General features: G+C 30.4%; 1 long non-coding RNA gene across 1 annotated transcript; it reads right to left on the bottom strand.

The window, feature by feature from the left end:
* Positions 1-2011: 2011 nt before the first annotated feature.
* On the bottom strand, positions 2012-30616 carry LOC119610868. The gene is made up of 5 exons (XR_005232020.1): positions 30500-30616; positions 29942-30380; positions 28870-29058; positions 3600-3664; positions 2012-2205 (listed from the first exon to the last, which is right to left on the bottom strand). It is a non-coding gene; the product is annotated as an uncharacterized LOC119610868 (long non-coding RNA).
* Between the last annotated feature and the right edge of the window lie 41473 nt (positions 30617-72089).

Genomic DNA, 72089 nt, shown 5'->3' on the forward strand with positions numbered 1-72089 from the left:
AACTGAACTAGAACTGAACTAGAACTGAACTAGAACTGAACTAGAACTGAACTAGAACTGAACTAGAACTGAACTAGAACTGAACTAGAACTGAACTAGAACTGAACTAGAACTGAACTAGAACTGAACTAGAACTGAATGAACTAGAACTGAACTAGAACTGAACTAGAACTGAACTAGAACTGAACTAGAACTGAACTAGAACTGAACTAGAACTGAACTAGAACTGAACTAGAACTGAACTAGAACTGAACTAGAACTGAACTAGAACTGAACTAGAACTGAACTAGAACTGAACTAGAACTGAACTAGAACTGAACTAGAACTGAACTAGAACTGAACTAGAACTGAACTAGAACTGAACTAGAACTGAACTAGAACTGAACTAGAACTGAACTAGAACTGAACTAGAACTGAACTAGAACTGAACTAGAACTGAACTAGAACTGAACTAGAACTGAACTGAACTAGAACTGAACTAGAACTGAACTAGAACTGAACTAGAACTGAACTAGAACTGAACTAGAACTGAACTAGAACTGAACTAGAACTGAACTAGAACTGAACTAGAACTGAACTAGAACTGAACTAGAACTGAACTAGAACTGAACTAGAACTGAACTAGAACTGAACTAGAACTGAACTAGAACTGAACTAGAACTGAACTAGAACTGAACTAGAACTGAACTAGAACTGAACTAGAACTGAACTAACTGAACTAGAAACTGAAACTAGAACTGAAACAGAACTGAACTAGAACTGAACTAGAACTGAACTAGAACGGAACTAGAACTGAACTAGAACTGAACTAGAACTGAACTAGAACTGAACTAGAACTGAACTAGAACTGAACTAGAACTGAACTAGAACTGAACTAGAACTGAACTAGAACTGAACTAGAACTGAACTAGAACTAACTGAACTAGAACTGAACTAGAACTGAAACTAGAACTGAACTAGAACTGAACAAACTGAACTAGAACTGAACTAGACTGAACTAGAACTGAACTAGAACTGAACTAGAACTGACTAGAACTGAACTAGAACTGACTAGAACTGAATAGAACTGAACTAGAACTGAACTAGACTGAACTAGAACTGAACTAGAACTGAACTAGAACTGAACTAGAACTGAACTAGAACTGAACTAGAACTGAACTAGAACTGAACTAGAACTGAACTAGAACTGAACTAGAACTGAACTAGAACTGAACTAGAACGAAACTAGAACTGACTAGAACTGAACTAGAACTGAACTAGAACTGAACTAGAACTGAACTAGAACTGAACTAGAACTAGAACTGAACTAGAACTGAACTAGAACTGAACTAGAACTGAACTAGAACTGAACTAGAACTGAACTAGAACTGAACTAGAACTGAACTAGAACTGAACTAGAACCAGAACTAGAACCAGAACTAGAACCAGAACTAGAACCAGAACTAGAACCAGAACTAGAACCAGAACTAGAACCAGAACTAGAACCAGAACTTGAACTAGAACCAAAACTAGAACCAGAACTGGAACCAGAACTAGAACCAGAACTAGAACCAGAACTAGAACCAGAACTAGAACCAGAACTAGAATCAGAACCAGAACTAGAACCAGAACTAGAACCAGAACTAGAACCAGAACTTGAACTAGAACCAAAACTAGAACCAGAACTGGAACCAGAACTAGAACCAGAACTAGAACCAGAACTAGAACCAGAACCAGAACTAGAACCAGAACTAGAACTAGAACCAGAACTAGAACTAGAACCAGCACCAGAACTAGAACCAGAACTAGAACCAGAACTAGAACCAGATCTAGAACCAAAACTAGAACCAGAACTAGAACTGAACATCGATTACGTCTACGAAGCAGATCTAAAAATTAAGACCTAACAGAAAATTGCATGTTTTGCTTATTTTCAATAATTTGCTATAAAAATTTTCAATAATTTAAAAAAATTGTAATCAACATTTATGTTAAAGAATATTAAAAACATTTTTTATTTTTACTCACCCGACTAATTAACAGAACCGTACATTTGATGTAGACTCCAAATCACTGCCACTAAAAGTTTTGAGTTATTTATGTTCTAAATTGGAATTTGTGTTTTTAGGTTTGTTTTATTTTTACCCTTTTTTTTAATCTTTTTTCTCAATAAAAGATTTATGCAAATTCACGTGTGTGTAATAATTTTTTAGATTTAAATTTTTACTGTGAGTTAGATTTAAACGAGAAATAAAAATATTATTTAGAAGACAAAACAAAAAACCGGCGCGAATAAAACACCACACTTTTTTGTTATTAGTGATAAAAATCGCAAAAAAAAAAAACAATCACTTCAACTACAGAATTTAAACAAAAAGCACGACGACATCAACCACATAAACTCATCAAAAATAATTTAAAACTATTAAAGAAAAAATATAAATAAAAAACACTCTCCCATATACACACACACCCATACACACTACCCTGCTTTTCAGAGTGTATGTACCGAAATGGCGATTTTACCTAATATTTGGAGTAAAAAAGGGACAATTGATTACTTATATGAATGAAAAAACTATTTTCAGACAAAATGTTAAAAAGGACCACTTTCTGCATTACTTGTGGGCACTAAAGTGTCTGTAGATTACTTTTGCATTACATTGGGATACTAAAGTCATGATAGACCCAAAAAATTATAAAAAATATTTTTTAAATAAAAAATCTAAAAAGGATCGTTTGATCCCTCCTAAAACTACATGGTTTTGAAAGCAATACTCGCACACACTGACAGAAAATTTATTTATGATGTTGTTGACATCAATCAATTACTTTTCAATAATTTTGTTTAATTATTTTGAATTTGTTGGAAACACAGAAAAAATATGTTTCATATTCAGACTGAGTGGCTGGTTGTGGCTGAGATGACTAAATCATGTACTCAAAAGGAAAGTAAAAGTTTAAATATATTATTTAAGTCCAGGGCAAATAGATAGATACTATGTCTAATTTATGACCACTTTCCTATCGAATTCTGAATTACTTGATCCAATTGGTGCTGTGTGTTTTTTGAAATTAAAAAACAACAGAATAAGGCCCGCTATCTCAATCTCCGGCTATCGTTATCGGTAGATATTCTGCCGGTAAAAAATGTCTGTATGAAAACTGTAATTTTAACGTTAGAATGAAAAAAATAACCAGACATTGAGATAATGGGGGTAAATCTGTTTTTAATTTAAATTTATTTAAAATGTCAATGTGTTTTACAGATTTGTTTGCCAAACAATTGTTTAAAAAACCTTTAAGGCCAATAGCAGCAGCAGCAGCGCCAGCTAGATGATGATTTAGTCTGTTGAAAATAAATCTTTTTTTTATTTTTTTTTAACTTTGCTCTATTTAAAGAAGCTATTTTGTTGTTTTGTTTGTGGTTGTTTTATTTTTCGAAAAAAATAAAAATATATTTTTATAAATTTATTTTATCGTGCAAAGAAGTGGGTGTTGATTGTTCTTAATTGTTTCTTACTGTTGTTGAAGTTGTTGTTATTTTTGTGCAATATTTATTTGTTATTTTTAGGGACGTTTTTTTTAATGTTTAATATTTATTTGTTCAGATTAAAAACCTTTTTTTTTTTTGTTTAATTAGGCGAGCGCTGTTGTTTTTTGTGAACGAACTTCTCTTACTGGCCTGTAAATAATCGAAAAAGAAAAAATTTTCGATATAATTTTCGGTTGTTTTCAAATGAAATTTTTCTGTTAGAAATTAGAAATTTGTTTTACAACAAGAATTTGTTTTTCTAGTGGGAAACGAGAGTAATGAAAGAGACAGACAGAAGAGAAGATATAAAAAAGTAAGAAAAAAATAATAGACACAGTACAAAAAGAAGTAGTAGAGAAGAATTAGAAGAAATGGTTGAAAAATTGTGTGTATAAGTGTGTGTGTGTTCTTGGAAGGAAATGAAAACTAGCGAGTTTAAAATGAGAAGTTTTTAAAAAAATCCTAAAGTGTTTAAAAGAGTTTATGATATATGTATCTAAAATAATACTAGGTAGATTTTATATTTACGGCAATAAAGCAAATTAATAATAAAAAGTACTTTTCGTACTTCAATAGGTAATTTTTATAATAACACTATTCAAGGAAGCTCTGTGGAACTTAGAGCAAACACCATGAATTTTGATTCAAAGTTCAACACAAAACACTTTTAGTTCACTTAAGCACATATTCATTTGAAGTACTACAAACAGTACAATGTTCATGGTATACAACTCAACAATCTAGCTTATAGTCTAGTCTACATTGTAGTCTATAGTCTAGTTTATAGTCTAGTCTATAGTATAGTCTAGTCTAGTCTAGTCTATAGTCTAGTCTATAGTCTAGTCTATAGTCTAGTCTATAGTCTAGTCTATAGTCTAGTCTAGTCTAGTCTATAGTCTAGTCTATAGTCTAGTCTATAGTCTAGTCTATAGTCTAGTCTATAGTCTAGTCTATAGTCTAGTCTATAGTCTAGTCTATAGTCTAGTCTATAGTCTAGTCTATAGTCTAGTCTATAGTCTAGTCTATAGTCTAGTCTATAGTCTAGTCTATAGTCTAGTCTATAGTCTAGTCTATAGTCTAGTCTATAGTCTAGTCTATAGTCTAGTCTATAGTCTAGTCTATAGTCTAGTCTATAGTCTAGTCTATAGTCTAGTCTATAGTCTAGTCTATAGTCTAGTCTATAGTCTAGTCTATAGTCTAGTCTATAGTCTAGTCTAGTCTATAGTCTAGTCTAGTCTATAGTCTAGTCTATAGTCTAGTCTATAGTCTAGTCTATAGTCTAGTCTATAGTCTAGTCTATAGTCTAGTCTATAGTCTAGTCTATAGTCTAGTCTATAGTCTAGTCTATAGTCTAGTCTATAGTCTAGTCTATAGTCTAGTCTATAGTCTAGTCTATAGTCTAGTCTATAGTCTAGTCTATAGTCTAGTCTATAGTCTAGTCTATAGTCTAGTCTATAGTCTAGTCTATAGTCTAGTCTATAGTCTAGTCTATAGTCTAGTCTATAGTCTAGTCTATAGTCTAGTCTATAGTCTAGTCTATAGTCTAGTCTATAGTCTAGTCTATAGTCTAGTCTATAGTCTAGTCCATAGGCTAGTCTATAGTCTAGTCTATAGTCTAGTCTATAGTCTAGTCTATAGTCTAGTCTATAGTCTAGTCTATAGTCTAGTCTATAGTCTAGTCTATAGTCTAGTCTATAGTGTAGTCTATAGTCTAGTCTATAGTCTAGTCCATAGGCTAGTCTATAGTCTAGTCTATAGTCTAGTCTATAGTCTAGTCTATAGTCTAGTCTATAGTCTAGTCTATAGTCTAGTCTATAGTCTAGTCTATAGTCTAGTCTATAGTCTAGTCTATAGTCTAGTCTATAGTCTAGTCTATAGTCTAGTCTATAGTCTAGTCTATAGTCTAGTCTATAGTCTAGTCTATAGTCTAGTCTATCTGGTCTATTCTATAGCCTATTGTCTCGTTTTGGCAAATAAATATATATATATATATATATATATATATATATATATATATATATATATATATATATATTTTTTTTTTGTAAAATTGCTGTTGAAAGTGATAAATGGAGCATATGATAGAGAGTAAAAGAGAGCAGAGTGGTGGCAAAATCATAGAAAATAGAAAGATTATTGAGAAAAAGTCAAGAGACTTATTAACTATTCATCAAAAGAGGAGCTTTATAATAATATTTAAAACATGTACTAAGTATATATTAGAAGTTCTTAACACATACTAACAGAATATTAAAGGATGGAAATTTCGAAAGCACCAAAAGTCCATAATAATTCTCATTTAGTTATTTATATTTTATATTACTATACAATTTAATAACATTAATATTTACACATAGATATAAAATTCAATTACTGAACAAAAACATTATTTATAAAATATAGACAAAAAATAATAAATTTATTAAAAAACATTTAAATTGTTTTAAAAACAAATGTTAGCGATAGAAATGTAGCGGAAAATATTTATTTTTTTCTTTATATTTTTTTATAAACAACAAATAAAATTGCATCTAGACTATTTATATTTTATTATTGTTATTTGAAAATATTTGAAATTTCTTAAGGTTTTCATTAAAGAAAAAAAAGAAAACAATAAAATACTTAGATAGAATTTTTGTTAAATTTTTAAAATAATAAAAAAAAATTAAAATTATTTATGTTTTTTTGTGTAGGAGTGATGTTTTGTTTGTTTAAATTGTTTAAAATTTAAAAGAAGGTAGTAGCAGTGCCTTTGTGTTTGGTTGGTGGATGGGGACAAAAAGTTGAAATAAATATTAAAATATGTGTGTGTCGTCTGCTAATAATAATTCGTTTTTTTTTTTGCTAAATATTTTATTTCCTTACGTTATATTTTAAATTGGAAAATTTATGTTGCATACTAAATAATTTTGATTGAAAGAATCGAAGATAGATAGAAAAACAACAAACACACATAGACAAATGAAATTAGAACCATTAGAAAAAAACGTATAAATACAGCTGAAGATAGAGAAGAAAGAAAAGAAAATTCACATAACAACAAGCGCATATAAAAAAGATTTTAAACTGTTTTTTATTCTTTAATAAAGGAAACATTTTTAGGATTTTTTCGGTTGAAATTTTTTTTGAAAAGCATTTGATAATAAAAAAGTTAAATTATAACAATAAATTAGATATAATAAAAAGTTTATATAGTGCACATTATATAGTAGATAAAACGATTGTATACGTAAATATTTTAAAAGGTTTAAATCTAAATATTTGTATTATATTATTAATAAATAACTTAAATAGTTTATTGTTGTTTTAAAACACATGTTCTAAAGATCATAGTTTATTATTTAATTTATTATTCAAAGAAACATAAATATTTTATAGAGAAATCAAAACAACAAATAGAAACCACATTTCCCTGAAAAGTCCTAAAAATCTAGATATAAACCAGATACCTAAGAAGCTCATAATAATTTTCTTTTCAAGGAATTAATAAAGGTAATAATTATTAATAAAATGTGAAAAGAATTTACTACAGTCTAGACTATAAACTAAACTATAGACTAGACTATAGACTATACTATAGACTATACTATAGACTAAACTATAGACTAGACTATAGACTAGACTATAGACTGGACTATAGACTAGACTATATACTAGACTATAGACGAGACTATAGACTAGTCTATAGACGAGACTATAGACTAGTCTATAGACGAGACTATAGACTACACAGAGGGAAAAGGAAATATACACGCCTCGTACCAAATTGACACCAAAGAGTTTATAATTTTTCAATAACATCCGTTGTCAAAGTATATACATACGTACGACAACGCAACGATGTCAATATTGCCAACGGATGTGTATAAAATTTAGATTTCGACAACGAACTGTTGCAATGTTGTCAACATTACATAGTGTTGTCGTACGTATGTATATACTTTGACAACGGATGGAATTGAAAAATTATAAACAGTTTGGTGTCAATTTGGTACCAGGCGTGTATATTTCTTTTTCCCTCTGTGTAGATTATAGACCAGGCTATAGACGAGACTAAAGACTACACCATAGACTAGACTATAGACTTGACTATACACTAGACTATAGACTATGAATTTTGCAACTATAACACAAATATTAAAAATCCAAATTTTCCAACAAACAACCCTCGTTATTTAGAACTTAAAACGGCTGGCTACTTTCAATACCAATAATAACAACACTCTCATTAAGGCAAAAAAAAATCATAATCGCCCCATTATACAGAAATATATTTTGGAGAAAATATTAAACATTTTTTGTTCAAAATTTTTTACGTGAATATAAACAAACAAAGAATTAATAATATAAAAATAAATAAATAATTGAATACATTGTTATTAAAGAACATATTGGGGACTATGGGTTTTGAATACTGTTATTTTTACATTGTCAGCAATTTTTTCCAGTACACTTTTAGTATTTATATTGTCAGTAGTTGGAAAAAAAAATATTTGAAATTTTAGTAAAATTTTTTGTATATTGGATTATATGGTTCAAAAGTTACAAAGTATCTGTGTGCTGTTTATATTTTGTTATTATTTGCTAAATGTGAATTTTATGTGTCTGCGTTAAGTGTGAGAATGAGTTAGTGTAAGCAGTTTTGCATTTGTTTAGCTGTGAGTATATCTAAGTGTATGTAAAATGATGGCATGTGTTTTTCGTTTCAGTTTATTTTTCTATAGTAATAAATACATAAAAGTGTTCAGAGATCTTAAATTACAAATATGGTGCTAATTGAAATATCAAAAATAACAACAAAACTGCAGCAATACAGTAACAGAAATAAAATCATAGCAAACAAATATTTATATACAGTCATCTATAGATACAAATCTTTAAAAAACATATGTGTGAACAACAACAATAGTAAGAAAAAAGTTCACGATACAACTTGTAGATATAAACAGTGTTTATTGAATGTGACAAAACTTTAATGAAACAATTTTGACCTAAAAATCAAATATGAATCAAAAAATTTATGAGAAAATTCTCGGAATACAAATGTTTGTTAGCAAATTAATCAATTAAAGAAAACAGCAGTGAAATTAATGATATTAACTCTAGACTTAGTACAGTTTTACTTGAGAAAAATAAAGAAATTATGAAAACATATTTTTATATTCAAGACTATTACACTATTGCCTAGTCTATAGACTAGATTCTAGTCTACAGTCTAGTCTATAGTCTAGTCTATAGTCTAGTCTATAGTCTAGTCTATAGTCTAGTCTATAGTCTAGTCTATAGTCTAGTCTATAGTCTAGTCTATAGTCTAGTCTATAGTCTAGTCTATATTCTAGTCTATAGTCTAGTCTATAGTCTAGTCTATAGTCTAGTCTATAGTCTAGTCTATAGTCTAGTCTATAGTCTAGTCTATAGTCTAGTCTATAGTCTAGTCTATAGTCTAGTCTATAATATAGTCTATAGTCTAGTCTATAGTCTAGTCTAGTCTATAGTCTAGTCTATAGCCTAGTCTATAGTCTGGTCTAAAATCTAGTCTATAGTCTAGTCTATAGTCTAGTCTATAGTCTACCCATATACCCATCTGTAGAGAAATTAAACGTCTAGTCTATAGTCTAGTCTACAGTCTAGTCTATAGTCTAGTCTATAGTCTAGTCTATAGTCTAGTCTATAGTCTAGTCTATAGCCTAGTCTATAGTCTAGTCTATAGCCTAGTATATGGTCTAGTCTATGGTCTAGTATATGGTCTAGTATATGGTCTAGTCTATGGTCTAGTCTATAGTCTAGTCTATAGTTTAGTCTATAGTCTAGTCTATAGTCTAGTCTAGTCTATAGTCTAGTCTATAGCCTAGTCTATAGTCTAGTCTATAGTCTAGGTATAGTCTAGTCTATAGTCTAGTCTATAGTCTAGTCTATAGTCTAGTCTATAGTCTAGTCTATAGTCTAGTCTATAGTCTAGTCTATAGTCTAGTCTATAGTCTAGTCTATAGTCTAGTCTATAGTCTAGTCTATAGTCTAGTCTATAGTCTAGTCTATAGTCTAGTCTATAGTCTAGTCTATAGTCTAGTCTATAGTCTAGTCTATAGTCTAGTCTATAGTCTAGTCTATAGTCTAGTCTATAGTCTAGTCTAGTCTATAGTCTAGTCTATAGCCTAGTCTATAGTCTGGTCTAAAATCTAGTCTATAGTCTAGTCTATAGTCTAGTCTATAGTCTAGTCTATAGTCTACCCATATACCATCTGTAGAGAAATTAAACGTCTAGTCTATAGTCTAGTCTACAGTCTAGTCTATAGTCTAGTCTATAGTCTAGTCTATAGTCCTAGTCTATAGTCTAGTCTATAGCCTAGTCTATAGTCTAGTCTATAGCCTAGTATATGGTCTAGTCTATGGTCTAGTATATGGTCTAGTATATGGTCTAGTCTATGGTCTAGTCTATAGTCTAGTCTATAGTTTAGTCTATAGTCTAGTCTATAGTCTAGTCTAGTCTATAGTCTAGTCTATAGCCTAGTCTATAGTCTAGTCTATAGTCTAGGTATAGTCTAGTCTATAGTCTAGTCTATAGTCTAGTCTATAGTCTAGTCTATAGTCTAGTCTATAGTCTAGTCTATAGTCTAGTCTATAGTCTAGTCTATAGTCTAGTCTATAGTCTAGTCTATAGTCTAGTCTATAGTCTAGTCTATAGTCTAGTCTATAGTCTAGTCTATAGTCTAGTCTATAGTCTAGTCTATAGTCTAGTCTATAGTCTAGTCTATAGTCTAGTCTAGTCTATAGTCTAGTCTATAGTCTAGTCTATAGTCTAGTCTATAGTCTAGTCTATAGTCTAGTCTATAGTCTAGTCTATAGTCTAGTCTATAGTCTAGTCTATAGTCTAGTCTATAGTCTAGTCTATAGTCTAGTCTATAGTCTAGTCTATAGTCTAGTCTATAGTCTAGTCTATAGTCTAGTCTATAGTCTAGTCTATAGTCTAGTCTATAGTCTAGTCTATAGTCTAGTCTATAGTCTAGTCTATAGTCTAGTCTATAGTCTAGTCTATAGTCTAGTCTATAGTCTAGTCTATAGTCTAGTCTATAGTCTAGTCTATAGTCTAGTCTATAGTCTAGTCTATAGTCTAGTCTATAGTCTAGTCTATAGTCTAGTCTATAGTCTAGTCTATAGTCTAGTCTATAGTCTAGTCTATAGTCTAGTCTATAGTCTAGTCTATAGTCTAGTCTACTAGTCTATAGTCTAGTCTAGTCTAGTCTAGTCTAGTCTAGTCTAGTCTATAGTCTAGTCTATAGTCTAGTCTATAGTCTAGTCTATAGTCTAGTCTATAGTCTAGTCTATAGTCTAGTCTATAGTCTAGTCTATAGTCTAGTCTATAGTCTAGTCTATAGTCTAGTCTATAGTCTAGTCTATAGTCTAGTCTATAGTCTAGTCTATAGTCTAGTCTATAGTCTAGTCTATAGTCTAGTCTATAGTCTAGTCTATAGTCTAGTCTATAGTCTAGTCTATAGTCTAGTCTATAGTCTAGTCTATAGTCTAGTCTATAGTCTAGTCTATAGTCTAGTCTATAGTCTAGTCTATAGTCTAGTCTATAGTCTAGTCTATAGTCTAGTCTATAGTCTAGTCTATAGTCTAGTCTATAGTCTAGTCTAGTCTAGTCTATAGTCTAGTCTATAGTCTAGTCTATAGTCTAGTCTATAGTCTAGTCTATAGTCTAGTCTATAGTCTAGTCTATAGTCTAGTCTATAGTCTATAGTCTAGTCTATAGTCTAGTCTATAGTCTAGTCTATAGTCTAGTCTATAGTCTAGTCTATAGTCTAGTCTATAGTCTAGTCTATAGTCTAGTCTATAGTCTAGTCTATAGTCTAGTCTATAGTCTAGTCTATAGTCTAGTCTATAGTCTAGTCTATAGTCTAGTCTATAGTCTAGTCTATAGTCTAGTTTATAGTCTAGTCTATAGTCTAGTCTATAGTATAGTCTATAGTCTAGTCTATAGTCTAGTCTAGTCTATAGTCTAGTCTATAGTCTAGTCTATTGTCTACTCTATAATCTAGTCTGTAAACTAGTGCATAACCTCTCTCTCTGCTTAGTTTAAAAAGTATGTTTCTGAGAAAAAGTAAAAGTTAGGCACGGCTAAGACCCTAACAATAATATACCCATCTGTAGAGAAATTAAACGAAAAATATAAAATAATCAAAAACAACAACGAACTACAAATTACCAAATATTTTTTTTGGGTGAAAACAAATATAATATAATTAAAGCAGACTTAGCACAAGCATAACTTAAGAAGCAACTAAAAAATTAATTGAACAATGAAAAACAAAAAATAAGAATGAGAAAAAAAGGAAATCAAATTATGTTCCAACAAAAACACTTAAAAGATATGTTTTGTACTTAAAAAAACAGCTACAACCTTTGTTCAAAATACAAACATAACAAATTTTGTGGGCCAAAACCTTTAACAACAACTTCGGCCAGAAAAAGAAACAAAAAACATTTAGTAACCTACAAAATATCGGAGTTAATACATATTTTCATTTTTCTTTAGAGCTACAGCTACAATAAAAGTCATTAATCACGCTTTAACTTTAACTACGACTTTGAATTTTATACGCATTTTATAAAACGCGCAGCCCCTCGTATACGTACAACAGCAACAAATATACGCAATTCAAGGTCTTTCATAACGCACTTTTTTATTATTATTCTCTTGTTTTTTTTTTTTCATTTAATGTTGTAAATTGTATTGTATTTATATGCCTGTCAGTTAGACATTACGTTCGACTTCCCGCGTCCGTCCGTCCGTCGGTCTTATATAAGTAATATTCAATACTTGGTTTTTTGGTTTTTTCATAAAGACGTTAATTATTGTTAAAGTTTTTTTTGTTGGTGAGATTTCATTGAAACAAAAAAAAAATATATTAAAATTAATGGATTTCAATGGAAAAATATTAATATAATTGTATACTAAAGCGAGAGAGAGAGTCTAAGAGATGAGGTAGATTAAATCGGTACTTCCCTTTTGAGTTACACATTTGTGGTTAACACAAGTTTTTGAGGTGAAAAAGAAAAAATTATGTTAAAAAATTATAACTAGTGTAAAGTGAAAGTTTATGAAAATGGTGTTTAAAAAATTTTGCAAACTTGCAAGCTTAGAACTGTACCTTAGGCTGAGTTAAAAGGAAAATATTTAAAGAAGAGCTTAAAAGTTGTATTTTTCCTGTATATAAGTTTAAAGGAGAGATAGCGGATCGCACAGGTAGAATCTATGCTGAAAATAATTTATGCCTAATATATACATTGTATGAACACTTCGTTGTTTCGCATTACGAAATTGTTTCGTAATATATATGAAATTGTGTCAAATATTTGAGTATAATGCAAAATAATTTTAAAAAATAAAATTACATAAATTGTAGTTTCATAATGTTAGAAAAGGGTTTGATTTGACTAAATATTTCGTATTATATACAAAATTTTCGTAAATATTACGAAAAAATGTTCAAACCACTAAGCGCATTTAACCCCCTCGTGTTAAAACAATCTTTTCCCGGTTTTTGTATTTAAAATTTTTCATTCATCAGACTAACGAAATGCTTGACAAACCCTTTATACGACAGCCGTATCAGAAAATATATTTTGAAACTATTTAAGCAGATCATTGTTAATTCAATTACTGTATATCTAGATCCAGCTAAACTTAATCGATGTCTTGGATTACGGCGACTTTAAGAGTATTAAGAAAGCCTATGGAATGATCAAGTAGGATCACATTGACCTATCAAGTCGTTGAAGGATTTGCATAAAGGGCTTCCAAACCGCAGAGGAATTTTCGTCCATGTTGTTCATTTTGGCCCAACTGAAATAAAGTTATATTGATCTTTAGTTTTCAACGCTGATGGCGTCTGTCGTAACTTAATATTTGTATGCAACGAAGGATCATTGTTAAATGAATTACTGTATATCTGGATCTAGCTAAACTTAATCGATGTCTTGGATTACGGCGACTTTAAGAGTATAAAGAAAGCCTATGGAATGATCTAGTCGGATCACATTGACCTATCAAGTCGTTGAAGGAATTGCATAAAGGGCTTCCAAACCCTTTGGCCCAACTGACATAGCGTTATATTGATCTTTAGTTTTCAACGCTGATGGCGTCTGTCGTAACTTAATATTTGTATCCAACGAAGGATCATCTAAAAAATTTCTGCCGATCTTTCGAAAATTTCAAATAAAGTGTCATTATTTGGACTTACTTCTCATGGGAGTTATCTGGGTATTTCGAATAATAACATAATTATGAAACTATAATAATTAAATGGCCCATTACTGGCAAACAACCTATGAATGGAATCCAGTATTTCCGATATATGAGAATAGTAAAAAGATAGATAATTTGGCGACTTCTCCTTTAAAGAACATTTTCTTAAAAAAGAGGATATCAATCCCAAATCTATCTAAATTCCAATTAACAATTTCATAACTCTTTCCTTTTTTGCAAATTTCATTAAAAAATCCATTTCAAAACCACAAACTTGAAACACATTTCGAAAAGTTATAAAATTATAGTCTAAATAAAAAAATACGAAATTGCAGACAAGCATAAAAACCATTTCCGTTGTCAATGATGATGGTGATGCCCCAAAAAGTTAAAAAAAATATATATATGAATAACTGAAAAAAAACCTAACCAAACAGATTGACATTAATTTTAATTTTTTAACAATATACAAGAAGGAAAAACCATACGTACTAAACAAAAAAAAATTAAATAAACAATCGAAAAGATTGTAAATGAAAGATATGAAAATGCAAAATAAATTATATAAGTAAAAAAAAAACCAAAACGAATAAATTTAAAATAAACTGTCAAATTAAATATGGCAGCAGAAGAAGAACAACAACAAAGAACATAAAATATCAAAATCCTAATGGTGAAGAAAGACTTTGCAAGTCTTGAAAAAGAAACAAAAAAGATTCTACTGATTCCAAGCAATGGTTTCGATGAATGGGATCCCTCATTTTGTATAAATTGTAAACAGTTGAGACTTCATCAGTCAGACAGCCAAGCCAGCAAAGTTAAATTTATACAAAATAACAAAACAAAACCAAAATGGGTTGTATATGACTGGCTGTCTGTCTATTGGAATGGACTAAATGTATAAAAATGCCTAAATAATAAAAAAAACACACACACAAAATGTTTGTACACACATCGCCATCGCTGGCCGTCCATAAGTTAACAGTCAGTCAGTAAGTTTCAGGCTTCAGAGTCATCATCGACCAACCGATCGTCATGTCTCAGAATCTTATGTGTATTATTTTTTGTTAAAGAGAGTGAAACACAATATTTTAAACATAAACAGCAAATAAAACCAAAGTTGAATTTTTAAACATCTAAAATACAACTCTACACTATACTACAGCAAACCATTCGAAATTCAAGGTCAAACGTGTTAAAATTTTCAAACCGGCCGTTCAACTTGATAACTTTTATTTTTTTTTCTTCGTGTTTTGTGTTTTTTTTTTTGTCATCGTCATGTGTTGAAGAGAAGTCCGTAGAATCGCAAATCTAAACAAAAATGTATATAAAGCGAAATTAAAACGTAACATCCTAATGTACCCTAAAGGCCTGATGGTAACCATCGGACCATACAACCAATTGAACCACGTTTAGTTTTTTTTTTCTTCTTTCCTTTGCCAGTTTGTATTTGTGTGTGTTTTTTTTGTATCTCTCACAAAACTTTTAATATCAACAAGTTTGTATGTGTAGAGTTGGGGGAAAAAAGGGTTTACCCTTCGTGCCATAATTTAAAATAATCCAGAAAGAAGAAACTAATAAAAATTCCGAAAATAATTTAGAAAAAAAATTATACTTGGATCTAGTTTATAGCTCTAATACAGTGGTAGACATTCGTTTGTACGCAATATATTTTTAACTTTTGAAAGAAAGTAAATAGTGTTTTAAGAAAAAAGGTTTGCGGAATAGTTTGATACTATCTTCGTTACAAAATTATAATATAAAATTGTAATATTATTTGCTCTATTAGCAATTCCAGAGAAAAAAATCAAATTTGTCTGAGACATTCGTTTGTACGCACTTTACATAATTTATAATAACCATACAAATGATTTGTACATTTCTCTTTTTCTTATCATAACATTTAGTAGGACCTCCATAATTGTTACTGACATAATAGATTTCATTAGATTTTGGATAGGTCAATTTTTAAAGCGCTTCAAAAAGAATTTCCGAAGGTCATGCTTAAAAAATTTTTTATGTTATTTAAATGCTAAAAAAGTATGTTTTTTTGTTTATAAATCTTTTCAACTATGATTTTAAGAATGATTTTGATTTGTTGTGTCTTAAAATTCCGCCTGGTTAAGGAAGAGAATTAAAATATTTGTCGGAAAATCAATCCAAACCCTTGTCAAATTTTTGGATAGAAATTGTATCTCGAGTCGCAATTTTTCATTATTTTTTCTGCTAAACAGTCTTCTAATGAATCAAAGAATATTCCAAATCTAATTTTGGGTGAAAAAATTCCGATGGAAATCTGAAATTTGTATAAGAAACATGTCTAATGCACCACAATTTCCCAATCGAAATCTAATTTGTACTTCTAGCAGCGTTTTGGTTCAATTCGCACAATGCGTTATTGTAACGACTTAGAGAATATAAGTTTAACTTATTTTCACTTGAAAATATTAACTTTTAGAAATTACTCATATCCGATATCGGTCCGTATGGAGAGTGCAGTTTTCTCTCCTTATGAATCTTAATAAATCTTGGTTTACAAGCAATTCCTTACACAGTAATGACTAAATCAAGGATAAAGGAATGATAATAGATCTATTATTGCAAGGAGTAAAATTTTTTGTCTTTATTTCATTAAGAAAATAGGGATTTTGTGTCATAATTTTTAGTTTTTTTGTAACATTACTCTTGTAAAATCGAGTAAGGAAGCCATTTTTTAACAGTTTTTCATAGTTTTATGCTATTTTTAATACAGCATGAGTATCTATTACGAAATATTAAAAAATCTTGTTCAAAATAATTCAAAATTTTGACATTTTGATAAAATATTTCCTAATTTAGCTTCGACAGCGATCAAATCGCAATTTCTACAAATAATATATCTTTATAAAGATTTTTATAATTCGTATGGCTATAAAATATATTAATTTTATATCTAAACCCCCAATACTCGCTCAAAAGAATTCAATTATTCTCGTAAAAGTAATAATTACATGACTGCGTACAAACGAATGTCTCAACGAAAATAAATTTTTTGTCAGATATTTTTATTACAGAAAAAAATTTTATAATATTTTTCTATTATTTAATAACTATGATGTATTCAATCCAGTTTCTAAAAAAAGTTTTACAATAAACCCAAAAATGGCTTTAAAAATCAAAGAAAACATGTTGCGTACAAACGATTGTCTATCACTGTATGTAGGTTTAAATAAGCATTAAAAGTCTATGATCTTTCTCCAGCTTTTTTAACGAAATCTAAGTTTGATCTATAGACTTAAACGTTTGGACAGAACAGGTTCCTCATTCTAGAGATTAATATCGAAAATTATATACTGACTTTTTGTAATTGTTCGAATTTTGTGGATCCTGATCTTCATCTATAGAAAACAGATTTTTAATAAAATTTTCTTATCTATAGAAACCTGATCGATAGTAATAAACTAATATTGCATCTGATCTGAAGCAGATAATTAATACATAGTAAAATTTCAATAAAAAACTCATTAATAAGGATTTTGATTTAAAACTGATCTTTAGTAAAGTTTTTTATAGAAAACTGATTTTTAGTTTTCGATGGAAAACCGATCGTTAGTGATGTTTTCTATATCTTTATCTTTAGTATCTTTATCTTTAGTAAAGTTTTTTCTATAAAAAACTGATCGCTAGTAAAGCTATCTATAGAAAACTAATTGTTCGTTAAGTTTTCAATAGAAAACTAATCGTTAGTTAAGTTTTCTACAGAAAACTGATCGTTAGTAAAGTTTTCTATAGAAAGCTGAGCGTTAGTATAATTTTGTATAAAAAAGGTTGTAAGTAAAGTTTTCTATAGAAAAGTGATCGTTAGTAAAGTTTTCTATAGAAAAGTGATTGTTAGTTAAGTTTTCTAGAGAAAACTGATCCTTAATAAAGTTTTCAACAGAAAACTGTTCGTTGGTAAAGTTTTCTAGAGAAAACTGATCGTTAGTATAAACTGATGGTTAGTAAGGTTTTTTATAGAAAACTGATTGTTAAGTTTTCTAGGGAAAACTGATCGTTAATAAAGTTTTCTACAGAAAACTGATCATTAATAAAGTTTTCTACAGAAAACTGATCGTTAATAAAGTTTTCTACAGAAAACTGATCGTTAATGAAGTTTTCTACAGAAAACTGATCGTTAATGAAGTTTTCTACAGGAAACTGATCGTTGGTAAAGTTTTCAAGAAAAATCTGATCGTTAGTAAAGTTTTCGATGGAAAACCGATCGTTAATGATGTTTTCTATAGAATGCTTATCTTTAGTAAAGTTTTTTCTATAAAAAACTGATCGTTAGTAAAGTTATCTATAGAAAACTGATTGTTCGTTAAGTTTTCTATAAAAAACTGATCGTTAGTAAAGTTATCTACAGAAAACTGATCGTTAGTAAAGTTTTCTACAGAAATCTGTGCGTTAGTATAATTTTTCCATAGAAAACTGATCGTTAGTGAACTTTTCTATAGAAAACTGTTCGTTAAGTTTTCTATAGGAAACTGATCGTTAGTAAAGTTTTCTATAGAAAACTAATCATTAATTAACTTTCTTATAGAAAACCGATAGTTGGTAAAGTGTTCTATAGAAAACTGATCGTTAGTAAAGTTTTTTATAAAAAACTGATCGTTATTGAAATTTTCTACAGAAAAGTGATCGTTAGTAAAGTTTTCTATAGAAAACTGATCGTTAATAAAAGTGTATATAAAAAACCGATCTTTAATTAACTTTCCTATAGAAAACTGATCGTTAGTATAATTTTTATTTGTGTTTTTGTTAATCCCTCATTCACCAACTCGCAAACCCTAAAAAAGACAAAATCTTAGACATATAGTAAGAGACAAAGACAAAGAAGAACTTTTGCTTTTATTATTTGAAATTCGTTCTTTTTTCTACAACACAAATTTCAAATGAAATGATGAGTAACAGCTTACGGAAAGATGAATGTTAAATTTCGGTCTTTAGAAAAAAAAACGAAAACCCAAAAAACAAAGCTTAAATTAAACAAGCTTCAAATCACACAAAAGAGACAGACATTTTACTAAGACAACAAATTTTATAGCTGTATTTGCCCCCCCCCCCTCCAAAAAAAAAAAAAAAAACAGTATGTATAATTTTTGCGACCATTTTGGGAATAAAATCATTTCAAAACAAATAATTACACGAGTTTTACACAAATGATCATAAAAATTGAGTTCAGAAACACCAAAAAAAAATAATAATAATGAAAAAAAAAACTGTTTTTGTATGAATTTACAAATAAAATGTAAAATAAAGCTTTAATTACAAGTTTAAGAAGAATTTTGTAAAATATATTTAACAACAATAATGACTTATAAATCATTTGTTAAATAAAATACTTGTTTTTTAGGCTAAAAACAACAAATTAATGAAATTAAACAAATATTATGTTCTAAATGTTTAAACAATAAAAAAAATTATTTAAAAACTGGAAATTAGTTCAATGACTTATTATTAAAATTTAAGTTAAATTCACACCTACGGGTTGTTGGCAGTTGTAGAGCTTTGTAAAGGGACAATAACACAATTTCGGCAATGGTAAAGGAAACCGGGCATACCAAAGGTGGGAGTTGGTCAAGGATATTAAAGAAGAATTTTGAGAAATGTTTGTTAAAAAGAGAGAACATTTTCTTACATCCCATTAAAATCTCCATACATGTGCTATTTTCTGATTTAATTAAAACTTTCAATATACTAGTTAAAAACTTGATCAATTTTGTTGTGGCATTTTACAACCACTTTTAATTGCTTAACAATAATTTATTAATTCAAATGCTTAAATTTGTTTAAATGATTAATCACTTACGCATAATTCAAAACTTTATTATCAGTTTAAAATAGTCGCTGAGATTTTTATAGATGACTTTAAATCGATTAATGGTGATTTATTGTCAAACAGCTAGAAACCAAAAATTTTAAAATTCCATAAAAACAAATTTAAATTCAATAATAATAATAAAATTATAAAAATCTAACAAAATCATTAACAATAAAATAAATTTATTAAGTCTTTTATAGTTATCTAAACAAAGCAGGGTTTGTTTGGGTTTGTTTTTTTTTACATTTTTTGCTATGATAAGAAATAAAACAAGAAAACGTGCAAAGATAAAGAAATTAAAATGAATTAATAAATAGACAACAATAAAGAACGGGGTGAAGTTGTATTAGAAGATGCCCTACTTTAATAATGAAATAATGAAAGTGAGAGTTAACCAAAGAATCGTCGTTAGATGACACAAAATGAGACAATTCTAGAGATTAAGATGAGATTATCTGTGCTCATAAAGATCATTTTTCTGTAATGGATTTTGAAAGAAAATAGAATTTATTTTGTATCAAATTTTCTACATTGCTACAGTTTCCAAAAAATTAATTACTTCTCAATAGTTTCATACAGAAAGCTGATAACATGGTTTATATAAAACTGATCATTAGTAAAGTTTTTTTACCTAATCAATGTTAAACTTTTCTATAGAACATCAAGTATTTTATATAAAATATCGGTTATAACGAATTTTTTAGGAAAATTATCGTTAGAAAAGGTTTCTATGAATAACAGATCGTTGAAAACTGATCGCTAAGCGTTCTCTCAAGAATAGTTTAAGTTTTTTATAGACAACTGATCATTGATAAAGAGATCAGCTTTATAACGATAAAAAGTTATCTGTAAAAAATCTTCTATTAATTATTTATCGTTAATGAAGTTTGATATAGAATACTAATCGTAAGTAAGGTTTTCTATGGAAAACTGATCGCTAGTAAAATTTTCTATAGAAAACTGATCGTTAGTAATGATTTTTATAGAAAACTGATAGTTAGTAAAGTTTTCTATAGAAAACTGATAGTCAGTAAAATTTTCTATAGAAAAGTGATCGTTAGTAAAGTTTTCTAAAGAAAACTGATCGTTAGTAAAGTTTTCTACAGAAAATTGATCGTTAGTAAAGTTTTCTATAAAAAATTGATCGCTAGTAAAGTTAGTAAACTTTACTAACGATCAGTTTTCTATAGAAAAGTGATCATTTGTAAAGTTTTCGATAGAAAACTGATCGTTAGTAAAGTTTTCTAAAAAAAATTTATCGTAAGTAAAGTTTTCTACAGAAAACTGAAAAATTTCCTATAAAAATTAATCAAAACTGATCGTTAGTAAAGATTTCTATAAAAAATTATCGTCAGTAAAGTTTTCTATAGAAAATTGATCGCTAGTAATGTTTTCTATAAAAAACTGATCGGTAGAAAAGTTTTCTATAGAAAACTGATCGTCAGCAAAGTTTTCTATAGAAAACTGATCGTTAGTAAAGTTTTCTATAAAAAAAAATTATCGTCAGTAAAGTTTTCTATAGAAAATTGATCGACAGTAAAGTATTCTATAGAAAATGGATCGTCAGTAAAGTTTTCTATAGAAAATTGATCGTTAGTAAAGTTTTCTATAAAAAATTGATCGTCGGTATAGATTTTTATAGAAAATTGATCGTCAGTAAAGTTTTCTATAAAAAACTGATCGTTAGTAAAGTTTTCTATAAAAAAATTATCGTCAGTAAAGTTTTCTATAGAAAATTGGTCGTAGGTAAAGTTTTCTATAAAAAATGGATCGCTAGTAAAGTTTTCTATAAAAAACTGATCGGTAGGAAAGTTTTCTATAGAAAATTGGTCAAAGGTAAAGTTTCCTATAGAAAACTGATCATTAGTAAAATTTTCTATAGAAAAGTGATCATTTGTAAAGTTTTCGATAGAAAACTGATCGTTAGTAAAGTTTTCTAAAAAAAAATTGATCGTCTGTAAAGTTTTCTATAGAAAACTGATCGTTAGTAAAGTTTTCTATAGAAAACTGGTGGTTAGTAAAGTTTTCTATAGAAAACTGGTGGTTAGTAAAGTTTTCTATTGAAAACTGATCATTAGTAAAGTTTTCTATAGAAAACTGATCGTCGTTTTCTACTGAAAACGAATTGTTGTTTAAGCTTTATGTAAAAAAATTTATTGTTGTTGAAGTTTTCTATAGAAAACAAATTGTTTTGAAAATTGTATATAGAAAACTGAACGTTAACCATTTTTTTGTATTGCAAACTGATATTTTTCCATAGAAATCTGTTCGATCGTCAACATATATTTATTTTTGTAATGAATTTTAGAGAAAATTAATTTTATTTTTTTGCCTTAACTCTAGTCTAAATAACAGATAACTTAACAGGCCTTGAAGAGGGGCGTATGACAACCGGCAACTTATATTTAGAAAGCAAATTGTATTGAAAATTTACTTAAATATAAATTGTGAAATATATGAAGGTAAAGTTACCAAAAATAGGTACACATTTTTATCAAAATAAAAAACACACAAACACAGCTTAACTCATCAAAGAGTTAAGGGACAGGTGACTAATACCAGGTGTTACATACGCAATAAAACAGCCAATATATGCACCCTCATCTAAGTAACACAAAATTTAAAATTAGAAAAAAAATTTACTTTGCAAATAGTAATAGACAATAAATTGAATACATTGTACACGATAAAACAACCAAAGCAACTTGGAAGTATTATACAAGTTTTGTATAATGTGTGTGTGTATCTAGCTCCAGTATCTATCTGTAGTATCTTATCAGTGTTTTCATAATTTGTATTTAGTTTTGAGGGGGTACAATTAAACAAACTCATTAAATAAATTTTCTAAGTACATATTATTAGTTTTTACTGCAGAGAGGTACGCATTTAAAGTAAATAATATTTTTAAAAGAGATTGTTTTACCAGTACTCCACCCCTTTACTAATATTTAACAAACGCCTGCTGCTGCATTTGGGTTTTATAAAACTACAAAAAAAAATAGTTTGCACAAACTGTATTTACATAAATAGTTTTATTTTGTATATCTTTTTCTGCTTTTAGTTTGTGTAAATATTTGTATTTTTCTCTGTGAAAAAAAGTACCGATTTAAAATAATTATAAACATATTTAGTTGTTATACAAACAGTGATAATAAAACGATGAAATTGTTTTATAAGCAAATTCTCTTTGGAGTTTTGGATTTTATAAAGCTTATAAAAAGGGGTATTTAAGAAATATTAGTCATATAAACAGAAGTTAGGGTAATATTAATAAAATAATTAAAAATGTATTCAACAACAAATAAAACATTCGTAATAGAAGAAAAACTTTCACTTTTAAGTAATAGAAAATGTGATTGAGATAGAATTGAAATTTAAATTCAACGTTATGAAATTAACTCTTTAACGTATACGGGACACCGGTGTCCCAAGATTTTTTTAATTTTTCTCAATGCAGAGCGCAATGTTGAGCTCACAGCTACAATAAATGGTTATTTCTAAAGAAATCTAATTTCTATTTTAGAATTTGATTCCACTTCAGGACAAAAAGGATAATATCCTGCGATATCCTTCGAAAACACTTTTTCCACTTTTCATCAAAAATTATCAATATACTTCAAAATAAAGTGTGTAGTGAACTCATTTTCATAAAAACTCCAGCGGTTTAGTTTTGTGCGTGAAAGGGTTAACTGATCTTAAATACAAGTTTCTATAAAAACCAGTAATAAAAATTTTCAGAAGAAAACTGATAGTTGTTAAATTTTTTAATAGAACATAAGAATCGATCTGTATCTTAAGTATTTCTATAGAAAATTGATCGTAGTTAATTTTGTTTATAAAAAAAATTGATCTGTAGTAAAGTTTTCTATAAAAAACTGATCGTTTATAAATTTGTTTGTAGAAAACTGATCGTTATTAGAAGTTTGCTGTAAAAAAAGATTGTTGATTTAACTTTCTGTACAAAACTGATGTATTCTCCAGAAAATTGATCGAAGTTAAAGTTTTGCATATAAAATTGTTCAAGTTTGAAGAGTTTTTTAGAACCGATATGTAATAAAGGTTTCTGTGCAAAAATATAATTGAATTACTTTTTTGTAGAAAACTGATCATTCTTAAATTTTTCTACTAAAAACGGATTGTTGTTTAAGTTTTTTTCTATAGAAAACATATCTTCAATAAAGTTTTCTATGTATAAAAATCTGATCATTCATAAGATCTTCTGTGGAAAACTGATCGTGATTAGAGTTTTTAATAGAAAGTTCATTACAGTTAAAGTTTTTTTGTAGAAAATCATTGTGTAATATTGTAACTGATAACTGATAATATATTCTCTAGAAGTCTAATATCTCTTACATTATTCCATAGCAAACTGATCGAAAAGTTTTTAAAAAGTTTTCAGTAAACTAAACTTGCTTAAATGTTTCTATAGATAACCGAAATATAGAAAACTGATCGTTATTGTCTAGAAGTCTGATCTCTCCTACATCGTTCTATAACAAACTGATCGATAAAGTTTTAAAAAAGTGTTTAGTAAACTGATCTTGCTTAAATTTAGATAGATAACCAAGATATACAAAACTGATCATTATTAGTTATTATTAGTAAAGTAGTAGTTAGTTAGTTAGTTAGTTTGAAAGGAGGATGTACATATATACATCAAATCCGAAGAAATACACCTAGGCCTCTATCGGGCCTGTTGTGCGCTCCTTAACCAGTGCCTCAGGTGGGAATCGAACCCACCACCTCCGGTCTACCAGACTAGAACACTAACCACTAACCCACCGGAGGCCACCTAGTAAAGTAAAGTAGTAAATGTAGTAAAATGTTATCGAAATTGATCGAAGTAAAAGTTTTGCAAAAATATGATAGAAACAAATTTTGTAAAAAAAACTGAACTTCTTAAATCATTGTTTAAATTTTTTATAGAAAACAAGTGGGGGCCCGGTCCGCGTTGCAGGCCCATGAATAGCCATGTGGACTATACACGTAATGATCTATGTACCCATCAAATTTTAAAACAATCGGTTTAGGTGTAATTGACTAAAAATTAAAACTTCGACGCCATCTGTCGGACAAATGTAAAACTTTTCAGGAAAACTTCTCACGATCCCTGGTGCCTTAGTGACTGAGTTTATCGATTACGAACAAAAACAAGTAAGAAATTGTAGTCGGGCGAAGCCGACCCTATAATACCCTACACTTGTTACAAAAATAAAATGTGATTTAATTTTCATAATAAAGCATTTAAGTTGAATTGTACCTTGCCTCAGATATACTTAAGCCATTTATTGTTGAATAAAATTGTGGACATTTAAGTCAAATTTTGAAGGCGACTTTGTATAAGGGCTACGGTCAAATGAGACCCTATAATTATAAAATTCATGAGAGTCATCAAGGCTAGTATACGAGTATATTAAACATAATTATCAACTAAGAGGCCCTATTCGTCGGGTTCAGTTTTATGGAGGCTAGGTGAAATAATGGACCGATGTTAATAGGTTTCGTCTCCGGTATCATAGAAGATCATGTGCCAAATTTCATTGAATTATCATCAAAATTGCGACCTGTGGTTTGATTACAAGGTTTAAAAGCCCTATTCAGGGGTTCAGTTGTATGGGGGCTAGGTGAAATAATGGACCGATGTTAATAGGCTTCGTCCCTGTGACAATAGAAGATCATGTACCAAATTTTATTGAATTATCTTCAAAATTGCGACCTGTAGTTTGATTACAAGGTTTACATGGACGGACAGGCAGACAGACGGACGGACATAGCTAAATCGACTCAGAAAATGATTCTAAGCCAATTGGTATACTTTAAAGTGGGTAGGACCAATATTATTGTGCGTTACAAACATCAGCACAAACCCAATATACCCTCCCCCCTAAAGTGGTGTAGGGTATAAAAACTGATCGCCGAAGAAATTTTCTAAACCTTTTTAATGATTTCCATGCAAAACTGTTCTTTATTAAGTAGTCTACTGTTTATGACATTTGGCATTTCTCACATACTTTCTCACCCTTAAATATTTGTTATACAAACAATTCTTATACAAAAGGCGAATCTTCTAGAACAAAGCGAAATTAAGATAGTTTCTAATTGGACTAAAAAGAATGAAAGAGAACAAAAAAGGAAGCATAATATTTACAAGAACACCTGTAGAATTTTATGTTTTCACTTTTGTAAATAAAACATAAACACAAAAATGATATAAATAAAAAAGGAAATAAAAGTTAAATGTTAAAAAATAGACTATAAAAAATAAAAAAACAACAAAACTGTAGCAAAAAAAGGACATAGACAACTGAAGTATGGGAAAATTAAAAAAAAAAACTGTTAACAGGTATAAAAATATACAATCATGTACAAAAACTGAATACATGTTAAAGAGCTTGAATAAAGACCATGGAAAAAAATAATTGGTAGAGAAAATAAAGCATGTAAATTATAGTTAAAAAACAATATTAAAAATATCTTTATTTAATTAAAAAGAAAAGACAACAGACGAGAAAAAAAATCATGTTAAAATTTATTTATATAAAAAAGAGGAATTAATTTATTAAATAATGTTTTCATAAAGTTTTTAAAGCGTAATTTTGTTTTGTCAAAGGAATAATAAAATGTTAAGGTTTAAATAAAATTTTTGCAATAAAATATGTAATAAAATATAAAAATAAGTTAATAAATTGACACAACTACATTAAAGGCATAATATTTTTATAAAAATTATTTCTTAGTAGTTTAATAAAGATCACACAATGGTATTTAAAAAAAATGAGTCAAGGCAAATTAACAGCTGTGAAATTTTATATTTGGCGATTAGTTTCAGAATGTTGTTTCAAAAATTAGTAGTAATAATGACAGCAAAGCCATGGTCCAAATTTTGCAATAAAATTTTATTTTATAAAAATTTAAGGCCTATAAGATTTGTTTCCTTTTCTGCATGTTTTGTCATTATTATTTTTTTCTTTTTTAAGACGTCTCATATTCTGTAAATTGATTTTGCACAAAAATGTTATTTTGAACATCAACTTTAATTAATATTAATTTAAGTATTAATCAATTTAACAATGTCCGTCCATGTATTGAACTACGAAATTTTCATTCAATCAGGATCCTATATGTCTCATTTTATATTTCTATATCTATTCAATATTGCTGTTAAATGAAAAAGTACCAGTTAAAGAACGAAAAAGTTCCCGATAGTGCCCTTTTCATCAGGATGCTGAGTGTTTAATTTTACGAAAAACGCTTTTTATAAATTTTTTCAGTATTCTGTGCGTTTCTAGGTTCAATATCAGGATCAAAATATACGTTTCGATTATACGTTTCGAGTTTCAATATTGCAGAAAAATCAAGAAGTTGTAAGAATCAGTTGTATAACGAAAGAGTTTCAAAAAGTAAACTTTTGTAGATACTATAAAGCTAGGGTGTAAAAAAGATACCTAAATATTGGTATTTCCAAAATTCCCTTCTTATTGGATCTATTATGATCTGTCCAAATTTAAATTTTCTAGCTTCAACCCTGTATACTTTTTAGCACCCGACGCTATATAACTTACACCAATGAAAGACCATATCTTGATGTTATTGCAATCCCCGGAAGAGGTGCCTGGAATGTAAACTGGTGATGATAAAATGAATCCTAGGCCTTTCCTTAGAATGATTTGACATGGAAGAGGTCCCTTAGGGGTGCACGGAGTGGCTGTGGTTTAAACCCGCGGGAAGAGAATGTCGGTTAAAAGACTGATGCATCAACTACCCCACAGAGAAGTGACAGTGGGACTAAACGTTGGAAATGAATTGGTGTTAATTATATATGATACAGGATGGATGAAGGTTATACGGAACTTTCCCACCAGTATACTTAGAGTGAATATGTTGAATGTTGTTCTCTATGAGCCTGTCGAATGAATGGGAAGTGTGTGACTGGTGATGGTTGAAAGCTATCTTATAAAAATGATATCATTGAAGAATCCTTCCTTGTTCAGGTATGTTCAGGGTTTACTCTTTTCATACCAGAATTACCACAGTGTGTTCTCTGTAGGTAAGAATAAAGTTCTCGGCTGTACTGTCGCCGACTCAACCCATCTGCGTGGTTGTAAACGGAAGTGATATTTTTAGCATTTCGAAAGTTAAGCAACGGGGAAGCAATGGTCAGAGATAATATAGCTCGAGTACTTGAGCAAAGTGCTTGTACATGGACCGGCAAAACCATGAACAAAAATTGACACCGGCGTATAAGATACCCAAAGGGGCGTTGGTGAGTCGTCTAGTCAGCTCACCCAGTGTTTGAAAGTGTTCACCTAAAGCCCACCTAGTTTTATCGCAACATTCTCCCCATTTTCTAAAGGGGTCTTCGTATGGAAGCTAGGGTGAGGACCGATAAAACTTAGTTGTGCCGACGAGAATATTAACCAAAATAATAGTAAAAAGTTCAATAATACGATAATTTCATTGAACTGTCTCCAAATGTCCGACCTGTTGATTGATAACAAGATTTACAAGATATTTTCGGGTGTTCAGTTGTATGGGGACCGATTCTATCCATTTTTAATAGAATTCGTCCCTGAAAAGATAGAAGATCATGTAATAATTTTCATTGTACCTATTACGTAGATTCAAAATTGCGACTACAAGGTTTAAATCGACTCTGAAAATGATTCTTAAGATGGGGAGTAGGACCAATATTATAGTTCGTTACAAACATCAGCACAAACCCAATATAATCTACTCACTAAAGTAGTGTATAATAACAAATCACTCAACTAAATTCTGTAAAATCCGGCCAATTGACTCAAGTCCCCGAAATTCTCTTTCATTTTATCAATAAATGGTGAGTTATATGGCAAAAGAAGACTTTTCGGTAGAAATGCCAAAATTAACATTTTTTGTTATATGTAACTCCAAAATGAATCGGCGGATCTGTTATTAATGATCGTTCCTTAAAAATCTATCTTAATAAAAATCTATCTTAATAAAAAATCTAAAATTTTTAAATAAATACATTCTCAAAAAACACTTTTTACAGATGTATCAAAATTAAAAACTATTTTAATTTTTTCCATAAATAATTAGGGGATTAAATGGGCTTTTCGTAAAGCTATCAAGACATAATAGTGACAGACAAAAAAAATACATTTTTAAACAAATTAAAATTAAATGGACAATGATTTATGACTTAAATATTAAAACAAAACAAATGTAGTTGTGCCATAAGTAAAAAAAAGTTTAATAAATAATAAAAAATTTAAATAAAAAACTTACAGTTTGTATAAGTTGAGAAATAGGAACCAAAAGTTGTAGAAAATTGCTTTGCAGGCAAAAAATTTAAGTTTTTTAAGTTTTTTTTAACACTTTTTTGTGGTTTAAGCAGTTTTGGATTGCAAAAGTATTTATAGTTTTATAATAAAAAAGTAACTTTTTAAGAGCACTTGAAATTTTTTTTCAATAAAACTGGTAATTTTTTTTAAAATTGAAAATAATTTAAAATCCGTTTTTTATAAAAATAAGCACAAAATAAAAAAGGCAAGATAGATATTTAAACAATTAGGAGAAAAAACACGCACTGTAAAGAAATTTTTGGGATAAAATTAAGGGATTTATAAGGCAAGGTGAGCCTTTAAGGGGTTAAACTTTATTTTAGTTTTTTTTTTAATTGTTAGATGAAAAGCAGCACAAAAGGGATTTATGATAATAAAAGGGATGATGGTAGGAGAAAAACTGATCACGCCAATGAAAAGGAATTTGCAAAAAGAAGAAATAAGTAAAAAAGAAGCACACAAGGAAGTCGTAAAAGAAAACTTGATTAAATAGCTCAAGATGACAGACACGTTGTTATTCATATGACGTGATGGTTTAATGGTACGACTTTAAGTATTCCCAATAAAAAAAAAGGGGGTTGAATTTTGTGTTTCTTCCCGGAAAACAATGTTTAGACTGAATAAATTGTTGTATTTTTTATTTAAACAAAAAATTATTAATTTACACTAAATAAACACAAAACGCGAAAATTATTAAAACAAATAAAGAAAAAAAATCTTGCAATTAGACACCGAGAAATAAATTTTAAACGAACGAATTACAAAAAAAAATAACAAAATGATTAAAAACAAACAAATAAACAAAACGATAAATAAACTTTTTTTGTGCTCAAATTTCAAAAAATTTTAACAAAAACACATAGAATTATAGATTAAAATATTTTGAAATTTATAATGTATTATAATTTGAAAACAGTAGTTTTTGTTATAAATTTGCGCGTTTTTTTTTTTTTTTTGCCTTTTTGTTTATCGTTTAGCAATTTGCAGGGAGTAACCCAATAATTAGTTTGTTTCACTTATTGTGTTGCTGCTTTTTATTTTGTATCGCTTTACACGCGGTTTTATGTTAGAGCTTTGATTTGAAATTCAAACACTTTCATTTTCTTTTACACTACATTCGCTATTCTGCTTCTTATTCTATTCGTCACTACTTTGTTTTTGTTGTTTTTTTTTTCGGCAAATTTTATTAGTAAAAACCACTTGTTGTTAATGCTTTGGGAGCAAATCCCTTTAATTATCGTGTTTTTTAAAACAATTTATTTGCAATATAAACACACACTTTGTTTTTTTTTTAATTCTTATTCAGCTGCTTTTTCTCTTTAAATCACACAAAATTCTATTTGATTTCAATTTAACAATTTATAATAAAAATTTAATAAATAAACTTCTTTAAATTCCACTGTGTAGTTCACACGACGATTTCTGTGTAAAAACTGACACCAGAAAAAAACGAAACTGTAAATTGGATAACAAACAACAAAAATCAAAATGAAAAATAAGAAGAACACACAGACAAGAAATAAAAACAACACACAAAAAAAATTAAAAAACGACAACAACAATAGCAAACATACATAATGAGCGCGAGTGTGAGAGCGTAATTGCAGAAATTGTTTTGAAAAAAAAATAAATAAATTGAAAAAAACAACAACAATCTATTCTCTTGGGAGTGTATAGAAGAGTAGATAAAATTTGTAGATTTTTCTTTCGTTAATTTGAGTTAAAAACACGATCATTATTTAGTTTTGTTGTTAGCGTTGCCATCCATTTGTTGTGTAGACATTTCAGCTGACAGGCAGAGTTTATCTGATATCGTAATTTATGTCAACTTTCATGGTTGCCATGTTCTTGTTTATTAAGTGGCAATAGTTTTATTTAAAGAGAAAACCACTTGTTATGAATAAATTTAATTTAGTTTAGTGTTTTTAACATAGCAGAAATATAGAAGGTAGTGTCAATCTCTCATTATTTTTTTAAATTCTCTATCTGACATGCTTAAGGATTTTGAAGTTTTCGTTAAATTAGTGATACCATATACAGTTTAATTTTTCCCATTTAATAATGAAATTTTTATATATGCTTTGAAGTTTATGTAAAAAATTTATAAAAATAATTTCAATTCAGTTAGAAAATATTATAAAAATTGTTCTTTTGAATAAAATCACATTTATATTAAAATCTTTGAAAACTAATTTGTAAAATGAATTAGAGAATAAATTTTAGAATTTCAGGCAGGAGATCTTGATGTAACTTTAAGTCAAAAAATTTTCAGCTCAATAAACGAAATACCAATAGATGATTCGGAACAACTTGAGGCAAATAACTATTGATCCAAGTGTATATAGAAAAATCTAATTATTTTTACAGATTTCAGAAAATCAAACTGAGCAGTTTTTAGATGAGGTTTGCGATTTAAATGATGTTGAATTCGATGGTTTAGAGAATTTTGGCGATTACATTATTTCAAAGATGGGTCTTACAGAATTTCGCTTTAGAACTTCAGAAAAAAATGATCAAAATTATACCTATACAAATTTATTGTTCGAGGGAGGGTTATATAAGCCAAATACCAACTTTTTGAACCATTTGGAATACTTAAATTCAATTTTTTAAGATATAATGAAAATTCACTGTCAAGTAATCTAAATTATACGTCAAATTTGTTAAATTTATCTAAAATCGATTTAGATAAGAAAATTGTTAAACGATTTTATCTAGGCCGAACATTTTTCCGAATTAGGTTTTTAAACCGTCATTTAAAAGAAAACAAATACATATTCACACAACAATAAAAAAATGAAAAAAATTCTCACTTAATAAACCCGAAATGTGTTTTATTTATAAGTTTGTAGAGGAAATCAGTAATTTAATTAACTTTCTTTAATATAACATACATTTTATTTAGATAAATTAACTACACATTTTTTGTAAAATATTTCTTGAAATCCATTATTATTTTTAACATGTGGCAACTCTGTATATAAAGTTTAAAATAAGGAATACGTCAAAAAACCTTATTTAAATTTAATTTTTTTGCTTGAGACTACCTTCTATATTTATGTTGAATCTTACATAGGTTCCAAATAATATCTGTTCATGTACGGTTGTATGCTGACTAGGAGAAATAAAAGACCGATTTCTATAATTTTTATCAGCCTTTGTCATTGGATTCAAAGTATGTGGCAAATTTTAACTTGTATTGAAATTGAGAGATGTAGCGTCCACACAAGATTTACACGGTCACGAAGACGGACATAGCTTAATTGAATCAGAAAGTGTTTCCGAACCGAGTGGTAGACTAAAGGACAGATAATTTTGAGTGTTACAAACATCTGCAAATTGTGCCAGATTTTGGATAGATAATAGTATATTAGACGTACATAGTAAAGTTCTGAAATTTTTCCGATCTCCCATAAAAGGTTCATAAGTTTGTTATGGACCTGATCAAAATTATTCGATATACGACTTTTATTCTCTTTTTTGTCATACGGATGGAATTTCATTTTCGAAAAAAGTTGAAGAAAGTCGAAATAAGTCGAAAAGTCGGAAAAAGGCGAAAACTCGAAAATTGTAGAAAAAAGTCAAAAATAGTCGGAAATTTTAAAAAAGTGGAAAAAAAGTCAAAAACTCTAAAATAGTCGGAAAAACTCGAAAAAAGTCAAAAAATAGTCGAAAAAAAATTCGAAAGAAGTCGAAAATAGTCAAAAAGTCGGAAAAAATCGAAAAGTCGGAAAAAGTCGACTATTTATAAAATACTTATAGTCGAAAAGTCTAAAAGTCGACTTTTAATTAAATGAAAAAAGTCGAAAAATTGACTTTTCATAAAATGCAAAAAGTCGACTTTTAACTAAATGAAAAAAAGTCGAAAAGTCGACTTTTCGTTTAAACTATAGAACCCTAGTAAGTTCTTATACAAACGTATTGTATGCAGGGCTGCCAGATAAATTTGTAGAAATATCGGCAATTTGTTCCCAAAAAAATCGGCATTTATCGGCACTTTGAACCAAAGAAACATATCACAAATTAATTCAAAAATCACAATATTGTTTTTACATACATAACTCTGGGAATTTTTATTCAGAATAGGTCTAATAAAAGAACTCTTTCTAAGGGTACACCGAAACTTTGTTTTACTGGATAAAATCGATTAGAATTTTATCACTTTTCCAGAAAAATTTAAATGTATAATTATTTGTTGAATACTACTCTGTAAAATATTTTAAAATGTTGGTAATGAGTGTAGTTATTTCATACATTAATTGGCAATGTGTGGTCGTTATCAACAACATTAATTACTTTTTTTCAATAGGATTTGTAGCCAATTGTCTAGAGCGTATGTCTAATAAGGAATTAGTTAGTGGTTATAATCCTCGATATTAGAACTTTTTTGAATAAATGTTTTTTACATTTTTGTTAAAACCATTCGAAATAGCACTATAAAATAACTTAATGGAGCATTGAGTAAGACAATAGACTAATAAACACAGAAAATAACTGTAAAGCCGGGAAAGTCGGATAAGCACATTTGTAATCAGTTATTTTCTGGTCATCGTCGAAAAAAAACCGTGTAGGTAAATTTTTGATGGGTAAATTTTAATAATGGGAAATTATCCCCAAATTTTTGTTCAAGATTATTTTTTCCACAAAATGTGTAAATTTAAACCATAAACAATTTCTTCAAAATTTGAAACCTTTTCGGAATTTTCATTCATTTTCATATATCTCGATCCAATTGACATTGCTGATAGAGCAAATTGTGTTTTACCGTAATGTAAATTTTCTTTTCCCAGTTGTATCAAAAGCTCCATGTCATTTTTGTGAAGTTTAGTTTTGACAATAAATTTGTTAGAATTGCAAGAAAATCAATAAATATAACGAATTTACAATATTTTTGGATTGGGTAAATATCGGCATTTTTGAAGCAAAAATCGGTAAATCGGCACTTTACTATTTTTAGGATAAAATATCGGCAAAATGCAGATAAATCGGCAAATGCGATTTGTGCCAAATTATTACCAGTGTATTAACTTTACCAACTCTGACACTCAATCAATTGATTTGTTTGATATCAAACAACAGTGTTTGTGTCTTCGCTTACTGGCTTATTGTGCCTCAGCTAAATATTTTAATAAGCATGACGTCTATCGATCTGGATTTAATAAGATGACATCACTGGAACACTGATTTCTTATGCAAATAAAAACAACATTCAGCGTGCGCACAAGCTTTACATGGACACACAGTCAGATAGACGGATGGAAAGACGGACATACATATGTATGTAGCTAAATCGACTCAGAAAGTTATTCTGAGTCGATTGGACCAATATTTTTGGATGTTTTATATTATTTTTTTCGTGTTCCGTACATTAATGGGCATCAATTTCTACATGAGATTCTTAAAAGGGCGTTTCCTTGGGACACTCTAACGCAACGGTTCCCAAAAGGGGGTCCGCGGACCCCTAGTGGTCCGTAGCAAAATCCTAGGGGGTCCGCGAAGACGAACGAAAAAAATCATGAATAAAAAATATTCTCTATATATTAGAAAATATTAAAAATATCTCCAAATTTTTCATAACTACTAAAATACACAATTTTTATTCAATAATCCCAGATTTGTTGGTGACTTTTTGAATTTTATTGTTTCGGTCATTTATCAGGATGATGCTAGGCCCTACAAATTTATTGTTTCACTTTTATAAAGTAAAATATTACGTGATTTGTAATTTTTATAAATGTATATGTATCGAAATAAATGTTTTTATATCAGACGGATAATGATTTGCCTTAGAATTAAATACTGATACTGGTATCCCGGAATATGATGTTAGGTCACATTTCATAATATTTTTTTAAATTGTAAGCAAAAGTGTTAATCTAGTTAATTTTAAATATAAATATTCCATTCCGACGTGATACACAGATTTTAACTTCATTTTGTTGTCCAATATTATTAAATCAACATCAGAAAATTCATAGTGGTTTGCGTAGTCAAAACCACGCAGTAAAATAATTCGTAGGTATTTTAAAATTCAAATTTAAGATCCAAATTCACAGTACATTCGCAAAGAGTTCAGGTCATATTTTATGTGGGTAACGCATTCCGCAACAACATCGAAGAAGTCTAACTTTCACATATTTTCCTGAAAACTTAGCTTACATACTCAGCTCACTCCTATGCAATCGCAAACAAATTTAGAAACATGACTCTTTAAGCACATGTCGACAATAGTTTATAAAGAGAAATGAACATGAAAGCTCTCATGATCATAAAATTAAACATCATGTTAGAAGTCATTCTATATTTAAAACCATGCAATTGAAAACATCTCCGAAATACTAAATATTCTCAATGTACGGGAATATTTTATAGGGTTTATGGACCAGGACTAAGAGAATTTTCGGATGAACAATTATTTATAACAATAAGATATCAAAATATGTATGGGGGTCCGTGAAATTAAATAAATTCCTCAAGGGGTCCGCGAAGTAAAAAACTGTGGGAACCGCTGCTCTAACGTACATATGTATGACCATAATTCTGACCAATTAAGTCAAGGCTCAATGTTTTATGAAAAATTCATACAATTCAAAAGGTTTTATATAAGTTAATTTTAGCTTATAAATGTATAAAATGATTTTAAGCAACATTTTAGGATATGAAAATTATAATTTTGACCAAGGCTAAATAATAGCTCGCATCGTGTAAATAATATTGAATGAATTTTAGTTTATTAAGTAAATTAACATCACATGAGGCAATTATCATAAACAATTTTAACCCTCAAATACATTTTTTCCCCAACTTAAAAATTCTCACCTTTTCACATAAATTTCAAAAATACCGAATATTCATTCCAACATCTGCCTTGCTATAACTAGCAAAATAATAAATTCTAACGGAGAAAAAAACATTAAGTTGAAAATCAAGAGGATTTTTATCTGCTTGAATTTAAATTTTGAAAATTGCAATGCCAAATAAAAGAGGCAGAAAATGTATGTATGTAGTACAGGGGGAAATTCCTTGAATACATGCATAAATCAAAATTAAATGGAAAATAATTGTACATTTGTATGTATTTCATAATCAAACTGCGTTGTGTAGGTGGTTTTCAGAGGTGTATTTATTTGAAAAGTATTATACAAGTATATATTTGTATATATTTCATGGATGAGCCCAGCAGTTAGAGGAGGATTTAATATTTTGACATACCAGAAGAAATGCATTGCAGAATAAGTTTCCAAGTTGTAATGAAAGTAAAATTTAATTTTACGAAATCGCATAGACTTTTAAAAAATTTGCGAAAAGTTCGTGACTACCTCTGTCCGAACTGCTGGGTACTTATTTTACACATGTTTAAATACACACATTTACGTATAAAAATTAACACACTCTATTTGATATTAAAAGAAAATAGTGCAGAAAATTTATGAAATGAACAAAAAAAGAAAACAAAAAGAAAAACTTTATTAATAAATAAAACGCATTTACGTATGAGAAAAAATACAGGCATTTACACATGCAATTTTTAGCTATTAACAGTGATGGGGAAAATAAAATAATATGTATATTTTTTTAAGAAATAACTGTTATCTGACAGCTCGTTTAAAATAATTGATTTCTTGAATTAGGGTTTTATAAATCCCATGTAAAATTATGGAAGAATCAACTTTTTATTGAAAATCATATAAACATAAAAGTCAAAAAGTTGACTTTTCATAAAATGCGAAAAATCGACTTTTCAAAAATTGCAAAGGTTCAAAATTCGACTTTTCAAATATACAAAATGTCGACTTTTAGTTTCATCTAAAAATTCAATAATTTTTCCTTGGAGTCGATTGATTGATTCTAATTTTATTCTTTTCTAATGTGCTCTGTGTTCTATGTCTCCACAAAGTTGTGATCATTCTGAAGAAAAACCTCTGATAGTTTGTGACGTTGATATTGTTGTTCAATATGACAACAGTTTTGAACACTCTCTTATTGTCAACAAAAGTCGAAGTAGACAATTTTTTCCTAGTCTATAGTATAGTCTAGTCTATAGTCTAGTCTATAGTCTAGTCTATAGTCTAGTCTATAGTCTAGTCTATAGTCTAGTCTATAGTCTAGTCTATAGTCTAGTCTATAGTCTAGTCTATAGTCTAGTCTATAGTCTAGTCTATAGTCTAGTCTATAGTCTAGTCTATAGTCTAGTCTATAGTCTAGTCTATAGTCTAGTCTATAGTCTAGTCTATAGTCTAGTCTATAGTCTAGTCTATAGTCTAGTCTATAGTCTAGTCTATAGTCTAGTCTATAGTCTAGTCTATAGTCTAGTCTATAGTCTAGTCTATAGTCTAGTCTATAGTCTAGTCTATAGTCTAGTCTATAGTCTAGTCTATAGTCTAGTCTATAGTCTAGTCTATAGTCTAGTCTATAGTCTAGTCTATAGTCTAGTCTATAGTCTAGTCTATAGTCTAGTCTATAGTCTAGTCTATAGTCTAGTCTATAGTCTAGTCTATAGTCTAGTCTATAGTCTAGTCTATAGTCTAGTCTATAGTCTAGTCTATAGTCTAGTCTATAGTCTAGTCTATAGTCTAGTCTATAGTCTAGTCTATAGTCTAGTCTATAGTCTAGTCTATAGTCTAGTCTATAGTCTAGTCTATAGTCTAGTCTATAGTCTAGTCTATAGTCTAGTCTATAGTCTAGTCTATAGTCTAGTCTATAGTCTAGTCTATAGTCTTTTTTTTTTTTTTTTTTTTTTTTTTTTTGATGCGCCGGAGGTGTGGAATCTTCAAAAGATGTATCCAACCCGTATTGGAAAACATGCACGACTCGCCTAGGCGTCTACGTACTAAACCACACCCCCTTACGTCCCCCGTCCCCGCGGAACTGCCAATTGGTATTACTTCGCGGGGGGGTTTGCCCATTATTGGGTACACTTCGTTTGTATTACAAAGAATTTGTCAGCACACTGTTGCGGGATGCTTTACGTGCTGTTTCAGCATCACGCAATGTTTTGTTTATATTGCTAATAAACGTATTCACTGCGTCCCATTGCTCTTGAGATTTCAACATTATGCTAATTAAGTTGTTCACTGTAATCTTTTCTCCTAGGCTAGATTCTAGAGCTGTTCTGTTTCTTAAGAATCGTGGACATGCAAATGCTACGTGTTCTGCAGTTTCATCATCTTCGGTGCATTCTGGGCACCTTGGGGAGTTGTCGTGGCCAAAGCGATGCAGATAGCTTCTATAGCCACCATGACCCGTGAGAAATTGTGTTAAGTTATAATTTACTTCACCGTGTCTCCGATTTACCCAAATATTAATAGAAGGGATAAGTCTAAAGGTCCATCGGCCGTTAGGAGAATTTTCCCATCTTCTCTGCCAACTTTCAATACTTTTATCTCTCTCGATTTTACAAATTTCCTTTTTGGTAATCTCCGGATTTTCAAGTAGCGTTTTATATATATTTGATGCTTCCCTTACTGTAATATCTATGGGTACGATTCCTGCAACAACATTTGCTGCTTCCCCTGATATAGTCCGAAAGCCACTACATACTCTTAAGCAACTTCTCCTAAATAAGGACATCATACTTTTTCTTATAGATTTATTGGTCTCTTTCTCCCAGACTGGGGCTCCATATAGGAGTATTGAGTTAGTTACGCGGGATATTAGTATTCTACGGCTTTGTCGCGGTCCTCCGATGTTTGGCATCATTCTTGATAATGCGTTTGATACAATCGTCGCCTTTTTACATGCATATTCCATGTGCTTTTTAAAGTTCAATCGGTCATCTATCATGACACCTAAGTATTTTATTGCTTCCGAAGACACAATTGTGGTCTCGCCTACTTCTACTGATAGTGTTTCTCGTTTCCTTTTTCCGCTAATTAGAACAATCTCTGTTTTATGTTCGGCTAGATTCAGGTTTACTGATGACAACCAGTCTTTGATCGATCTGATTGCTTCGTTTGCGTACAGTTGGACTTCGTCAATGTATCTCGCTTGAACAAGTATTGCAATGTCATCTGCAAAGCCTACAATAGTTGCTTCTTCAGGTATTTTTATTCCAAAAATTCCATTATACATAATATTCCACAACAGGGGTCCTAGGACAGATCCCTGAGGGACGCCTGATGTGACATTATAGGTTTTTATACCACCATCAGTATTAACCCACAAAGACCTATTAGAAAAGTAATCTTTGATTATTCTAATTAAATATTCTGGGGTATTAATATATCTCAGCGACGCTACAATATGTTTCCATCCAGCGGAATTGAAGGCATTTTTAATGTCAAGTGTTATGACAGCACAGTACTTCCTTTGCTTGCCCTTGCCAGCAATTGCTCTCTTGGCATTGTCAACGACAAATTTAATTGCATCAATAGTAGATTTTGCCTTTCGGAACCCATATTGTCTATCGGATAAGCCACGAGCATTCTCAACGACATCCAGTAATCTTTCATATATTAACCTTTCAAGGCATTTACCTATAGTGTCCAGCAAGCATATTGGTCTATATGACTGCGGTTCTCCAAGGGCTTTTCCCGGTTTAGGAATCAAGATAAGCTTTTGTTTCTTCCAGTCATTTGGAAACTTTCCATCTAGGAGGCATTTTTGAAATAGGCGAGCGAATACGGTTGGTCTCAATGTAAGCGCAAGTTTTAGAGCTTTGTTAGGGATACTATCTAATCCTGGAGCTTTGTTGTCACCAATTTTCGAGCACATGTTTGTTATTTCTTCTTCAGTAACTTCGACATCGAAGGATTCTATCACAGTTGGAACATCTGTGTATGGTTCTCCTACGGGAAAAAGGACTTCTACTATATTGTCTATAAGGGAGGGGCATGTAATGTTTTGCGATTTTTTGCCTTTAAGTCGAGCCATTACTACGCGGTAAGCATTACCCCATGGATTGGCATCGGCTTCCCTGCACAATTGTTTAAAACATTCAGCCTTGCTGGAGTTTATGGCATTTTTGAGGTCTTTCCTCGCTTGATGATAATCTTTTCTTCTTGTTGGTAGTTCATACCTTGACTTACATCTCTGGTAAAGTCTTCTAGATCTTAAACATTTTTTCCTTAACAAGGCAATATTGTTATTCCACCAATAATTTTCCTTCCTCCTATTGTTTAAACGTTTCGTTGGCATAGATGCATCACAGGCACTCTTTAGTAGTGCTATGACTTCTTCTGCCATATGTTCTACCTCACTCTCTTCGATTTGGTGGTTACTGAAGATGTCAGTAAAAACATCGGAGTCAAATTTATCTTTCGCCCAACCCTGAAAGATTGTCTTTCCGCGAGGTATTTGCGAATCCCTTCGAATAGAGAACACAATAGCCTGATGGTCGCTGTGGGTATAGTGCTCACTTACTTGCCATTCTATATTCCTAGCTAGGTTTGTACTTACAAAGGTCAAATCAACGATTGAACCAGTGCCAGCTCTTCTAAAGGTGTTGGTATTCCCGTTATTTAGAAGAACTACATCTAGCCTTGAAAAGGCATCTAAGAGTATTCTACCTCTCTCATTAGTTATACGACTACCCCAGTCTTGTGCCCAAGCGTTGAAGTCTCCTCCAATAACAATTGGGCTATGGTGCGCAGCGTCTCTCACAATGTTGTCGATAAGTCTCTCGAAGTCAGCGTGCGGTATATTGGGAGATATATAACAGCTATAAATATAAATTCCACCGATTTTTACTCTCGCGAAACCCTCTTCCGGCTGCCTCATGGCATTTTCTATGCACCTATTTCCGCAGGCCCAAACTGCTGATCTACTTGAGGCGTCTCGTTCCCATACATTCCTGTCCAGGTTCTTGTATTGTTCGCAAATGATTGCGACGTCTATTTTTAGCTCCCGTATGCTTTGTGTTAAGAGGTCTTGGGCTGTGGCGCAGTGGTTTACGTTAAGCTGAATAAAGTTCATTTGGTTTTCTTACTTAGAGCCTTCTGGAAAACGGGGCATCTGTAGCTCCCTGCCACATGTTTAAGATCCTTTCCCCCAGTCGCTTTGCATAACATGCAATTTAATTCTCCTTTACATTCTTTTGCGATATGCCCTTCAAGTCCACATTTCAGACAGTGGTGAGATCTATCAGTTTCAGCCTTACAGAACTTCGATATGTGGCCGAATTCCAAACATCTGAAGCATTTAGTTAATGTTACCATTTCCCTTAAGCGACAGATAGACCACCCAATTTTGATTTTACGAAGTGCGAGGGCTCTTCTTGCAGCTTCTGTTGGGAGAATTATTTTGGCAGATTGGGTACCTCCGTAGGTCTTCCACATAGACTTAACAATTTTCTCGTCTAGCTTAGGCATTTGCAATTCTCTGCTAATTGCTTGAGATATCTCTAGTTTTGTAGTTATATCGTCCATATCTTTACATTGTATAATGGTTTCTTCATTGTGAGTCTTTACATCCACTTTTCCATCTAAAGATGATACAATCTTCTCATTGAATCTATCAGTTGTATTTTTACCGGTTGGCTTTAATTCAAGTAGTAGGTCGCCTTTCTGAGTTCTTCGTATTTTGCTGACCTCTTCACCTAACTCCTTCAATTCGGGATCCGTCCTAATTTTTCGGAGGATATCGGCATATGATGTTTCACCTTTGGATGATATTATCATCTTATCGGGTTGAGGCTTACGAAAGCGTTTCGTCTTTCTATTTCTTACTTTCGTCCATCCTTCCGATGTAGTTTGTTGATCTTCACTGGGAGGTTTGTTTTTGGAAGATACCTCTGTACTCACGAAGACTGGGCCTTTTCCGCTTGCAAGTTGTGGGTTATTCTTTGCTCTCTTCGGTGTTGGCAATTTAGCCGAGTTTTCGCTTTTGTCCTTTTTACGCTTCTCCTCTCTCTTTTTCGGCCAAACTAGAGGTGACGTTTGAGTTACCTTGTCGGCAATAACTCCGCATGATTTGGTGGTGTCGCGGTATATCTCGTCTTTCGCTTTGTTATACACGGAACGCATTTTTCTGACTTGCCATTTTATGGCAAGGTGGATGTTGTTTTTATCCTTAAAGAAGTCCAAAAGATCAACGATAAGGTCTCCTAGTTCTGTGAAAGAATCGGGCTTCTGGTCGGGATACTTCCTCGCTTCTATTTGTGTTGGGGGCGCACTTTTATCCACTGGTTTTCTTTGTGGGGCACTATTCTCCGCATTCTCGTTTTTGCTTGTAGCATTATCTGTTGTCCCTGCCAAGCTCGTAACAGGGGTAACATTGCAGACGCTGGATGACGACGACGGGTAGCCTGCTCGCTCACTACACTCAGCCGCCGGTACTGGAGTCATTACTTCCTGCACCGTAAGTAAATTACTATTCTCAGACTTTTCCATATTGGTTTTATTTTCCGGGATCCTACCCGTAGCGTTTTTGTCCTAACCGCCAGGAGTTTACGTTGCAGCCGACCCTTACATGGGAAACAGACGCTGACCAGGGAGCCGCTCAATGTGAGGCAGACGCTTCTGGGTTTTGAATTGACTAGAGGAACCACGAAGGCGTCACTCTTCTAGCTACACTTCTCTATAGTGTACCTCCTGTGGGGGATGCTTACTTAATGGCGGCATCTATTCGCCATGACGCAGAGTGGTCTTCAGGCTCTTGTAACTTTTTTATAGCACGCCCTCGAACCCTGCCGCTCATGGTCGGGGACTGCTTATCTATCGCAGCTGGCCTACATATCTGCAGGTCGTTCAGCTATCCGCCACCCGCTGACCCCGATAGTAGCCAGAGCTATGGCCCTATCCTAGTCTATAGTCTAGTCTATAGTCTAGTCTATAGTCTAGTCTATAGTCTAGTCTATAGTCTAGTCTATAGTCTAGTCTATAGTCTAGTCTATAGTCTAGTCTATAGTCTAGTCTATAGTCTAGTCTATAGTCTAGTCTATAGTCTAGTCTATAGTCTAGTCTATAGTCTAGTCTATAGTCTAGTCTATAGTCTAGTCTATAGTCTAGTCTATAGTCTAGTCTATAGTCTAGTCTATAGTCTAGTCTATAGTCTAGTCTATAATCTAGTCTATAGTCTAGTCCATAGTCTAGTCTATAGTCTAGTCTATAGTCTAGTCTATAGTCTAGTCTATAGTCTAGTCTATAGTCTAGTCTATAGTCTAGTCTATAGTCTAGTCTATAATCTAGTCTATAGTCTAGTCCATAGTCTAGTCTATAGTCTAGTCTATAGTCTAGTCTATAGTCTAGTCTATAGTCTAGTCTATAGTCTAGTCTATAGTCTAGTCTATAGTCTAGTCTATAGTCTAGTCTATAGTCTAGTCTATAGTCTAGTCTATAGTCCTAGTCTATAGTCTAGTCTATAGTCTAGTCCTATAGTCTAGTCTATAGTCTAGTCTGATAGTCCTAGTCCTATAGTCTAGTCTATAGTCTAGTCTATAGTCCTATTCTATAGTCTAGTCTATAGTCTAGTCCTATGTCTAGTCCTATAGTCCTAGTCTATAGTCTAGTCTAGTCTATAGTCTAGTCTATAGTCTAGTCTATAGTCTAGTCTATAGTCCTAGTCTATAGTCTAGTCTATAGTCTAGTCTATAGTCCTAGTTCTATAGTCTAGTCTTATAGTCTAGTCTATAGTCTAGTCTAGAGTCCAGTCCTATAGTCTAGTCTATAGTTCCTAGGCTATAGTCCTAGGTCTATAGTCTAGTCATTAGTCTAGTCTATAGTCTAGTCTATAGTCTAGTCTATAGTCTAGTCCTATAGTCTAGTCCTATGATCTAGTCTATAGTCTAGTCTATAGTCTAGTCTAGTAGTCTAGTCTATAGTCTAGTCTATAGTCTATCTATAGTCTAGTCTATAGTCTAGTCTATAGTCTAGTCTATAGTCTAGTCTATAGTCTAGTCTATAGTCTAGTCTATAGTCTAGTCTATAGTCTAGTCTATAGTCTAGTCTATAGTCTAGTCTATAGTCTAGTCTATAGTCTAGTCTATAGTCTAGTCTATAGTCTAGTCTATAGTCTAGTCTATAGTCTAGTCTATAGTCTAGTCCATAGTCTAGTCTATTGTCTAGTCTATAGTCTAGTCTATAGTCTAGTCTATAGTCTAGTCTATAGTCTAGTCTATAGTCTAGTCTATAGTCTAGTCTATAGTCTAGTCTATAGTCTAGTCTATAGTCTAGTCCATAGTCTAGTCCATAGTCTAGTCTATTGTCTAGTCTATAGTCTAGTCTATAGTCTAGTCTATAGTCTAGTCTATAGTCTAGTCTATAGTCTAGTCTATAGTCTAGTCTAAAATGTAAATTCCATGGTAAATTTTTTAAATCGTAGTCAATTTAATTTCTTAACAATATAAATCCGATAAAGTTATTTTTCTTACACACTGCTTTATGACTATCACAACAATTTCAAAATTTTGCCAGAGAAAAACATAAATTTAATTGTAAATTAGAATAAGTTTTAAAATATTATTTTTTTTTATTAGTTTTCGAAAAACAATTGTTAGTTGTAAATGCAAGACAAAAACAGATTTCTGATTATATACAAATAAATTGTATTTCATTTTTTTCACAAGTTACTAGAAAACGCATTGAAAATTATTGTTTATTTTTCATTTATACATATATTTATTTGATAAACAATTTAGTTAGTTTATGAATTTTGTATTGTTATATGTTTTTTTTTTTCGTTCCTACACAATGCAACTTTTTCATATGCAAATTTAAATACGTTTTCGTTTTCAAATTCAATAAAGATGTTGTCAAAAATAAATGTATTATATTAAGTTTCATTTTTCATGCCAACTGTCGCCATTGCGTATTTTAAATTTTTACAAAATGTGTAAAAAAATTTTTTTGTTTTATTTCAATTAATTTTATTTAATTTTTTCATTCTTCTTTTCTCATGATTTCTATATTATTTTGATTTTTATGCTGCTGTTGTTGATTTTAGTTGACAAAACAAATATTTGCACTAAATTTTTTATTAACATTTTATTTTGAAAATATCAAAGAAATCGTTAAAATTTAAAAAATTTATTTAACTATTAGTTTTACAATGAATAAAAAATTTGTCGAAACATTTTAGGCCATCAGCCTCATACAATGTTGCAAGTGATTTGAAATATTTATTGAAAATTTAATTGTATAGGATGGGTGAAATTTGAAAAGAATACAAATACTAAATAATTTAAACATTTTTATATATGTATAAAATATATTTTTGCTGTTTATTTTTTAATAAAATTTTTTTAAATAATCCAAATTCCTTATATATGTATGAGAAATTTCGTGTCTAGTGTCCCAACTTTAAAAATCGATGTCTTCCGATTTGGGTGAAATTTTAAAAAATTAAAATTTTTTTGGAAAGAATGACCTGAACTCTTTTGGGCAATTTTTGCTAGGACCAATATGCGAAAAGTTACACTCATTTGAATAAAACCCTTTATGACCAAAATGTCGAACTTTGACCTCCTCTAAGTCCGGCAGTTCTTGGCCGATAGAGCTGAAAATTTGTGTCTGACCTACTGTCCAATAGTACTAACGTTTGTGTAAATTTCGTCAAAATCGATTTTTTGAGATGGGTCACTTGACATAAAATTAATGAAAAGTCGACTTTTTAAAGTTTTATAATATCGAATTTTTTTGACTTCCTTTTCAAAGTTATTTTTTTTTTAAATGAAAAGAGATTAATGGACTTTTTTAGAAATAGATAATATTGGAACAGAGCAAAATAAAGAACAAATAAAAAATCTTTTTATTCAGTGATTTTTTAAAATCTTTTTGTCGATTTTTTCCGACATCTTCAAACTTTTTGCTTTATCCGATTTTTCAGTTTCGACTTATTTAGACTTTTTATTTGCACAACCTATTATATGTACATAATTTTTCTTACAAGATAGTCGACGTTTCGATTTTGATAGGACTAAATAGTTGACTCTTTGACTTTATTCAATAAAAATTTCTTAAAAAAGCACAAATTCCTTGGAAAATCTAATTTTTGACTCTTTGCAATTTATGACAGCGACTTATTTTAAGTTTTATTTACAAAAAAGGCGACTTTTCGATTTGGTTAAGAAAAAATAGTAGACTTTTTATATTTTTCCACAAACAGTTTGACAGTCGATTTGTGGAACCCTACTATTAATGGATATCAGAAAAAGTCGACTATAAAAAATTGCAAGTATTCGAAAAGTCGACATTTTTAACATCGATTAAGTTAGATGCTATAGTTGAAACAAAAAGTCGATTTTTCGACTTTTTCTTTTTATGAAAAGTCGACTTAACGACTTTTAGAACTTATTACTATTCGGCTTTTCCGACGATTTTTTTAACATTTTTCGTGTTATGAAAAGTCGACTTTACGACTTTTCGAACTTTTTCCAACTATTCGACTTTTCCGACTTCTCGGCTTTTTTTACTTTTATTTACAAAGTGGACTTTTTTTAGAACAAACTAGTCGATTTCGACTTTATTCGACAGAAGTCCGTTTGTCGATTATTCGAAAGTCCATTTAGAACCCTAGTTTAGAAATTTTGTAAGAAAAATTATGTTGCAGATAAAAATTAAATTAAGTCAGAAATTTTTAAAAAAAGTCGATGGTAAATAAACCTGGAAATATTATATATTTATTATAATGATGAATATTGCAAAAAGTCAATAAATCGATAAGATGTCTTTTCATAAATTGCTAATTCCAAAAGTCTACTCTCTACAACTCTTAAGTTATTCATAAATGTGGCAATGTTATGCTTTTCTTAGAAAGCAGCCTTTTATAAATATCAGTAGTCAATCCACAAACCTTCTAAAACTATTGTTATTGAAAATTTTTAGTCCGGTTTTAAACCGATGATATGATATTTAACTAGTGGAGCTTTTTACCACAAAATGAATTTGGAAAAAATCAATCTCCGGTTATAGTTTAACCGTTTATTATTTAGAGAAAATATATAAAAAAAACTGTGAAGTGACAGATTTGTTTCTTCTTCTGGCAAAATAAATGATACTTTATGTAATCCCTGACAGCAAAAATTAAAAATAAAAACATTTTTTTCTATCAATAAATATTAGATATTGTCATGTCTGAATTACTTTTTTATTTAATAGCTAAAAATAAAATATATATGTGTATATGTGTAGCCAGTCAAGTGGTCTTTAAAATTTATATTTCCTTTTTTATATATATTTTTTAACTTCACTTCCCTGCAGTATCAATATCTCATAACAAAGCAGAGCCTTTGGCTGTGCATATGAATTTGTTTTTGTATATATAAAAAAAAAATTGTTCGCTGGTACAAAAAAAAAAAAAAAAACATATTCAAACACAATTTCTGTTTTTTATTGTTGCTTCCAAATATCCGAACATGGATGATTTTGTACAGGGAACTAAGGCACGTGTTCATAAATATAAACGTGGTGTTTATAATCGATATGCAAATTAATATTTGAGTACATTTCCAGATCAACGCACAAATGAACGTTAAAACAAGTTAACATTGGTGGCGACAGCGGTCGGTAGGTGATGCAGCAGAAGCAATAGCAGAGGATTTTATTGTATGTTGAGGGCAAACCGGAATCATCCTTAAGCTAAAGTATCAAATACTTTATACATAAATATACATACATACATAAACATGTAGGTACAAAACAATGCAAGAATATAAATACATACATACACATGTATACCGATCTACACATACATGCATATACAATATTTACTATATAGGAATTTATACTAAGAGCGATTAGGTTAAGGAAATTATATATGGAAAATTTAATTTTCAGTACATATTGTTGGGTTTTACCTTTTAAAACTTTGGTTTATTTTTCTTTTAATGAATGACTCTATTAACTTTACTGAACAGAGTTTTACAACAGACCGATTCATTTGAGCTCTTGAGATCTCCTCTATATTGCAGCGACACCTTTCGGATATTTCACAAATTCTACTTATATAATTATCAGACTCTGTTTATTAAAAGTACTCACACTTAGTGTTCCTATAGATTAACTGCCTTATGCAAAAACAATTATTAAGTTAACAATGGTTATTATACCCTACACCACTATAGTGCGGAGGGTATTATGCGCTTGTGCTGATGTTTGTAACACCCAAAAATAACCCGCCATAAAGTATACCAATCGGCTCAGAATCACTTTCTGATTCGACTTAGCTATATCCGTCTGTATGTCCATGTAGGCCTTGCGTGGAAATCTTCAAGATAATTAGATGAAATTTGACACATACTCTTCTTTTGCCCCAAGAAAGAAGCCTATATAAAATGGTCTATTATTTCATATAGCTCCCATACAACCGTACCCTCCGAAAATGGGTTTTGAGCTCATAAATATGTTAAATGTTCTTGTATTACTGCAAAAATCGGCAAAATTTAGTTTTATATAAGTCGTAATGATATTACTGATTTTCGTAATGATCGGGTCTCATTTGACCCTAGGTCAAAATTCACTTAATCACGATTCACATAATTCACTAATATCACGATGATATTCTGCATAAATAACTTATGTAGGCGTAAATCCCTCTACCAAAATTTATAAGGATAGGACCATATTAACTCCCTACCCCCATTTAAACGCCTCTTTTAGAAAATTCTTTTTTTCTCAACAAATTATTAAAATATTTCAGAATTAAGGTAAAAATGAAATTGAATACTTTATTATTAAAAAAAAAAAAAAATAATCAAAATTTGTAACATAATCACTGGTGTGGGGTCGGCCATGCCCGACTAAAAATTCTTACTTGTTAAAACCTTACCTTATTCAAACGAACTGCAGTATCTTTATGTCGTATGTGTGTATTAATATGCATAACTCTACACACACATAATCAATCAATAGTTATGCAAGTGAATATGAAAATATACATACTAATGCATACATATACTACTTCTATAAATCAATGGATATTTTATTCAGTTTTCATCACCAGTCTACTGAATTAGACCGATCCAAGAAATTTTTATAAATTTTGCAAATCGAAAAAGTTACATTTTATAAAATTTTCTTTGATAAGGGTTAAAGATTTGTATAAGTCTAGGTAATTTACGGAGGTCTATTATTAACCGATTTTATATATACACCAACTATTCGAGTCTAATTTTATACCGATATCTTTATTGATTTTCAGAAGTGCGTTGTATGTGGGAGCTACAACCAATAATAGTCCGATCAGGAAAAAATGTCGCAGAATATATGTATAATACTGATATTCTAGAAGGAGTTATTAACCACAAATAGGTATTATACCAGAATGTCCCCTTTTATAGAATTTCATTTAATTAGGGTGCGGCTTGTGTGCAGAAGAACCAAAAAGTACCAGTCATAGATTGAAAAATTATCAAAAATTCTATCCTACAGATTTGTATTCACTTAGGGCTCTAAATTTTTAATTTTATGTTTCTTGGTTCAGTATTATAGAAAATTCAAAAAAAGTTCCTTTTGAAGAACGAAAAAGTACCAGAAAGACCATTTTAGTTTAAGATACAGAAAACGGTTGCAGTCTAATAAACTAAATATTGTGTATTTACATACACATGCCACATGCAATGCAACATGCATCATGAACATGATTCAACTAAAGTGTTGTTTTTCTACATGAACATTTATGGATGGACTAAATGAATGGCTGGATGAGTGGATGGATGGATGATTTTAACAAATATTTTATGCTGTAGGCCATTCATTGTTTATGTAAAATTATTTAAGAAAAGTTAGTTTCAGTTTCTTTGCCCCTTTCCCTACGCTCTTTTGTTTTTGTTAAATAGTTTATGCATGTAAAAATTGTTTTCAATCTTAATTTTTGAGTTTTTCCTTTTAAGCACGAAAACTGAAAATCATCATCAAAAAACAAACAAAAAAGAAAGAGCCTTAAACGCTTTTTCTCATGTATATAAATTGAAGCTGTTTGTATCTACATTCATACGTCATATAGCTACGTATGTATGTAAATTTTTGTATATTAGTGAATTTCTAAACTTTTCAACGTTTGTCAATATTTTTGTTTTTCCAAAATTATTTGCATAAGTAATTAATAACATTTTACCAAGTGCGTCTGTGTGTGCGTGTGCAGAGTTTGAAAATACTATTTTATTCATGCAAAGTGAAAAAAACATGCCTTAAAAACTGTTGAAGTGTTGTAGAAATGTGTATAATTGAACATGTTTTGAATTTTACTCTAGTTGAGAAAATGTGTTTAAATTTACTTACCTTGTTATGTAACGTAGAAGTTTGTCTGGAAATATGTAGAGACAAAATTTAATTAATATTTAGTTGTTTGTTGTTAAATATAAAAACTTATTAAATAAATTTAAACTAAAATATTTGGTTTACAATATAACAAAAATAAAATCTAACAATAAGATGTTGTCGCTGCCTGCTAAAGATCTCGTAATCAGACTTTCCGAAAGCATTTTTATTTCCCTATAAATCAAAAAACGTCGATAAAATAGAAAACTTCAGGTCTAGTTCAATTCTAGTTCTAGTTCAGTTCTAGTTCAGTTCTAGTTCAGTTCTAGTTCAGTTCTAGTTCAGTTCTAGTTCAGTTCTAGTTCTAGTTCAGTTCTAGTTCAGTTCTAGTTCAGTTCTAGTTCAGTTCTAGTCAGTTCTTAGTTCAGTCTAGTTCAGTTCTAGTTCAGTTCTAGTTCAGTTCTAGTTCAGTTCTAGTTCAGTTCTAGTTCAGTTCTAGTTCAGTTTCTAGTTCAGTTCTAGTTCAGTTCTAGTTCAGTTTAGTCATCTAGTTCAGTTCTAGTTCAGTTCTAGTTCAGTTCTAGTTCAGTTCTAGGTTCAGTTCTAGTTCAGTTCTAGTCAGTTCTAGTTCAGTTCTAGTTCAGTTCTAGTTCAGTTCTAGTTCAGTTCTAGTTCAGTTCTAGTTCAGTTCTAGTTCAGTTCTAGTTCAGTTCTAGTTCAGTTCTAGTTCAGTTCTAGTTCAGTTCTAGTTCAGTTCTAGTTCAGTTCTAGTTCAGTTCTAGTTCAGTTCTAGTTCAGTTCTAGTTCAGTTCTAGTTCAGTTCTAGTTCAGTTCTAGTTCAGTTCTAGTTCAGTTCTAGTTCAGTTCTAGTTCAGTTCTAGTTCAGTTCTAGTTCAGTTCTAGTTCAGTTCTAGTTCAGTTCTAGTTCAGTTCTAGTTCAGTTCTAGTTCAGTTCTAGTTCAGTTCTAGTTCAGTTCTAGTTCAGTTCTAGTTCAGTTCTAGTTCAGTTCTAGTTCAGTTCTAGTTCAGTTCTAGTTCAGTTCTAGTTCAGTTCTAGTTCAGTTCTAGTTCAGTTCTAGTTCAGTTCTAGTTCAGTTCTAGTTCAGTTCTAGTTCAGTTCTAGTTCAGTTCTAGTTCAGTTCTAGTTCAGTTCTAGTTCAGTTCTAGTTCAGTTCTAGTTCAGTTCTAGTTCAGTTCTAGTTCAGTTCTAGTTCAGTTCTAGTTCAGTTCTAGTTCAGTTCTAGTTCAGTTCTAGTTCAGTTCTAGTTCAGTTCTAGTTCAGTTCTAGTTCAGTTCTAGTTCAGTTCTAGTTCAGTTCTAGTTCAGTTCTAGTTCAGTTCTAGTTCAGTTCTAGTTCAGTTCTAGTTCTAGTTCAGTTCTAGTTCAATTCTAGTTCAGTTCTAGTTCAGTTCTAGTTCAGTTCTAGTTCAGTTCTAGTTCAGTTCTAGTTCAGTTCTAGTTCAGTTCTAGTTCAGTTCTAGTTCAGTTCTAGTTCAGTTCTAGTTCAGTTCTAGTTCAGTTCTAGTTCAGTTCTAGTTCAGTTCTAGTTCAGTTCTAGTTCAGTTCTAGTTCAGTTCTAGTTCAGTTCTAGTTCAGTTCTAGTTAAGTTCTAGTTCAGTTCTAGTTCAGTTCTAGTTCAGTTCTAGTTCAGTTCTAGTTCAGTTCTAGTTCAGTTCTAGTTCAGTTCTAGTTCAGTTCTAGTTCAGTTCTAGTTCAGTTCTAGTTCAGTTCTAGTTCAGTTCTAGTTCAGTTCTAGTTCAGTTCTAGTTCAGTTCTAGTTCAGTTCTAGTTCAGTTCTAGTTCAGTCCTAGTTCAGTTCTAGTTCAGATTTTTAGTGAAAAACTGGATTCTAACTGAAAATTGTAAGTTTAATGTAAAATCAGATTTTTAGTGAAGAATTGCATTTTCAGTAAAAATCGTGGTTATTAGAAAAAAATATATAATTTAAATTCAAAAAAAATTGGAGTTTTTGTGAAAATTTGGAATATTGGTGAAAAATCGTGATTTTTATAAAACTATTGGAATTTTAGCGAAAAAATTAAATTTTAGATGGAAATTGGATTTGTAGTGAAATTTTGTAATATTTTGTGAAAAATTTAATTTTTAGTGAAAATCGTGATTTTTTGGAAAATTGGATAATATTGACATTTTAAGAAAATTTTGATTTCAATAAAAACTTATTAAAAAAAGGAATTTAAGTGAATAATTTGAATTTTAGTAAGATAATGGATTTTTGAAAATTGGAATTTTTAGTAAAAGATTTAATTTTTTGTAAAAAAATCCATTTTCGGTGAAAATTTGTAATTTGGAAAATTGCAATTTTAGTGAAAATATGGAATTTTTGGTGAAAAATTTGATTTTAGTAAAAAATCCCGATTTTTAGAAAAAAACAAGTAAGAAAGTATAGTCGGGCGTGGCCGACCATATGATACCCTACACCAGTTATGAATATTAAATGTGATTTATTTTTCATAATAAAGCATTTATCTTCAATATTCCCTTGTTCCGATACATTTAAGCAATTTATGGATGAAAAACTAATTTTCTGAAAGAGGCTTTAAATGGGGGCTAGGCGCAAATATGGACCAAGCCCGATAAAATTTTGTGAATATGTTTATATTTACATAATATTTTATTGTGCTGAATTTCATCGCGATATTTGTGTTTATAAGTTAATTTGGGACATTCAAGTAATTTTCTGAAGTGGACTTTGTATGGGAGCTAGGGTCAAATGGGGTCCGATATTTATGAAATTTAGCAGGGTCATCAAGACTTCTATAAAACTTTGTTATGCTGTATTTTATCGATATATCTGTATATTTAACATAATTATGAGCTCAGAAGCCCTTTTCGGGGGGTTCTATTCTATGGGGGCTAGGTGAAATAATGGACCGATTTTAACCATTTTCAACAGGCTTCGTCCTTGGGTCAAGTAAAACGTGCGTGCAAATTTCATCCAATTATCTTGAAAATTGCGATCTGCACATTGCGCACAAGGTTTACATGGACAGCCAGCCAGACGGACGGACGGACATAGCTTAATCGACTCAGAAAACGATTCTAAGCCGATTGGTATACTTTAAGGTGGGTCTAGGACGAATATTTTTGTATGTTACAAACCCTCCCACTCCCCACTAAAGTGGTGTGGAATTTTGGTGAAAAATGTGAACTTTTGTAAGAATTTTTGGTTAAAATTTTGATTTTTTCTGATAACTCGTGATTTTTAGAAAAAATTAAATTTTTCATTGAAGTTTCAATTTTAAAAAATCTAATTTGTAGTGATTTTTAATGAAAAATTTGATTTCGTTATAGAAAAATTATATTTTTGTATAGAAAACAGTTCAATTCACAAAAAGTAATTAATAAATGGAAAATTTAAATTACAATTAATGTAATTGAAGTATTAACAATTACAAGTAATTACAATATCAATTAATTGTAATTGGAAATACTTAAAGAACTATTAAAATATTTGTAATTGCTAAAACTTAAAATACAATTACTGTTAAATTAATTATAATTGCAATTCCCCATGTCTGTATATAGCTATTTTCCCTTTAGCTTTATTTTCCATTAAATTTGTAAATGAATACAAAGTTACAAAAGAAAACACTCACTATTTATTAATTAATAAAGTCCCTTACAGTGTATATTCAATCATAGTAATTATTTAATTAAATTAACCGCCACATACATAATACATTTGCTAATTTAACAGGTAATAATTACCAATTAACAATTACCACTTTTGTAAACACCCAGTCACAGTCACTCACTATTCATCAACATAGAATAAAACATTAACCTGAAATTTGATATTAAAATCACAAATTTGAAAATACCATCCAACACACAAACGAAAAATCAACAAAAACAAAAACAAAAAAAAATTATAAAAGTATAAAGCAAAACTAAAACGCCTTTTAGTAACTGAAAATAATTAGGTCTCCAATATCCGCAAGCCAATAATGGGCCTTTTTGACATGTAAAGCAAAGCTCAACAGTTCAACCCCTCTAGCTCCTCATGGGTCCTGTCAGCGAGTAAAAACTAAAAATAACGCATAACTGAAAAATAAACACATTTTACCAATTAGTTAAAACATCGATGATGATGGTAGCGATGGTGTTGAATGGGGTTATGGATGTTAAAGTTCATATTCATGTACAGGACTCTGTCTGTCTGTCAGTCAGTCATTCATTCATTCACTGCTAACTAACATTTACAAAATTAAAGTGTGTGTATGTGTTTGTTTGAGTGATTAAATTTTAACCAGCCTTTATAGACCTCAAATTACTTAAATAGTGTTTGTATGTATGTAGTCATTTTGTATACCAGCATTTTTATTAAGAATCAATGTAACCCTTTTATACTTTAATTTTCCAAAATGCAAACTAATTGGTTGTATCGAAATATACCATAGAAAATAGTTATTTAATTCACTAAAGAAATCGAGTCAGTCCACCCAAACGGCAGGGTTCTATGTATGTGTGTAAGTACTTTATTTCCGTCGAAAAACTAATTTGTATTGTTTAACTCCAAATTGAGTGGGCATTTTTTTCACTTTGTTAATGTTTTTGAAGTTGTTATATTTTTTTAATTTTCTTTTTTTTCGCACTACAAATATTTTCATGCTTGTGAATGCTGCAAAAAAGAATTGAAAGTCAAAAGTGTATTTGCCGCCTCGGTAGTATGTTTACAATTGAAAATAAATTTAATTAAAAATATAAAATAAATAATTAATCTCCAGTTCAATACAGTTATGACTTCTCTACGCAAACTGTTTTAATAGACTGACAATAAACAGTTTAAACAAAAGGCAAAGTAAATAAGGTGTATTTTAATATTAAATGAGTGACAATTAAAGTTTGTTTTAAGGAAAAATATATTAAAAAAGTCCTAAAATTTATGGAATATAAATAACAAAAGTATAGGGTATTCCATCAGTTCTAGTTCAGTTTCTAGTTCAGTTCTAGTTCAGTTCTAGTTCAGTTCTAGTTCAGTTCTAGTTCAGTTCTAGTTCAAGTTTCTAGTTCAGTTCTAGTTCAGTTCTAGTCAGTTAGAGTCAGTTCTTAGTTCAGTTCTAGTTCAGTTCTAGTTCAGTTCTAGTTCAGTTTCTAGTTCAGTTCTAGTTCAGTTCTAGTTCAGTTCTAGTTCAGTTCTAGTTCAGTTCTAGTTCAGTTCAGTTCTAGTTCAGTTCTAGTTCAGTTCTAGTTCAGTTCTAGTTCAGTTCTAGTTCAGTTCTAGTTCAGTTCTAGTTCAGTTCTAGTTCAGTTCTAGTTCAGTTCTAGTTCATTCTAGTTCAGTTCTAGTTCAGTTCTAGTTCAGTTCTAGTTCAGTTCTAGTTCAGTTCTAGTTCAGTTCTAGTTCAGTTCTAGTTCAGTTCTAGTTCAGTTCTAGTTCAGTTCTAGTTCAGGTTCTAGTTCAGTTTAGTTCAGTTCTAGTTCAGTTCTAGTTCAGTTCTAGTTCAGTTCTAGTTCAGTTTTCTAGTTCAGTTCTAGTTCAGTTCTAGTTCAGTTCTAGTTCAGTTCTAGTTTCAGTTCTAGTTCAGTTCTAGTTCAGTTCTAGTTCAGTTCTAGTTCAGTTCTAGTTCAGTTCTAGTTCAGTTCTAGTTCAGTTCTAGTTCTAGTTCATTCTAGTTCAGTTCTAGTTCAGTTCTAGTTCAGTTCTAGTTCAGTTCTAGTTCAGTTTCTAGTTCAGTTCTAGTTCAGTTCTAGTTCAGTTCTAGTTCAGTTCTAGTTCAGTTCATAGTTCATGTCTAGTTCAGTTTCTAGTCAGTTCTTTCAGTTCTAGTTCAGTTCTAGTTCAGTTCTAGTTCAGTTCTAGTTCAGTTCTAGTTCAGTTCTAGTTCAAGTTCTAGTTCAGTTCTAGTTCAGTTCTAGTTCAGTTCTAGTTCAGTTCTAGTTCAGTTCTAGTTCAGTTCTAGTTCGTCTAGTTCAGTCTAGTTCAGTTCTAGTTCAGTTTCTAGTTCAGTTCTAGTTCAGTTCTAGTTCAGTTCTGTCAGTTCTAGTTCAGTTCTAGTTCAGTTCTAGTTCAGTTCTAGTTCAGTTCTAGCTCAGTTCTAGGTTTTAGTTCAGTTTCTAGTTCAGTTCTATTCAGTTCTAGTTCAGTTCTAGTTCAGTTCTAGTTCAGTTCTAGTTCAGTTCTAGTTCAGTTCTAGTTCAGTTCTAGTTCAGTTTCTAGTTCAGTTCTAGTTCAGTTTTCTAGTCAGTTCTAGTTCAGTTCTAGTTCAGTTCTAGTTCAGTTCTAGTTCAGTTTCTAGTTCAGTTCTAGTTCAGTTCTAGTTCAGTTTAGTTCAGTTCTATTTCAGTTCTAGTTCAGTTCTAGTCAGTTCTAGTTCAGTCTAGTTCAGTCTAGTTCAGTTTCTAGTTCAGTTCTAGTTCAGTTCTAGTTCAGTTCTAGTTCAGTTCTAGTTCAGTTCTAGTTCAGTTCTAGTTCAGTTCTAGTTCAGTTCTAGTTCAGTTCTAGTTCAGTTCTAGTTCAGTTCTAGTTCAGTTCTAGTTCAGTTCTAGTTCAGTTCTAGTTCAGTCTAGTTCAGTTCTAGTTCAGTTCTAGTTCAGTTCTAGTTCAGTTCTAGTTCAGTTCTAGTTCAGTTCTAGTTCAGTTCTAGTTCAGTTCTAGTTCAGTTCTAGTTCAGTTCTAGTTCAGTTCTAGTTCAGTTCTAGTTCATTCTAGTTCAGTTCTAGTTCAGTTCTAGTTCAGTTCTAGTTCAGTTCTAGTTCAGTTCTAGTTCAGTTCTAGTTCAGTTCTAGTTCAGTTCTAGTTCAGTTCTAGTTCAGTTCTAGTTCAGTTCTAGTTCAGTTCTAGTTCAGTTCTAGTTCTAGTTCAGTTCTAGTTCAGTTCTAGTTCAGTTCTAGTTCAGTTCTAGTTCAGTTCTAGTTCAGTTCTAGTTCAGTTCTAGTTCAGTTCTAGTTCAGTTCTAGTTCAGTTCTAGTTCAGTTCTAGTTCAGTTCTAGTTCAGTTCTAGTTCAGTTCTAGTTCAGTTCTAGTTCAGTTCTAGTTCAGTTCTAGTTCAGTTCTAGTTCAGTTCTAGTTCAGTTCTAGTTCAGTTCTAGTTCAGTTCTAGTTCAGTTCTAGTTCAGTTCTAGTTCAGTTCTAGTTCAGTTCTAGTTCAGTTCTAGTTCAGTTCTAGTTCAGTTCTAGTTCAGTTCTAGTTCAGTTCTAGTTCAGTTCTAGTTCAGTTCTAGTTCAGTTCTAGTTCAGTTCTAGTTCAGTTCTAGTTCAGTTCTAGTTCAGTTCTAGTTCAGTTCTAGTTCAGTTCTAGTTCAGATCTAGTTTAGCACTTGTTCATTTCTAATTTAGCTCTGGTTCAGTTCAGATCTAATACGTGACATTTAAAATTAAAAATTTTTCATGATTTCCCACTATTGGGTAAGCATTTTCTGATAATCCTGATCCCATTTTGGACTCTGACGGAAACATTTTAAAGTTTTGTTTTCTTAATATCAATTTTTTACTTGAACAATTGTAATGTCTACATGTATTTTGCTCATGTTCATTGTAAACAATGAATTGAAGGATAAAATTATTTGTTCGCTACTTAAATAATTAAATATGAAAATGCATCAATGTTAATTAACATTAACATATGTATACAAAATTAAACACACAAGCACATTAAATTGAATAAGTATGTATGTATCAGCTTAACCGGAAAACGGATACTTGAATAAGCAAAGATAATTTTAATAAACTGACAGTTAAATACAAGTGCAAACAAATAAAGAAAGCGAAGCAGTGCAAAAAAGCTTTAAGTGTTTAAACACTGCATTTAATCTTTGTACTACATTACGGTGGCATTTTCATATTTAAATAAATTCTTTATATTTAATTTGTATTTATAGTTTATTTATAACCGCTATATTATGTAGCCCACAATGTTGTGTTTTTACTTTTTAATTTATTATAAATAACACTATAATAAACTATATTAATTACTTTATTATAATAACAAATACCGTAGTTATTATTGTGATACAAGTATGTGTATATTTTAGTTTTATTTTTTGGCAAATATTCCTATTTACATACATATGTATATAGTTTGTCCTTCTAATTTGTAAATCCTCAACCACAAAATGTTAAATAACAAACAAACGAGAGCAACAAATTGGCTTTTTACCTGCCGCATACACCATAAACCAGAGAATATTATTTTAAATAACAATTTCGGTTGTTGTTTCCACTTTAGAATAATTTTGCAAAAATCTATTAAATATTTAAGCTGTGTAGAGTATTTAGTAGTAGACTGCTGGGGGTAGCTGGGGTTGTTGTTATTAATATTTTGTTGTTTAAATTGTTGAAAAATATCAAATAGTAAAATGGTGAGACCAGCGCAATGGTTAAGAAGTCAAGTGTGCTTAAGGTAAGAGCTTTTGGGGCTTAATAAACTGAGATTGTCATATAGTAATTAAATCAGTTAATTGTTATATAAAGAGCTAAATGACGTTATCAAGATTAATATATTTCTAAAGATCAATTAAAAAGGGATTAAGTTCCTTACAAATAGAACATTATTTTCTCTGTAGGAAAGCTTTAACTTTGAAATTACAAAATCTCTCAAACAGTTGGTCTTCTCAATATAGATGATTATAAATAAATACATATTTAAATAAAATAAATATTTAATACGATATAAATTTTTATTTTAATTATTTTACATATAATTTGCTAATATTTTTCTATGGCTAAATTTTTGCTCTATAAAAACAAAAATGGAAAAAATATTCAAAACTAAATTGCAGTATTTAATCAAATTGAATTCGATTAGTTTGGACAAATAAACATTAAATGGATTTTAATTATTTATAATGTGGATTTAAAAATATATAATTTATTTTATTTCTTATATATGCAGTAACTTTGTATATAAATGATCAACCTGAACAACATTTAAACATTTTACATTTAATGAAGCCATTAAATATTTAATGATTTTGATATTTGCTTTTGGGTTTGGTTGGGTTTCTAAATAAACAATTTCGGGTACAATAACAACTTAATGACAAATGGCTCATATTAAAACTTGTTTGCACACAAAAACATACATACATTGTAAAAATGCCCAGTTTTTAAATAGGTAATGTATCGCTTTTGAGATGGGTATTAGAACTATTTGGTTGATTCAAATTTGGACATTATTGGGACATTTGAAACTCAAATTTGTATATAAGAGATATAGTAAATTGTCGGTATTAGATATCGTGGTAAATGTCACTTTAACGTCTTTCTTTAAACTATTATTTGTACAAAAACTGTGTCTTAGAAGCTATTTCTATTTAGTGTGTTAATAATATCTGTAGGCTCCCCTCTTAGGTTAGGTACAGGAAAATTGCCTTTTAACTGCAGGATAACAAAAAGGTAGTATCATTTGTATATATGTGTTTGTTTGTCTGTATTGTGTATTTAATTTTAAGCATAATTTATTTGTAATAATACGCTTTGTGTTTTAAAATAACTTTCAAAACCGCAGTTTAATCTTTTTGCTCTAAACTTAACAAATCATTTCTGTTTCCGCTTTTGAGTGTGTGTGAAGATTTATTGTTTTCAGATTGGTGCATATTATTTATATATGTAGTTGTCTATACATATTTTTCTGCAATCATAATTTAAACATTCAAACCGCATTTCAAACTATTTTTGAAATAAAGTCATAATTCTGTTAAAGGGTTAAAGGGTTTGTCAAACTGTTTCAAAATTTCTACAATATAATTTTTTGATCATTTTCGAAAAGAAATAAAAAGAAAGAAATAAAATTTAAAATTAAAGGAACCGAAAGAGAATCAAAAATGTATAGAACTAAAAGTTACTAACTAACTAACTAACTAACTACAACTAACTAACTAACTAACTAACGAAACGAACGAGACGAACGAACGAACGAACGAACGAAACGAAACCGAACGAACGAACGAACGAACGAACGAACGAAAGAACGAACTAACGAACGAACAAAAGAACGAACGAAGAACGAACGAACGAACGAACGAACGAAACGACGAACGAACGAACGAAAAACGAACGAAAGAACGAACGAAGAACGAACGAACGAACGAACGAAACGAACGAAACGAACGAACGAACGAACGAACGAAGAACGAACGAACGAACGAACGAACGAACGAACGAACGAACGAACGAAAGAACGAACGAAGAACGAACGAACAGAACGAACGAAACGAACGGAACGAACGAGACGAACGAACAACGAACGAACGAACGAACGAAGAACGAACGAACGAATCGAACGAACGAACGAACGAACGAACGAACGAACGAACAACGAACGAACGAACGAACGTAACGAACGAACGAACGAACGAACGAACGAACGAACGAACAACGAAAACGAACGAACGAACGAACGAACGAACGAACGACTAAACGACGAACGAACGAACGAACGAACGAACGAAAACGAAAGAACGAACGAACGAACGAACGAACGACGAACGCGAACGAACGAACGAACGAAACGAAACGAAGAACGAACGAAACGAACGAACAAGAACGAACGAACGAACGAACGACGAACGAACGACGAACGAACTAACGAAGAACGAACGAACAAGAAGCACGAACGAACGAACGAACGAACGAACGAACGAACGAACTAACGAACGAACGAACGAACGAAACGAACGAACGAACGAACGAACGAACGAACGAACGAACGAACGAACGAACGAACGAACGAACGAACGAACGAAACGAACGAACGAAAACGAAAGAACGAACGAAAGAACGAACTAACTAACGAACGAACGAACGAACGACTAACTAACGAACTAACGAACGAAACAACGAACTAAACTAACGAACTAACTAACTAACTAACTAACTAACTAACTAACTAACTAACTACTACTAACTAACTACTACTAACTAACTAACTAACTAACTAACTAACTAACTAACTAACTAACTAACTAACTGCGCAAATTGTTCAGTTTGCGAGGATTTTGAACATTTACTTGAAAGCCCTGAAAACCCAAAATGTGAATTATACTCTGAAATAATTGAACAAATTATCCTACAAGATTTCTTTTGGAATTATACTTCGATAAACTAGGATTCTATTTTACATTCAGATAATCATTAAATAACATGAAGTAATTTGGTCCCAAAAAAACGAATTTCAAACGTCATTGTTTCACACTCGGGGTTATTTATCATGGAATTCGTTGTTGTTATAAGTTTTGTAAACAACAAAAATTGCTTTGATGAAATCGTAAATAAATAATTTTTTTTTTAATTAACACTAAAATTTCAAAATATACACTTAAATCAAATTATGCAAAAATATGCTATTATGGGTAAAATATGCAAAAATATGCGCTAACAAATCAATGCCAAAATCCTTAAATTGTTTTAAACGTATAAATATCTTAACCACGAAACCATACGATGCACCATAAAAAACATGCATTTGCATAGTTTGGTTTCCCTGGTTCTTATGTTATTAAAGATTTTAGTATTGTTAACAAATATTTGAAAAATCCCTGTAACGTAACTAAAAGTCGTTTTAAACTTTCTTGTTTTATTTTACTTCGTTTTTAACTCTTTTATTCAAATTTTAAATGATAATTACATTTAGTTTCTTGTTTTTTTATTATTTTAACCAAAACATTAATATTACAACAATTATTTACATACAAACAAACTATGTATTTGTTTTTCTTTTGTATTGTATGTCTTTTGTTGTGTGTATATGTGTATATGATGTAGTTGTGTTTATGTGGTTTTATAGTTGAAAACCAAAAACTATATCAACAACAACAAACAAATAAAAAACTTTTAATCATTTCCTTGTTTACTTATTTAATGAGTTTCAATTTAAGAAATCCACAAAATAAACCATTTTTCTATTTGATGTATTTATAAAGTTTGTTTTATATATTTTATTGTAGTATTTTTTGGTTTAAATACAAATATGTGTGTATCTGTTTATGTTAAAACAAATGCTTTAATAAATTGTAATTTCAATTTAAAAGGAATTCTAATATTTTAAATAGGAAATTTTATTCATTAAAAAACACAGACGGAAGGGTGTATATTACGATGTGTAGAGAACTATTTTAAAAACTATAGTTAATATATATCTTGTTAATCAAAAGACCTATAGTTCAAAAGATATTTAGGAAAATGTTTTCACATTTTGCATCATTTTTTGTTTCTTAAATGCACAGGAGCAGATTTTTTAAAAATTTCGACATTGCTGATAAACTTTAAAAACATAGAAACATAGAGTTCTAAATAAACTATTCACATAATATTTACATTCCATAAAATGATTTTATATCACTTACCTTATTGTTAGAAAGTTATAAAATAAATTTTATTAATTTATTGTTATCGTAAATAAATTTCAATATTTTTTTCCAAAAAAAAAAAAAAAATCTGTTGGTTTTATCAATATTCACATTCGTTGGTTGCAATTAAAGTTGTTTGTATCAATAAAACAAACAAAAATCTGATACAAAATATTTCGGTGGAATTTTTTTCTTTGTCAGGCAGGACTAACGTATGAAAAACGCCTATATTCACCATACGAACAGGAATGTATTTTAAATGTACTAGTGTGCAATTAAACTATTGTTTTACAATTTACAAAAAATATCAACAAAATAACCAACCACCTGGTATTAAATAATGACATTGCCAAAATGGCGCAGTTGATGTTGATGCTGATGTGGTGATGTTTAAGCTGGTGGTGGTGGTGGTGATACAAGTCTGTTTGATGGCTTTGTTGATGATGTCACATGAACATAGACTGGTTCGTTTGATTGTTGCTTCACTGTTGGTTGGTAGGTGATACTTTGATTAACTCATATTAAGTATTGAAGGCAACCAACTGCTACAGTCTGATTTTTATTCTTTTCCTTTATGTTTATATAGTTTTTATTTGATAAGCCCAATTTTTTTGTTTTTATTATATTATGGCCCCTTTATACAGTGGCTTCCTGCAACTGAGTTGTGTCTTTTGGTCATGTTGATGCTGGCAAAATAATTACGGCCTTCTCGTGTAATTATAGAGTGAACATCAAGAATCATATAACAGCGCCATATTTCCTGTTACCTAAATCATACCCATACACAATTATATACATGGAAACACACTCCTACACATACAATTACATTGTAATGGCGGCCGATACACAGAGAATGTTTACATTTTGTTGTATCAATTGGCGGGTGTTGTTTTATAGCTTGGACTTTTAAATTTACACCTTTTAATTAAAAAAAAAAAAAAAAATAAAAAAAAAAAAACAAATCTACGCCGTTGCAGCAAAGATAATTCAAGTTCAGGTGAATTCTGTTGGAATCTTGTCAACCTGTAGGGAATAAAAATTAACATAGAAAACCAACTATTTTTTGTACTTGTAATGTAAATAGAATTTCAATTGCATTTAAAGTTTAGGTTCAAAGAATTAGTAGTAGTGAAAAGAACTGAGAGAAGTTATTTGAGTAGCCAAGTAAATTTTTGTTGTAGAGTCGAAGAATTGCTGAAATTTATAGAGAATATCATAATAGACAAGAGAGCAGTTGGAGAAAAGGTTAAGAAATTGTGTGTTTGAATATTTAATAATATTTTTAGTTTCTATTGAACAACATAATATGCATTGGATGGCAAAACGAACTAGAACTGAACTAGAACTGAACTAAAACTGAACTAGAACTGAACTAGAACTGAACTAGAACTGAACTAGAACTAGAACTGAACTAGAACTGAACTAGAACTGAACTAGAACTGAACTAGAACTGAACTAGAACTGAACTAGAACTGAACTAGAACTGAACTAGAACTGAACTAGAACTGAACTAGAACTGAACTAGAACTGAACTAGAACTGAACTAGAACTGAACTAGAACTGAACTAGAACTGAACTAGAACTGAACTAGAACTGAACTAGAACTGAACTAGAACTGAACTAGAACTGAACTAGAACTGAACTAGAACTGAACTAGAACTGAACTAGAACTGAACTAGAACTAACTAGAACTGAACTAGAAACTGAACTAGAACTGAACTAGAACTGAACTAGAACTGAACTAGAACTGAACTAGAACTGAACTGAACTGAACTAGAACTGAACTAGAACTGAACTAGAACTGAACTAGAACTGAACTAGAACTGAACTAGAACTGAACTAGAACTGAACTAGAACTGAACTAGAACTGACTAGAACTGAACTAGAACTGAACTAGAACTGAACTAGAACTGAACTAGAACTGAACTAGAACTGAAACTAGAACTGAACTAGAACTGAACTAGAACTGAACTAGAACTGAACTAGAACTGAACTAGAACTGAACTAGAAACTGACTAGAACTGAACTAGAACTGAACTAGAACTGAACTAGAACTGAACTAGAACTGAACTAGAACTGAACTAGAACTGAACTAGAACTGAACTAGAACTGAACTAGAATAGAACTGAACTAGAACTGAACTAGAACTGAACTAGAACTGAACTAGAACTGAACTAGAACCTGAAACTAGAACTGAACTAGAACTGAACTAGAACTGACTAGAACTAGAACCTAGAACGGAACTAAAATTTTGTACTTTACATTCAGAAATTTATTCGCACTTTAAAGAAATTCCAAATCATCAAGTAAAAAGTTAATAAAAATCAAAATTTCTTTGTAATAAATATTTTGCGTAAAACACAACACTTACAACTCTGCATGTTCATAAGTAAAAATTAATTAAACATTTTTTCTTTTACACATAATACATACGTATGTAATATGAACAAGAGAATTTCTATTGTGTTGTGTGGAAACTACAACATGCGGTGTTTGTCTCACATGTGGTGGTGTTACTTACCCCAACAAGAAGTACAATTATTATTATAATTATAAATGAAATCGATATAGACACCCAAGGCGAGACTGACTATCAATATCGCCAAGCGCAAAACCTAAATTTTATGAAGAAGAAGAGTAAAACGACAAGAAAATGGTTTGTAAAAGGAGAAAAATATTTCCATACAAAATGCAGAGAGTATTTTCGAAGCAAATTATATATCCTTCAAATTCATACTTAATATAGAAATGCAAAATATAAGTTACAACGAAAACAAAAATACATTTTTGTATATAGGACGACAACATCTAGTTAAACGAGGACATTATCACCAACATCATGGTAATAGACGAGAGAGTAAACTGGCACAACTCTTTACACACTTACATACCTACACAAATTTGTTTTAAATATATTAACAGTACACTCTTACACTCACTCATTCACTTTTGCATGTATATATGTTTGTATGAATTTATAATAAATTTTAAAGTATTTTAGTATGAGTACACATTCTGGGATAAGAGAAAATGCCGGCCTATTCTTGTTGTTTTTATTGTAATTTTCTTTTGTCATTAGTACCCTGTTGCGCCTTAATGCTATTATTTCTTATCGTTGTTGTCATAGTTGTAGCAGTCCTCTTGTCATCGCTTTTGCCTTTTATTGTTATTGACGACTAGTCTATAACTACACACATACATATGTAGATTCATACACCCAGTAAACATGGAATTTATTTTATATTTATATTTTTTGTGACAATGTTCAGTTCTAGTTCAGTTCTAGTTCAGTTCTAGTTCAGTTCTAGTTCAGTTCTAGTTCAGTTCTAGTTCAGTTCTAGTTCAGTTCTAGTTCAGTTCTAGTTCAGTTCTAGTTCAGTTCTAGTTCAGTTCTAGTTCAGTTCTAGTTCAGTTCTAGTTCAGTTCTAGTTCAGTTCTAGTTCAGTTCTAGTTCAGTTTCTAGTTCAGTTCTAGTTCAGTTCTAGTTCAGTTCTAGTTCAGTTCTAGTTCAGTTCTAGTTCAGTTCTAGTTCAGTTCTAGTTCAGTTCTAGTTCAGTTCTAGTTCAGTTTCTAGTTCAGTTCTAGTTCAGTTCTAGTTCAGTTCTAGTTCAGTTCTAGTTCAGTTCTAGTTCAGTTCTAGTTCAGTTCTAGTTCAGTTCTAGTTCAGTTCTAGTTCAGTTCTAGTTCAGTTCTAGTTCAGTTCTAGTTCAGTTCTAGTTCAGTTCTAGTTCAGTTCTAGTTCAGTTCTAGTTCAGTTCTAGTTCAGTTCTAGTTCAGTTCTAGTTCAGTTCTAGTTCAGTTCTAGTTCAGTTCTAGTTCAGTTCTAGTTCAGTTCTAGTTCAGTTTCTAGTTCCAGTTCTAGTCAGTTCTAGTTCAGTTCTAGTTCATTTCTAGTTCAGTTCTAGTTCAGTTCTAGTTCAGTTCTAGTTCAGTTCTAGTTAGTTCTAGTTCAGTTCTAGTTCAGTTCTAGTTCAGTTCTAGTTCATTCTAGTTCAGTTCTAGTTCAGTTCTAGTTCAGTTCTAGTTCAGTTCTAGTTCAGTTTCTAGTTCAGTTCTAGTTCCGTTATAGTTCAGTTCTAGTTCAGTTTCTAGTTCAGTTCTAGTTTCAGTTCTAGTTCAGTTCTAGTTCAGTTCTAGTTCAGTTTCTAGGTTCAGTTCTAGTTCAGTTCTAGTTCAGTTCTAGTTCAGTTCTAGTTCAGTTCTAGTTCAGTTCTAGTTCAGTTCTAGTCAGTTCTAGTTCAGTTCTAGTTCAGTTCTAGTTCAGTTCTAGTTCAGTTCTAGTTCAGTTCTAGTTCAGTTCTAGTTCAGTTCTAGTTCAGTTCTAGTTCAGTTCTAGTTCAGTTCTAGTTCAGTTCTAGTTCAGTTCTAGTTCAGTTCTAGTTCAGTTCTAGTTCAGTTCTAGTTCAGTTCTAGTTCAGTTCTAGTTCAGTTCGTTCAGTTCTAGTTCAGTTCTAGTTCAGTTCTAGTTCAGTTCTAGTTCAGTTCTAGTTCAGTTCTAGTTCAGTTCTAGTTCAGTTCTAGTTCAGTTCTAGTTCAGTTCTAGTTCAGTTCTAGTTCAGTTCTAGTTCAGTTCTAGTTCAGTTCTAGTTCAGTTCTAGTTCAGTTCTAGTTCAGTTCTAGTTCAGTTCTAGTTCAGTTCTAGTTCAGTTCTAGTTCAGTTCTAGTTCAGTTCTAGTTCAGTTCTAGTTCAGTTCTAGTTCAGTTCTAGTTCAGTTCTATAGTTCAGTTCTAGTTCAGTTCTAGTTCAGTTCTAGTTCAGTTCTAGTTCAGTTCTAGTTCAGTTCTAGTTCAGTTCTAGTTCAGTTCTAGTTCAGTTCTAGTTCAGTTCTAGTTCAGTTCTAGTTCAGTTCTAGTTCAGTTCTAGTTCAGTTCTAGTTCAGTTCTAGTTCAGTTCTAGTTCAGTTCTAGTTCAGTTCTAGTTCAGTTCTAGTTCAGTTCTAGTTCAGTTCTAGTTCAGTTCTAGTTCAGTTCTAGTTCAGTTCTAGTTCAGTTCTAGTTCAGTTCTAGTTCAGTTCTAGTTCAGTTCTAGTTCAGTTCTAGTTCAGTTCTAGTTCAGTTCTAGTTCAGTTCTAGTTCAGTTCTAGTTCAGTTCTAGTTCAGTTCTAGTTCAGTTCTAGTTCAGTTCTAGTTCAGTTCTAGTTCAGTTCTAGTTCAGTTCTAGTTCAGTTCTAGTTCAGTTCTAGTTCAGTTCTAGTTCAGTTCTAGTTCAGTTCTAGTTCAGTTCTAGTTCAGTTCTAGTTCAGTTCTAGTTCAGTTCTCAGTTCAGTTAGTTCAGTTCTAGTAGTTCAGTTCTAGTTTCAGTTCTAGTTCATTCTGTTCAGTTCTAGTTCAAGTTCTAGTTCAGTTCTAGTTCAGTTCTAGTTCAGTTTCTAGTTCCGTTCTAGTTCAGTTCTAGTTCAGTTCTAGTTCAGTTCTAGTTCAGTTCTAGTTTAGTTCTAGTTCAGTTATAGTTCAGTTCTAGTCCCAAGTGCTTGTTGGTTCGTACAGAAATTTCTTACTTTAGACAGAGCCTACCACAGCTGTGAGGACAATTGTCTTTGTAGTCGTATGAAGCTATTTCATGTTCATTATTATGTTTCACTACTACGGAAAAACCAATATAAACTATTTTTCATTTTGTTTGTAATATGTGTAATAAATCCAATTTGTAATCTTTTTTAGTGAAATAGTTCAATTATTTTTAATTTTTTTCCATCAAATATATTTGAGTTAAAAAAATATTACTGATTTTTAGCATTATATATTTTTCCTATAATTTGAAATCTTTGTATTTCCAAATTATAAATACAATTAAAAACTTACAAAAGTTATAGAAAATATTAAAAATTGTAAAGACATTTTGATATAAAATTAGAAAAAAAAAATATTTCAAATATTATGCAGATTTTTCGGAATGATTTTTTTAAATTAAAATGCGTTAAAACTCAGTATTGTAATCAGAATCGGCACTAAGCGATAGTTTTTGAGAAATGTTTCTGTTTTTATTTTATTTACTTGTTAATTAGGCCTGCACTTTAAAAAAGCTTTAATAACTCTAGTTTCTTGTAATATATCCCATTAATTGTAGTCAATATACCGAAAACGTATTCAACAGAAAAACCCTTAATAATTTAATTATACTCAGAGAAATCGCAGCGTATGATAAATATTTAAAATATAAAATATAGATATATTTCTACATCATACGCATTGTTGAACTAGATTAATAATACTTCTGTCGTGCTATCAAATTCTAATTAAAATTTTATAGATTTGTTATTAATAACATATATTACAAAATTTTTTATTAAATGAGAAAATCTATATATTGCTATATGTATGTTTATTTTCATTATAGTGCAATTAAAATTCGTTGTTACTCTCACATATAGTTCTTACTATATTAAAAAAACTACTTTATTCTATAAATTGTGTCATCGTTGCTGTGTCTATTAAAAAAAGTATCAACAGTTTGGCGCCTCTACTTAAATAGTTGTTGTCGCTTTATTTTGTCCTTTTTGTTAAGTGAAAAAAAATTAAGAAAATATCGAGCCTTTTTATGGTTGTTTTGTTCAAAGAAGAGAGAGAGAGAGTAAAAGCAACAAGCTGTTTTCAAAACTTGCTGCTTTTTAAATGCTACTTATGCGTTGTTGTTGTATTAAGGCGCTCTCTCTCTTGGAGACATACAAACACATTAATAAGATTATGTTTAACCCAACGGGTGCTCTTTGATTTATTTGTGTTGTATTATTGAATGATTAAAAGGGAAAAAGGGGTGTGTGTTTACATAGATAGCACATAATTGGAAATCAAAATTTTTACAAACAACTAAAATTAACTAAATACAACTTGCGAGATTCTTTAAGTTAAATTCAACATTTTTGAGATTATTTTTGGAAATCAATAATGGTGTCACCCTATTGTATAAAATTCGAGTACATAAGTATTTGTGAATACTAGTTTTATTGCTGTTTAAAATAAAACGGATGTAACTCGTTTATACAAGAAGATAAATGACATTCATATAAAGGAAAAACAAAAATTATTGTCTTGCTGTAAATGTTGTCAATGTATTTAGTCAAACATACGTATGTATATGTTTAGAGAAATTGTTAGTTTTTAAGCTTTGTTGTTGTTTTTCTAAAACAGCTGTTAGATTTTTTGTTTTTCTAAAAAACATCGGGAGAAAAACTAAAATGACAGATCTATTGTGGCTTTTTCCGGAAACCATGACTGTGTTTCTGTTTGTTTTTCTTTGTTCATGATATTTTGTGAATTTATGTATATAAAACTATTACACTAGCATTACAACGACAGTGTGGTAATTAGCAAGAACTTAAGTATTATTTGATTACAGCAGCCAAACAGACAACTAAGGGTAATAAACTAAAATATATTATTACGAAGATTTTAAACTTGATAGCATTGTAGGTAAACCAATTTTTTTAAGTCTCAAATAATTAGAATTTATTTTAAACTTTTTCAAAACCACGGTAACCGCTTCTTTCTGCTTTGTCCTTAATTATTTCCATCACATATTCATAAAAGTGTCCCGTTTTATTTTGCTGACACCGAAGTGGTGTTGAGGGAAATTTTAACCAAAACAAATCTAAAACGCCAAAATATTCAAGCAGTTTATTTGTTTATTTATTTCTATTACAGAAATGAGAGATGCTTGTTGGAAAAAAATATTCACATAGCAATGATGAAATTCAATTTCATCAGTAAATTTTTTCTTGTATTTCAATACTTTCAGAATTGTTTTTTTTTTTTTGGTTTATTTTGATTTTTCTGGCATTTTCCAACTGTTTCAATATAGTTTGGGTTGTGGTAGTATAGTTTGTAATTTAATTTTATTGTTTTTATTTTAGTTTCCGGGGGTGAATATTGCAATAAAAATATTTTGTTTACAATGCCACAAAACAAAATAAAATGAAACCAGAGCAGCAACACTCTAGAACACAACCGAAATAACTGATACATATACATACAACATTTTAATGCATATAACTGGATGTTAAAACTTGCAGCTAAATTGATGATATAAACTTTTTAGTTGTCAAAGCCGACAAATAAATAAAATAACAACAATACTATGTATAGTGTTGTTAAACTTTTTGGTGAAAATTGAAAATTTACACAGTGCTTAACACCCCCTACAGTTGCGTGAATACATTGACACTTTATTTAAGTTTTGTTATTGTAATGCTGGTGGCTTTGAACAACCTCCTGCTTTTTCCTCTACATTGAAATGTATTTCCTAGTTAGTTTCCTTCTTCCTTTATCTACTCTTTGAAGTGATTTGTTGTCATTTCAAAAAAACAACAGCAACAAAAACTTAATACTAACGCAGTTCTTTAGATAGAGAGGGTTCCATGTTACGTCTATATCCTTGTTATTGTTTTTGTAGGTTACAGATATGCACAATATTTGTTGTAAAAGCAGAAGAAAGAAAAAACTTTAATATGAACGCATTTGCCAATATGATATTGAATCAGAGATTCTCAAACTTTGCCAAAAAATATTGTCGAAAATACAAGTATGTGTTTTATTTTAGTAATTATGTAAATACTTAAAAAAATCGCTGATCGTTTTTGTAGGTTAAGTTCTACTTCAGTACTAGTTCAATTCAGTTCTAGTTCAGTTCTAGTTCAATTCAGTTCAGTTCTAGTTCAGTTCTAGTTCAGTTCTAGTTCAGTTCTAGTTCAGTTCTAGTTCAGTTCTAGTTCAGTTCTAGTTCAGTTCTAGTTCAGTTCTAGTTCAGTTCTAGGTTCAGTTCTAGTTCAGTTCTAGTTCAGTTCTAGTTCAGTTCTAGTTCAGTTCTAGTTCAGTTCTAGTTCAGTTCTAGTTCAGTTCTAGTTCAGTTCTAGTTCAGTTCTAGTTCAGTTCTAGTTCAGTTCTAGTTCAGTTCTAGTTCAGTTCTAGTTCAGTTCTAGTTCAGTTATGAATATTCCAAAGGTACTATCGACGTATGCTGAATATATAACTAAAAAGTTCATAATATTATTCATACGCATAGGAGTACTAAATTAAAAATTAACTTTGTTAATATGCCTAAGAATATGCTACACAAAATTTTCTAATAAACTGTTATATTCCAAAGGTACTATCAACGTATGATGTATATATAACTGGGAAATTCATAATATTATTCATACGCATTAGAGCACCAAATTAAAAATTATCTTTGTATGAAAAGCTGTATTCAGTTCCCCGTTTTCTGTATTTCTTGGTGTTGCTATAAATATTTTCTATCGAGTGATTGGTCTACGATTTCATTCATGCAGTTTGAGCGGTTATTAATACATAAGTATGTACCATAAGCCTCCTTTTTAATGTATATTAAAATTAAAAACAAAATTAATTAAAATATTAAAGAATGTTAATCCCTAGAAATTTTTGTTCATACTTAACAAAAATTAAAAATGTTGTTGTGTAATATAGTACGTAAATAAAGCAGTTTGAGAAACAACCTATATCATGCGCCATGAAATAAAACTTTTTCTTCTCTACTATTTATTATTTTTGTGTGACACTTTTTAATTAAATGCAACATGTTTTTCTTGTGGCTTGTTTAGTTGTTGCTGTGATTATTATTGTTGTTATTGCAAATGCCCTTTAACTTAAAAATCAATATTTCTGTAGTTTTTTTTCTGCAAAAAAGTAAGTAGTGTGTATGTATGTTCATTTACAGTTTTCCTTTCATTTCATTTTGTTTGGATAGTTTTTGTTACATTTTGTGTCA

This window comes from Lucilia sericata, unplaced genomic scaffold (assembly GCF_015586225.1).
Source record: "Lucilia sericata isolate MDLA Ls3-8-SP2 unplaced genomic scaffold, ASM1558622v1 Contig001292F_arrow, whole genome shotgun sequence".
Taxonomy (NCBI): Eukaryota; Metazoa; Arthropoda; class Insecta; order Diptera; family Calliphoridae; genus Lucilia; species Lucilia sericata.